Genomic DNA, 72,089 nt, shown 5'->3' on the forward strand with positions numbered 1-72,089 from the left:
CGCTTTGTGAGGAGGAGAACTTGCCCTGCATCTGCTGAAGTAGCTAGGTTAAGAAGGTGAAAAGCACTTACACTAAGTGTGTGTTATTTACTACAGCTCCTTTTCCAGGCAATTAATTAGATGTGTATTTATCTCCTGGAGGACTGTAGAAGGTGTTGGATTAGTAGCACTGAGACTGGGTTTCTGAACTTTCTTTTAGTGCAGACTGCTGCTCCACTGCATAGAGAGGATGCTGAGGTTTGCATGTATTGGATGAACTGAAAGCAGTATCTCACAGTGATACGTGATCTGCAAGAAAATACTGTCGTTCTCGGGATGTGTGACTAACTTTCACAAAAACGCAACGATTGTGATTACAGCCAATAGTTTTTCTTCTGCTCATAATACATATGGAGCTTAATTATGATCCAAAAGCTGTTTTGAATGTTCCCACAATACTATAAAATTACTAAATTAGCTCAGCATGCTGGGCAGGTGTTTAATATCAGAAATATATTAATAATTTAATTATTTTAAACTGTGGATTACTATTGAAAACCTACTGTTTCAAAGAATACTTGCACTGGTATTTCTTACTGTGTCTTTAAGCAGGAATGTTTAAAAAGCAATAACGAGAAAACAGAAAAGCTCCTATTTTCTAACCTGAGATAAATCTTTTAATGTTTTTTATTATGCTCGGTCTAGTAGCAATTATTTTCACATTAACCAATGAACGTGAACCTACAATAATCATTGTTTGGTCAGGAGGCATTTTACTACAGACAGAAACAATATATAAGAACACATTTTAGGTAAAAAGCTGCACTATACAAATGCTACTTTGTGTCTTTTTATTGTTAGGTGGAGATAACATAATTACTTACCTGGCTGGGTCGTCTAATCTAAGACAATCAAATCGTTCTCTGTACAACCTCAGTAACAGCACGGAAACTTGAATTTCTGTCCTGTGATAAAGATGCTAAAAGAAGAATTAGCTGGCAATGCTCTGCTTTAGTTCTGGGAACACGTGAGGAATACAGCTGCACTGAACTAAAAAATGAATTCTGGAGAGGTTGTCAAATAAACCCTGTACAAACCCCATGGGTGTTGACGCACAAACCCCACTGAACGTGATAGAATCATAGAATCATGGAATGGTTTGGGTTGGAAGGGACCTCAAAGATCATCTAGTTCCAGCCCCCCTGCCATGGGCAGGGACACCCTCCACTACACCAGGTTGCCCAAAGTCTCATCCAACCTGGCCTTGAACACTTCCAGGAATGGGGCAGACAAAACTTCTCTAGGCAGCCTGTTCCAGTGCCTCACCACTCTCAGAGGGAAGAATTTCTTCCTTATATCTAATCTAAATCTGCCCTCTTTCAGTTTAAAGCCATTGCCCCTTGTCCTATCACTACACGCCCTTGTAAAAAGTCCCTCTCCAGCTTTTCTGTAGCGCTCTTTAGGTACTGGAACGCTGCAATAAGATCACCCTGGAGCCTTCTCTTCTCCAGGCTGAACAGCTCCCACTCTCTCAGCCTGTCTCCATAGCAGAGGTGCTCCAGCCCTTGGATCATCTTCGTGGCCTCCTCTGGACCCGCTCCAGCAGCTCCATGTCCTTCTTGTGTTGGGGACTCCAGAGCTGAATGCAGTATTCCAGGTGGGGTCTCAAGATGAATGAATGGGTCCACAAGAAAACTGTCGGTTTCATTGAAGTGGCTCAATCCTTGTCATGTGAGCTGGAGCTCGGGAAGCCCGTTATCCTCGCACTAGGAAGAACTAATAGCCATGTATTTTCTTTTGTCCTGTGTGTTCAATAATGTGCTTTGTAACGCCACATTGAGAGGATGACTTGAGATGGGAGCAGAGTAAGCTGGCGTTGTGCAGTCCTTTTGAATGCAGTTTGCTCAGGCAACTCAAGCTGTTCCTTGGGACTTTCTTGACAGAAAATCATTATTTGTTTTGAATCTGCGGGAGCGGCTGTCTCTTGGTTGTCTATCATGCACAAATGGGATGGAAGATGTTGATATCACACTGATTTCTAAGTGGGTCCTAAGCATAGCTTTCAGCTCAAGATTGCAACTCAGCAGTGTGGTCTTTAAGCTTTTAGCGAGTTGGAGTCCTACTGAACAATCACAGTTAAACAAAGGGAAACCAAGTGCATGCATAAAGCTGCACTTGTGCTTAGAGGGATGAGCTCCATGTTTGACATTAAGCACCCAGTTCATTGCTTTAATAGCGTGGTTACATGTACTGGCACCTGTTATCCTTGTGCCATGAAAATATGGCGCCATGAAAATGGCACAAAATGAATTAGCACACACAAAAAAAAGTGAACTGGTATCAGTGAGGTATGTTTTTGTCTGCCCAAAGAGAGCTTGCATGCCTAAATCTTGCCTCTTCTGCCAGCTTTCCAGCTTTACCAAGTGCTGGAAGCACCTGAATTTCCCTTTTGGTTTGCAGAGTTCCCTGCGTTGAAGCTTTGGCATGGTGGGGACCTCTACTAGCTGCAGACTGGTGCCTCCTCTGCAATTTGGACCTGAGATGGAGGTTGCTTCCCGTTCAGCCAGGGTGGGAGGCTTAGGAGGCAGGTGGCTTCCTCAGATCTTCCTGACTGCCCACTGGTTTATGTTTAGCACAAAGAGAAGTGGGCAGGATGCAAAGTCTGGGAGTTGAGAAGGATGAACTAAAGCTGGTCTGGGTTTATTGCACAGGGATATGGACTCTGCCATGGTGCTCAGTCTGGGGAAATGTGTGTCATATGTAAAGCTTCTTCATCACTTTTTTTTTTTTTAATTAATGCAAAGTCTGTTTAATCTAAAAAGCGTATTTTGAAAAATTATGAAATAGGCATGACGAATCACCTTCTGGCTTTCTTTTCTACCATCACCGTGTCCAATCATGCAGACTTAATGAAGAGAACTGTCCATATTGGTGTTTGTTGCAGTCTTGCCAGGCCTAGGATGCCACAAGCTACTCCTGCTTGCAGCTTAGTGCTCCAAGGACATAGTACTGCTGGCAGATGTAGCTTGGCTCTGATCACAGAGTGTAGCTAGTGGAGGGTGTTTCTGCCCGTGGCAGGGGGGCTTGGAACTAGACGATCTTTAAGGTCCCTTCCAACCCTAACCATTCTATGATTCTATGATTCTACTTCTTCGGTCATCTGGAGTCTTGAAGGGGAAAGGGCTGCATGGCACACATCTGACATCTTTTCTGTTTGTCAGCTGCTTCTTAGAGCTTATCCCTGAGCAGCTGTATTTGAACTCAGCGTTTCTCTTTTGAACATATCTAGTTTGCTAACTTATGCCATTTGTGACATTCTCTACACAAGTCGACACCAATTTTTCTTTTTAGAGTGATTGTTCTCATATCTGTTTCTCCCAGGGAATGCACTGGCATTGGCTATGAGATGATGAACTTCCAGTGCAATTTTACTAGTAAAAGAGTCATAGAGGTTTGATGGGATGTTTAACCTTAGTGTTTGAGGTCTGGCCTTAAAGATGTAGCCTTAGGAGCCCAACGTCTGTCCTCCTTTGAGACTCCACAGCATGGAGTGTGTCATACCCAGACAGAGAGCCCTTATCTCCATCTCCTCCTTTTCCCAGCTCTGGCTACTCTTCCTGGCTGCTTCTTGGGCCCACTTCCAGCTACCCACACAGCAGCAGTAGCAAACCCTGTTGTCTGTTCTGAAACTTGAGGACAGGGCAAGTGATCTATTTCTGTATCCTCTTGTCCTTTAAACTGAAGCCCTGACTCAAGAAGCTGAAAGGTTCTGGAAGTCTCTGAAAAAAAATCTCCACCAAAGTAAGAAAATCTATATTCAAGTAACAAGAAAGAAGACATGACTCACTTAGGGTTGTTGTACGTCTGACTGACTGGGAGAAGTCACTCCCTGCCCCAGTGCATGTCTGCTTTTTCCAGCTGTATCTGCTGGTCTAATGTGTGATACTACAAAAACCTCTCTAAGGTTTGGTTCCTAACGCTCAGTGTTTTAAAATTGAATAGTATTTGTTCCTTGTTTGTTGCCTCGTTTCTTTTTAATGCATGGCTGATGGTCAGACCTTCAAATGTGATCCCTGCCAGGGTTGCATTTAAACACAGTTCTCGTTTAGTTTGCAAGCATGTGTACTTAATTAAAGGCTGCAGGTAGTTTTGGTGGCACATATGCTTGGCTTTTCATGGGACTACACAAAGTCTGTTGTGAAAGGAACCTTTTTCCCTGTGAGAAGCCCTTTTCAGTAGGAGGCATTTGTGAGCAGTTCCTCTTTCCTGTCTGGACTGATACTGCATCCCTACATTTGGGAATTACTGACGAAGCAGATTTGCCTCCCACATTTCCAAGTTGTTGCAGTCCCTGCCCGGTGGTGTTGCATTCCCAGACACTCTCTACCTGTGCTGGCTGTTTTCAGCCTCTGCACAGTTTCTTTCCCACCAAGGAGACTTACCCGTGGCGCTCGCTCTCTGCTTTGCTCTTGTGCTAAGTACTGGGTCACATCTGAAGAGTCGGATGGATTCTTTTGTCTGAAAAGAGAATGATGAACAGTTTGTATGTGGGGATCTGAATCCCAGCTGGTTTATGTCAGGGTCTGTGGATCTTTTCCCTTTCCTTTTTGCCTCTTCAGGAAATTGTATTCATGCTGTTTGAGTATATTCCCTTGCCTTTACACAGACATCCGTTGAATGACATTAGAAGCATAATCTAACTTTCTGTTTCCTTTGAGCTGGAGACACTCACAGTCTCCAAAGCTTATTTCCTTGCTGTTCAGAGTTCTGAAAATATAGATTAGATAAAATAAGTAATGACAAAAATCAGGAACGTAAATTCCCACTGAATATGGTCCTCATTCCTCAACCTTATCCTTTAAACTAAAGGACAGGTGAAAAATACTAGGATAGAAGAAATTCTCCTGGAGGGCAGCAGTAGGAGTGGTGATGTGCAACAAAAAGTAAGTGGTCTCACCTTTCTGCATGCAAACTGCAAGGTTTATTCCAACAGAAGCTTTTAAAGTGTTCTTCTGTTGATAGTTTCTTGATGTCTCAGGCAAATCGATATTAAAGACATGTTGACTTTAAACTATTCTCCCAATGGGAATCATATTGATTGCTCGTATCTAAACCCATTTTCAAATAAATTAGTGAAAAGACCGTAGTCTGAGGTCACAGTGTTGAAGATACATATTGAATCCAACCAATGGGAACCAAAAAGACTGATTGAGACTGTTTGCAGAAACCTGAATATTGATGGTCTTAGAAAAGTTCATGCACACTCAGCGAAGTAGAGGGTACCAGCAATTGTGACAAATACCCAAGCTGACAGTAAGGCTGCCTTGGAGGGAGTGTAGCTGAATTTAACACAGTGTGGAAGAAACTTCATCAGTAACAAGAATCCCTTCCAGAGGAGCTCTGTGACAATTCCCATCAGTTGCCTGGTGGTAAAGGTGAAGTCTCTAGCCTGGTCGTTTCTGAGGACTAGCACCAGCTGGGTTTTCTAATAGACTAATCAGCATCATCTGAATCAGTAATTTACACAACTGCAACACGTTTATAAATTCAGGGAAGTGAGAAGAGTCACAAAGATCGATCAGTAGATACAGAGGTGTAACTTCTAGGAAGCAATAATGCTTTTTGTTTGATAATCTTAGTAAAAGGTTATTTAACATAAATCGCTGATGTCTTTTAAATTTAATTCCCACTCTGGACAGCATGCCATGGACAGGCTACATATTACGGCACATGTGACATGCTTTGCTTCTGGTATTTCAGTGGTAAAACTTTCTTCCACTTCAGCAAGTCTGCCATGCGTTCATCTGCTTTCTCCATACATCTGTTGTAAACCTATAGGGCTTCAAGACAACCATTTTAATACTATGACCAAGCAAGTCCACTGCAAGCTCATACGCTGTCCTTTTTGAGAAGAGGAAAGGAAAGACTCAGTCTGCGGAGAACGTTACTGGCCAATGCTATTATTCTGCTGCCTTAGCTCTTTATCTTGATAAACTTCAGTTCAGCAGGTCTGTCTATCTTTCATTATATTTGCACCGCTACCTGCATTCATGGCTTCTGCTGGAAACGGATGGAGCTGTTTGGAATGCCCACACATGTGCAGACACGAGGAAGTAAGAGATAGTACCTCACTGAAAAGTGAGAAACACTAGGGACAAATGCTACACTTTGAAGAGGCAAACAACGTTTGCTCTCCACTGTGTTATACCATTTGCATAGTAAGTCATGGATAATGAGAGAGAGCATAATGAGAGAGTCATGGATAATTGAGAGCAGCCCTGAGGAAAAGGACTTGGGAGTTCTGGTGGATGAGAAGCTCAACATGAGCCTGGGCACCATGCGCTGGCAGCCCAGAAAGCCAACCGTGTCCTGGGCTGCATCTAAAGCAGCGTGGGCAGCAGGGCGAGGGAGGGGATTCTGCCCCTCTACTCTGCTCTCGTGAGACCCCACCTGGAATACTGCGTTCAGCTCTGGGGTCCCCAGCATGAGAAGGACATGGAGCTGCTGGAATGGGTCCAGAGGAGGCCACGAAGATGATCCGAGGGCTGGAGCACCTCTGCTCTGGAGACAGGCTGAGAGAGTTGGAGCTGTTCAGCCTGGAGAAGAGAAGGCTCTGGGGTGATCTTATTGCAGCGTTCCAGTACCTAAAGGGGCTACAGGAAAGCTGGAGAGGGACTTCTTACAAGGGCGTGTAGCAATAGGACAAGGGGAAATGGCTTTAAACTGAAAGAGGGGAGATTTAGATTGGATATAAGGAAGAAATTCTTCCCTCTGAGGGTGGGTGAGGCACTGGAACAGGCTGCCTAGAAAAGCTGTGGATGCCCCACCCCTGGAAGTGTTCAAGGCCAGGTTGGATGAGGCTTTGGGCAACCTGGTGAAGTGGAGGGTGTCCCTGCCATGACAGGGGGGTTGGAACTAGATGATCTTTGAGGTCCCTTCCAACCCAGACCATTCAATGATTCTATGATTCTATAAAACACCTCACCTGTCCCCATTTCGGTAGTTGAGACTGACATGAAATGCAACGTCGCAAATCAAGTCCTAAAACTTTAAAGGCAGCTGATGTCTTTGAGTAGAATCTGTTGAGAACCCACAGCTAGGAAGACGGGAATCTCTTCATCTCCGAGTCCCTCGCTCGCCGGCACCCTGTGTTTCAAAGCCCCGTGGTTTTACCGGGGTAAGGTGCTGCAAGACGGCTTTCTGGGAGGCCACCGACGCGGCGGACCGCTCTCCGGTTTGCCGGGCAGCACCTCTCGGGGTGGGGAGGGCGGGGGGGGGGGAAGCTGCTTGCGGAGGGCAGCGGCTGGAGAAGAGACCTTCCTCTCCCCCCTCGCCGTCCCCATCGCGCTCAGCGGCTGCGACCCCGCGGGATCTCCGCGCAAGATCCGCCCCGGCGCCTCGGGGGGCTGGGGCGAGGAGAGGCGGGGCGGCTGCTCCCGGCACCAGGTATAAACCGGGGCTGCGGAGCAAGGAGCGGGCTCGGGTTGCTCCTCGTCCCCGCCCCCGGCGCCGGGAGAGCAGCACCGGCGCTTCTGGACAGCGGCGGCGGCTCCGCGGTCCCGATCCCGGCCCCCGCCGGGGGTCCGCGGCGCCGGGAGGCGGCCGGACCGCGGGCCCGGGGCGGCGGCTGCCCCCGGGCGCTGCCGGGGGCGCGGGCGGGCTGCGGTCCTGATGGCAGCCGCCGCCCCCGAGGCTCAGGATCTCGGGATCTCGCCCCTGCTGCCCCCCCCGGGAGAGGGCTTGTCCGAAGAGCCGAGAGAGCGGCGCGGGATTTTTCATTCCTCCGCCCCGCGCTGCGCCGGCGGACGGTGCCTCCTCTGCAGCCCCGAGGGGAGAAAACCCGGCGGAGAAAACGGGGGAAGAAGCAAGGCGGGAGGGAACGAGGAGAAAGTTGGTTGGCTTGCAGAGAAGTGACGCTTTCCAGTGGTTCCCACCGCACTTTGCACTGGAGCCCTCCGGTCTGCCCCGAGCTGGAGGATGGAGGCAGAGCTGCCGCCCGAGCTCACAGCAATGCCCCTCGGGGGGAACGGGAGCGAGCGGCTGGTGCCGGATCCAGCCCTGCTGCCCCCGGCGCGGGACACAGCCATGTTCATCGTTCGCTGCGTGATCCCTTCGCTTTACCTGCTCATCATCACTGTGGGCTTGCTGGGCAACATCACCCTCATGAAGATCTTCATCTCCAACAGCGCCATGAGGAGCGTGCCCAACATCTTCATCTCCAGCCTCGCTGCCGGCGACCTGCTGCTGCTGGTGACCTGTGTGCCCGTGGATGCCTCCCGGTATTTCTCCGAGGAGTGGCTCTTTGGCGAGGTGGGCTGCAAACTCATTCCTGCCATCCAGCTCACTTCTGTCGGTGTCTCAGTCTTCACCCTCACCGCCCTCAGTGCCGACAGGTAGGAAAGCTGGGCTGCCCCTTCTCAGCTCTCTGCAGCTTGGGCTAAGGCTAGCTGGAGCTGGCATGAAAGGTGAAGCACCCCTCTGATAAGGTATCCCTCGTTTGCAGTCTCTTCATTCCAACTTGTGAGGTGTCTATACTTCTCCTTCCCTCCGTGACTGGTAACGGTCTGGTTGGTGTGAACTTAAGTTAAACGTTTTTGGAGATGGGTGCACCTGGGCCTCCAACTTCCAGGGTGCCAGCTGCAAGAACTGGGTTTAGTCCTGTCTTCTGCAGCTCGGGGATGGTCCTGTAGCAGCTCATGTATTGAAATTTCGTTAATAAGAGGAAGGATTTAGACCCTAAATATAATCCATTACAAACCACAGTGACAGCAAGTAGCTTAAACCAAGTCAGGCACAGAGGTATTTTTGATGGATTTGATTCTTTCTGCTGAGAAAGTGTGTACGTGTGTGTGTGTGTGTGCATGTTTGTGCCCTAGTAGAAGAGCAAGTTACCAGAGGTGACTGCCAGAACTAGTTCAGCTTCTGAGAATTTGGAGGCACCAAACCGTTCTTTTGTAATTGTCGGTCTTCAACTTTGGGTTCAAAGTGTTCATTTTGGCCTCTTCTGAACTTACAGAAAAGGAAGGGGAAAAAAAAAAAAAAAAGGAAAAAAAAATTAAAATCCCCCCAAACAAACTAGAAAGTAACACTGCCATCCCCAGGACTGGTCAAATTAGGAAGAAACAAAGAGCTGGACCCCAAGCTTTTCCCTCCAATTAATATAAATGGATTCTTAAGGGATTTATAGCAACTGGGTGGCTGTTGGACTGTGCTTCAGGCTCTGAAAGACAAAATCTTGCAGTGTAATTGGCAACCTTAAATTAAATGAAATTATCTTTTTTTTCCCTTAACTAAACACTTTTCAGATAGAAATTAAAATATTTAATTCCTTCTCCATAGGAAATATCCCATTTTCTTTTGTTGGATTTTAAGCTGAACAAATGCACTACGTTGATGCACGAGGCTTGAGTTTAGGAATGTATCTTCTCTCTTACAATACATTTATTTAAAACTTTCAATCATTTTTTAATAGACTATAACTGTAATTTATGTCCTTTTTTTTTAGCCAATTCAGTAAATAATTTGATTTCACCTGAAGGTAGTCTTCAGTGGCCATCAATTTCAGTGGTGTTTGAATCAGGAGCTGAAATACTATCATGTATAAAGACTTTGTAACACATGAAAATGGATTATATTTTTGAAGAAGAGCTTGTAAAACATACTTCAAAGTGAACTCCTGTAACTCCCTGATTAACTCAGTTAAAGAGTATATCAAAACCTGGCCTTGGAGATCCGAGCCAACCTTGCAGTTTTCTTTTTGCTCTATTTCCACTGTTTAAAAGCATGACTGTGCTATCTTATTTGACAAGGGAAGGAGTCATTTGCAGAGGAGATCGTATCCCTGGTGAAATATTATATGAAGGAATGCTGGTGGTTTAATGTTTAAGGCTTCATTAATTTACTTTTTATCTAGCATTGGAGAATTCATTGTTTGCTTTTTCTGTATAATTTTATATCCTTCTTTTAATATCAATAAAAATTCAAGGCGTAATAATACTGAATCTGTTTACACTGAATGCATTTAAAATGAATTACATTAAATGCATTACAAATGAATGCATTTAAAATTGTACACCCTAGAAAACAGCTACAGGTGGTGTGCTGTGACCACATAAGGTCGTCATAAATACATTCTTCCAGCATTTTGGAGTCTAAAGTACATACAAATACCAGAAATGTTTATACTAACAATTTTGACTAGTTTCGGGTATGGGGAAACTGTACGTGTAATGATGCCAGAAGACCAGAAGAGGTGCATCCTCCACCTAAGAGGGTGCTGAGGAGGTGAGGACTGGCTGGGGACAGCATTAATCTCCCAGTAAGCAAATCTACCATAGGATGTTAACAGTATGGAAGCAGTGATACCACTAAAAGTGCTCCCTTACAATCCAGTACATTTTTGGTCTGGTATACGATGTCTTCTCAGTGACCCCTTCTTTCACAGATAATACTCAAAGTATGTTTTAATATATGATTGTTAAAGCCTTTCCTGCTTTTCACTCCCTATTACCACAGGGCTGTATAGAACTCCAGACACTGATTACACTAAGGAGCAGATTTATAAATATTTAGAGTTCTTTACAGCGTGCCTGTGTGAATTAGGATAAGAGAGGTTGTCTTGGTTTCCACAATGGAATTAGCACTTACAGTTTACATGGAAATTCTGCGTGGCAAATCACGTGTATGTGGTACATTTAACAACAACAGCTGCAGAAGCAATAAACTCTGAATGATCATTACCTACAAATTGAAGATATAAGGAAGAAAAAGTAGCATTCATTGCATATACATTTTTTCCTGAACTTGCATTATTTCATATATAAGTAATGGCTTTAAGCTGAAAGAGGGCAGATTTAGGTTAGATATAAGAAAGAAATTTTTTACTCAGAGGCTGGTGAGGCACTGGAACAGGTTGCCCAGAGAAGTTGTAGATGTCCCATCCCTGGACGTGTTCAAGGCCAGGTTGGATGAGGCTTTGGGCAACCTGGTGTAGTGGAGGGTGTCCCTGCCCATGGCAGGGGGGTTGGAACTGGATGATCTTTGAGGTCCCTTCCAACTCTAACCATTCTATGATTCTATATGTGGTTTTTCTTTTTTTTGTCACAGAAGTGTCTCTCTGCATCACTAGTGCTTTCCGTGTGAGAAACATGCACCTTCTACCTGGAAGCTTCATTGTCTAGTACTGAAATTATTTGGGTTTTGGTTTAGGGGTATTTTTTGTATACAAACCTGATGTGTAATTTGTAACAGTGCTTCCCAGACTTCCCCCGAGCACACTTTCGGATCAAAATTGGCAGCACACAGCAGATCTGCTCAAGGTTGCCCATCCCCATCCCAGGAATAGCAGCTGGTCCCACCAAGCAACCCTTCCCACCCTTGAAGCTCCCACAGCAGTGGTGCCCTGCTGTGGCCTCACACATTTTGGGGCAGAGAGGGGTGGGAGGTCAGCAGCTGTGGTGGGGATGGTGGCAGCAGGGACAATGCAGTGGTGGCACTGGCGGCGCAGTGTGTTGGCATCAGAAGAGGGTGCAGCATCCCTCTGCTCTGGGGTGCAGAAGGCAGCACGGGAGCAGGGCTGCTGAGCGAGCTGTCCCCTCTCACTGCCATGCCTTCTCTGAAAGGGTTGTCAGCCACTGGAATAGGCTGCCCAGGGAGATGGTTGAGTCCCCATCCCTGGATGTGTTTAAGAATAGGGTGGATGAGCTACTTAGCGATATGGTTTAATGGGGATTAGGGACGGTTGGACTCGATGGTCTCTAAGGTCTTTTCCAACCTAGAAATCTATGAATCTGTGAATCTATGAATGCAGGAGATGCGCAGGGACAGCACCCCTGCCCCTCATGGCCACTGCTCCTATTGATTTTCCTCTATTGCAGAAAAACCAGAGCACCTCTAGAAACCTTAATATTTCTCTGGTTTTAAAAAAAGCAAGAAAAAAACAGAGGGTGGATTACAAAAAGAGAAAAGCTAATAACTACAGTGGATGACAAATGGAAAAAAGGAAGGGAATTGAGGGACAAAAATCTACCAAACAAATTAAAAATAGGGAACCGAAGGAGCCATAGGGAAAAAGACCTCCAATAGCACTCAGCACACCCTGAAATTGCCTACAGAGCTGGTGTGTGATGGTCAGGGGTGTGCTTCCTGGAGGTGTGAATGGACAAGGAAATAAAAATGGGTCCCCTGTCTAGCTTGCTTCTCCAGGACATGTACTCCAGTTTCTGCCAGGGTTAATGGATCTTGATGAGAAAGTCTCAGGACTTGGTATGGTCTTGAATAAAGAGGTGAGAGGAGAAGTTTAACTAGAGGGACTGCAGCATGGCACACATGGAGAAAAGATGTGCCAGCATCTCCTCACTGTGAAAGGACAGAAGCCAAGGATGAACCTGACTCGAACTCTGCCTGGCTTGATCCATCCCATGAACTTGTTCATTGTGTCAGGGAGTGTTTTTTCAATGTACGTCCATGGTGGGCCATGCAGTTAGCCCAGCGTGCAAACTGGGCCCGTCGGGCTCCTCACCCTCTTCTCAAGGCCGTTTTGTGCCTGGGAAGGACTCTAGGGTAAGGAAGCAGAGCACAAGGACAGAAAGATATTTCTGAGATGCCTTTCAGAAGCAGAGGGCTGGATGACGTGTAAACGTTGAGAGGTGTAACCTTCATGGTAACGTGTGACCTTTGTGGAGAGGTGGTTGGAGAAGCTCAGTGGCAGCAGATTAAGAATGAGTACTACAGTGTGCACCTCTGGCCATCACTGCATTATTGTGCACGCTGATGAAAGCCATTTGTGCTCAAAACATGGCAAGAGACCTGGGGTGAGCAGACTTTGAAGGAATAAATGGTAGCTCCTTGTAAGGAGCTTTAGATTTGTCCCACATAGTCTTCCCTTTTCCCTTTGGCTGTCTTTTATGCCTCATTTTTTGATGTGATCTGTAAAAATAGGATTAAATTTAATTCTGCTACTTTTTCTAGATTGAATTTTCTTTCTAATGAAGGGTTTAAGTGTGTTAGCTCAAAAACAGTGCTGCTGCGCTCTGATGAGGACAGTGAAGCTGAGCAGTGGAGCAACTGACCCTACTGCAATTGAAATAGCATCTTCTTTGTATTTTTCCTAAAAAGTGTGACAGAAAGACAATTTTGACAAGACATATACTTGATTAACCAGGTAATGAGGTTATTTTTCACTAGTGCTGTGACTCCTTTCCTATGCCTTAGTAACAAAGGAGTCTGAAAATTTAAGTTCATACTTAAATAACTAAATACAGTGCTTGACTGAGGTGCTTAAAATGTATCCTGTAGATTTGAAGCGCTAAATTATTTTTTTTTTTATTGTTTTATTTATTTCTTTATTTGCTTTAATTTTGGAAGATTGCAATCTGCATTTTTAAAAGTATAGAGAGACTCAAAAACATTTTATGCAAGTTTAGTATCTATGTGCTGACTTCTGACTACAGCTGATGATGAAAGCCATTCTGGCTCAGTTTGCATGCCTACTGTCTCCTACTTTTGGGGGGACTCAAGATATACTGTGAAGACATTCAGAAGTGTGGAAAGGTGCCCTAGTAACTACTTTAGGATTTTTCATTAGTAAAATCACTCTTAATAAAAATTTCTTTTTAGTCTTCTTCAGAATTTAGTTTCTTCTTTTGTTACGTCAGATGCTGATTCAGGCTGAAATATGGTGACTGGAGACCTCTGTAATCTTTATTTCATGTTACATGTAGTGGAGCAGGTGAAGCAGGAAAGTGGACATGATTTCCTTTTGAGCTCTAATAGTTGATATTCAGGAACTAAAAAGCCTCGACAAGGAAAGTAGTATTAAATGACTTTGTGAAAATTACCTATAATTAACCAAAAATAAAGAAAAAATAATCAAAGGTAAAGTGAAAGACTACCTATATAAGTGAAAAACAATGCCTTGACTGTGTATAGAAGATAGGAAATCAAAATTACCTGGAACCTGTAGAACTGTGAGATCTATAAGTGTATCTCTTAGAAACTCTAACACTTGAGGTTAATGTGTTGAATGAATGACCTGCTGAAGCACCTGAAAAGAAATGATGGTCCAGATGTTTCTCTCACTGTAGGCTGTAGCCATGTGGCTATATTTACGTGACAACAGGCAAAGCAGAACGATTTAAGAGTGACTGGGCAAGTTTTGTCTTTCACTTTTTTTTTTTCAGCTCATCATTTAGTTTATATGTGCAAACTTGACTGACAAAATAAAGCTTGCCAGAACAGCTTTGATGAAATTCTTTTTGACATATATTTGACATATTTTGTCAAGAGCAATATTTTTTGTCAAGTTAAACAGTGAAGCCTGTCCTTACCTGTCTCCATCCCAAAATGTTCTAGTTTGTTTGTGTATATTCCATACAGCAAAAGCAATATGATGGAAAATACTCTAGAAAAAAAAAAAAGGAATGCGGAAAAAAATCCTACGCAACAATGCAGGACAAATTTTATATATGGAGTAGATTAAGGAATTATCTTTTTTAGGGTAAGTTTTGTCAAGTCAGAAAATTCAGGTCAGCTGTTTGAGAAGTTCCTCTTATGATCATCTTTATACAGCTGAAAAGAATTTCTTGGCAAATAACATTTTCCTCCCAAGCTAGGCAAATTTTTTGTCAAGCTCCATATGGACACATGCATCTGTTAAACTCCTGCCTTTGTGCACGTGTCTTGTGTGTGCTCTTCAACTAGTACAGAAACAGCTTAGACCTGAGGATGACGAAGTGAGAAATGGCTTTGGTCTTTATCCTAGTCACTGATCAATGCAAGGCCTGTGTTGTGCTGGCAGCAACCAACTTCATAGAATCATAGAATCATATAAAGGTAAACTGGCACTGAGCATAGTTTACACTGGAGATTTCTGCTCTCAGGGATTTTAGTTTCTGTAACTGCTGGGTTTTTTTTGACCTTCTGCTCCAGTAGTGATGATTTTATGAGATCTTCTTCATGCAAGTATGTGTGGATATCTTTTTTGGGAGTCATGCAGTAAGCATATGGTGGATATCCAGATAAGCACGCATCTCGTCTCATCAATCTAAAGGCAGGGATATCAACAGGATTTGGATCAAACCCATTTCAGGGAAATCTTTCTCTTTCCTCAAACTCCTTTGACCCTTCAAGATTCAGAGCATAAACTCTGAAAGAGTAAGATGAGATTAGGTGTCTTTTTGTAAGATTTTTTTCTTAAAGTCTTTATTTTATATTATAGTGAGGAAGAAGTAATATGACTAGATGGAGAACAGAGCACTAAGGGGCAAAGCTTACAGTCTGTAAGCTCATCTAGGCTACATATTGCAATGACTTCTCTTTCATCTAGGTGATGACCTTCCCTTCCTCCTGTCCATATATCTTGAGCAAAATCCAAAATCTGTAATTCCAAATTAGTGTTGGAATGAGATAAATGCTCCAGAAAGGCAATAAAAGCCAAGACAATACACAGCTAAGATGCCTTGTACTTGCCTGTGGGAAATGCTAAATCCAGGATTTTATATGACACAGCCTAGTAAGAATAAGATTCTCTCCTCATTGATGAAATGTTAATTTTGAGCCACTGTCTAGCATGCCTGGGCAATGACTCCTGGACACTTTGGTTGAATGTATGCTCCAAAAGACTAAATCGGACTTTTTTGTCGAGGCACTATTGGTAATTTTTGGCTCAACAGAGAGTATTTCTATAGAGGGGAAAACTTTTTCCACTTAGGAAAATCTTAGAATTTTCCCTCTGAGAAACACAGAACACATGCCATTGACATTCATTTTAGTTGTGTTTACACATGGTCTGCTACTCTTCCTTTCAAACACTGTTCGTTATATGCAGCTATCAGAGCTCTGGGATGCTCATTCCTGGTGAATGCAATTCTCTGCATTTAAGAGATATGCACAGAACAAAAATACTGGGACTAACTAAAAAAACCTTTCAATAATCCACTTTAAATTGCAAGAAATTAAAGGAATAAAATTGAATAAATGTGTATCTCAATATGTATTGAATGAATGTGTTCTGAAAGAAGTTCCCACAACACCGGGCATCAAATGACTCCACATTGTTTTCAGCTAGACAAATTGTTCTCCTCTTAATGATGCAACTGGAGTTGAGACAACAGAACTGCCCATACAGGAAGAGGGATCTGGCCCCATTCAAAATTTCATTCTACTTTAGTGGAGTGGACTACGACTGGACACAATATTAGTATTTTTAGCTGATGTTCACCATACTGCCATGTTTCCTATTCAGATATATTTATATCCTTTTATATTGTTAGGCCAAATTGTGTCTTTTTGTGTTTGAAATCTTCATGCAATGACACAACAAAATGCTAACAAAGAAATGGTTTTGATAAATGACTCTAGTTTGCAGGAAATGCAGCACTATGACACAGCAACATCACTGAAAACAGAAGCTGTGTAATAAAGCCAATGATATCAACCCCTCCAGCTCCAAGATTGAAATGGAAATTAAATCAAAGTAGTATGAATCTGCCCTGCCTGAATTAGATCTCTGCTTGCTTTATGACACTTCATTATTGTATTTATTTATTTGCATTGGGATGGCATGCAGGAAACCAGGTGATAAATTAGGGTCCTATTTGTGGTAGGTGCTATATGAACAGGAACAAGAAGAAAGTCCCTGACCTGAAGGGTTTTTCAGTAGAGACAACACAAGATACAGAGGTGAAAGGGCAAGGAAATATTGAGGCAATTCTGGTTAGGATGGTAGGCTGTAATCATAGCCCAGTCGCTGCCTAAGTAGCGTCTAGTTGTTTTGGCTTTTCTTTTTAATTTGTTTTTGAAGAGCATCACAACAAAGTAGTCTAGAAACTAAAGAGGTAGACTTGCAGTGGTGGGGCAGCTTAGGACTCACCATGAAGCAGCTTCTTTGGAAATCAAGTGTGTGGGAGGGGAATAGCATCGTAGGGACAGCAGAGACAGGAGTAGACCTTCCCAGACTAATTGGGAGCTGAGAAATACCTTTGTGAAGGGCTTTGAAATCAAAGATGGGGACGGGTAGATAAGCCATACTGGAGTTTAGAAGACAGCAACATGTTATAACTCTGGAGGAACAGGTTATTCTTTCTTTCATCATTTTTTTTTGAAGTTGTCTGGAAGGGAGGAGATTGCTTTATAATGAAAATACGCTATACAAACAAAACCAACATCTGCAGAATAGGCGAGTCTGTGCTTGTGTCTTTTGGCAGAAATGAGAGCTCCAAAGAAAGAAAACTTATTATAAAACTATTTCCTGAGTTGGGATGCCTTTGTCAGCAGCGATAATGATAGAGGCTGTAGGAAGAGAGAATTTACATGAAAGCTTTTAATTAAAATCAAATGCATATTTATAATTATTTCCTAATCTTTATGGCAACCTATAATTTTCTTTTTTCTACCAGCGAAGGAAAAGATGGATTTTGCTTACTAATTTGACTAAATAATTTGCACCCTTACCCTGATTTACCAGTGTTGGTTTATTGATAGAGAATACGCCCTTCGTAATTTGAACAATTGGTGGAATGTTTTAGCCTTACACTGGTTTTATACAAAGGGATAGACTGGGTATTAATTTTGGGAATACTTCAGATTTCACTCAATTTACGTGTGATTTTAGCTGTAACCTATCACTTTCTGCTGTATGTCTTTTCAGAGATCTAAACCAGATGACAGATTTTGTAAAGCACTTAGTGCCTTTCCCTTCCCATTGACACCAGTACTGCGCAGGGCTGAGTCCTAGGAAGAAAAGTGCCACCTTGCAGTCAGCTGAAGTAGCAAGAAGAATTTTGATAGGATTAAAGAAGAAGCTTTCTGGGCTGAACCCAGCTGATTTGGTGAAAAAGGGCACTCTGCTCCCATACCTTCCAATTTGGAGACAGTCATAGCTCAGGGGAAGGCATCTTATTTGCCGAAACAGCAATATATGCCAAGGCACAAATATATATCATATTTTCTGCTAATGTAAAGGCTTCCAAAAAGGTCTCCCATTTAGATATGAATCAGACCAAACGCTGCTGAAACAATTAATTTTACATGGTCAGTGTCTTGGGGGACAGGACTGTGATAAAAATAGTTGCGATTGGAAAAGAGAGGGAAAAAACCTGTAGTACGAAACATGATTTTTATCCAATGCCTTTCCCCCCAACAAAGTCCCCAAACCAGCTCCTCCCCAGCAATGTAAAGTTTTAAAGAAATGAGCAGATGTAAGGACTTGACGTCACCTCAGCTGGGTGAAATGAAATAGGTCTGTCTTTATGTAATGAAATCAAGGCGGACAGCAATAGGAAGCAAATTATTGAATAATAAGGTCACAGTTTGTGCTGGGGAGCATTCATGCTTTGTGCAGAAGCTTCTATCCTTCCCATGGCAGTATAAAGGATTTCTTTACACCTTGGTGCCCAGGGAGTTTCTCGTTGTGCTAAAAGAAATGGTAAACATAAAGTAACAGAGGCAGTTTACTGAGTTTTATTTTCTACTCTGTCTTAAGAGTGAATCATAGAATCACAGAATGGTTTGGGTTGGAGGGACCTCAAAGATCATCTAGTTCCAACCCCCCTGCCATGGGCAGGGACACCCTCCACTACACCAGGTTGCCCAAAGCCTCATCCAACCTGGCCTTGAACACTTCCAGGGGTGGGGCAGGAGTCCCCTACAAAAGAAGGACATGAAGCTGCTGGAGCGGGTCCAGAGGAGGCCACGAAGATGATCCGAGGGCTGGAGCACCTCTACTATGGAGACAGGCTGAGACAGTTGGGGCTGTTCAGCCTGGAGAAGAGAAGGCTCCAGGGTGATCTTATTGCAGCCTTCCAGTACCTAAAGGGGGCTACAGGAAAGCTGGAGAGGGGCTTTTTACAAGGGCGTGTAGTGACAGGGCAAGGGGCAATGGTTTTAAACTGAAATGGCAGATTTAGATTAGAAATTTTTCACTGTGAGGGTGGTGAGGCACTGGAACAGGTTGTCCAGAGAGTATGAATCTCTCCTGACTCCCTTCTACCTGTTAAATTTTTATTTAGATGTTAAAGAAAAAGAATTTTTCCATTTCTCAAAACTTCTGCAATTTCAAAAAAAAAGAACAACCCTCACCCATCCCAAATCAAGTCAAAACTTGAATAATAATAATAATGAAAAAAGAAATCAGATAAAGCAAGCTTCCAAATTAGCACAGCTTAGACAAACTAAAATGTTTTATTCAATGTTCCATTTTTAATAAAAACATGAAACATAATTTGCTCATATTTTGAAAATAAATGTTTTAAAAATAAATTAAAAATGTAAGCAAAACACTAAGGTATCCTTGAAATGTTTTTCTCAAAGTATATTTGGCTGTCTAAACCTGACCCTTTCTTTGCATAAGTTTCACTCTGTATCACTTTCTGCAACATTTTTTTTTTTAAATAAAAGTATTTCTGACCTGAGTCTACTTCTATTCATTTATTTTACTTTGCTGTAGTGTGATATTTCCATTCTCTGCAGTACTTTTTGTTTTCATTGTAATGGCTACGCACTTATCTATTCTGCAAAGGTTTATTTATATGCCATCATTTATTAGGAAACCACTTCCCAAAATGCAGTATGGAGCAGCAGGTTCCAACTATCATTGTGGAAATGTTTATTTCGTTTAAGAATTTCATACTTCTGCAGAGGAATTACTTTGGGAGTAATTCCCACTTGACTTTATGAGGATGCTTATATGCCAGGTGTTACAGTCAGGACAGTATGTCTGCGTGTAGAAAGGTGCTGGGGTGGTAAGGCAAGAGCCACCACGCAGCAGTTGTTGGGGGTCTGGCAAGAGGTGGTTAATGCTGACCCTCGTCCTGAGCTACCCGGTGGGCTGGTGGAGTCTGAGGGTGGGGAAAGCCGTGGTGGTGGGCAGGAGGGAGTCAGAAGGAAGCAAACTCTAGAATACGTGTGCTGGTATGAGAGCGAGGTGGCAGTATGGAGGTGGGATGTGCATTTGTGGATTCGCTGGGAGGATTTGGGGAAAGAAAGAGTGGAGTCATGGATGCTTCTGTGCTTTCACCAGGCTGGCACGGAATGGGCACCTACAGCCACAGGTTGTAGCCAGGGCTCCTTGGCCACCTCTGGTTGGTGTGAATGCAGCTGGAGCTGGAGATTTAGAGAACGCAGATTTAAGAAAGATTACAAACTCGTTGACATTTCAAATAAGAACAAAATACGACGTTGTTTTAATCAAAGGTACAAAGTGACTTTATGCATCGCCACGTTGAATTTGAAAAAATACCTTTTAATGTCCGTCTGCATTTTGATCAATTTCAGGTACAAAGCAATTGTAAATCCCATGGACATCCAGACCTCCAGTGCAGTGCTATGGACCTGTGTTAAAGCCGTTGCCATCTGGGTAATCTCCATGCTCCTAGCAGTTCCTGAATCGGTGTTCTCCGAACTGGCTCACATCAACGACACAGACAATGCCACTTTCACGGCGTGCATACCGTACCCCATGACGGACGACATGCACCCGAAGATCCATTCTGTGCTGATATTCCTTGTGTATTTCCTCATCCCTCTTGCCATTATTAGCATCTACTACTATCATATTGCAAAGAGTTTAATAAAAAGTGCTCACAACATCCCTGGAGAATACAGTGAGCATTCCAAAAGACAGGTAAGCAGCTTGCTTCTTACATCCTGATGAAAGATTTATGTGCTGTATACATTTATAAATTAAAGTACAGGAACTATAGCATCCAAACGGTTGGATTTTGCAGAGGATTAGTTCAGTTTCCACATGCATGAACTAAGCTGAGGATTATCTGAAAAATCTCCTTGTTTACACAATTACTCAGTACTAAGCCCAGTGTGCAAATGGATATGGGCAAGGAAAAATCTAAATTCAATGCCATCAATGCATATTCCTAGCAAGAAATGGGATTGGTAAATGTGTTTGTATGTTTTGTTAGTGTAACCATTACTTGCATTCTTAGTGAGGAACAATGTTTTTGTAGTTACTGCTAATGGCGTCACCTATATCTATAGGCAACCATTTTGGGAAGAAATCTTACAAGAACTTTTCGAGAATTCTCCCTGAATTATTTGTGCTTGGAGATGAAAAAACTGACATAGCCAGGGAAAAATTTTCTTAGGGGATCTAAGGTTCTTCTCAGACAAAGGAGTGCTGAAAATATGAACATGAAGCACAAGCTGATTCTTTTTTGGCTTTCTCAGTAGATCTTTCTTGGATACAATCCTGAACTCACACTTTTCTAATACCTTTTCTAGTATAGATGCTATAAAACTTTCCGTATATGTTCTCCACACTTGTGAGACGAAGCATTTTAAAGTGCTGGACAAAGCCAGCTTCCCTGTAAGGCTCAGGAAGCAATAAGATAGCAACAGGCTGGTCATTAGCAGGAACATTTATATATACAAACAACAGCTTTTGCAGTGAAAATGCCTCAACTACTTTACAAAAGCGTTAGTATTGACAGAGACAAATACTTATGCCTATTAAAACAATTTGGAAGGTTTTTCTCTGCCGATATTTTAGAAAATACCTTTATACTCACTGAAATCTCTTTGCATATATGGCGTGTATATATTCTTTTAAGAAGAAAGTCTGCGTTCCCTCATGTCCTTTTTGCTCCCATTTCATTTCCACAGCCTGTTTCTTGTCAAAAATGTATACACATTAGCACTTCATGTATTCTTTTATTTTTCCTGTGAAATATAGAGAGCCTTTTGGCTGAACCCTCAGGATGGAAACAGTATTTAATTTATACCGCAGTTCTGAACCCACATGTATTTTCAAAGTAAGAACATATTTTTTCATTCTACTTAGCTTTTTTCTTTTTGTTAACTTATGAGGCTCAGAAGAATGGAAAATTCCGGTGTACTTACATATGTCCCAGAAAGAGGAAGTAAATTCAGACTATTGCTATCAACAAAAGTTTCTTCAGGCCATAGCACAGAAGTGTAACATTCATCCTATACCTCTGTACCTCTTAGTCTGCCTTTGCAATTTGTCCGAGTGCAAATCCTACTAAACTGGAATGAGAGTAGAGTTTTCCCATCTTTTGTGGATTCCCCACTGGTTTTGTTTCAGATGTAGCCAAGAAAACTACTTACAGATTTATTTCACAGATTTTGAAACCCTGTTAGAATAAATTCACTTGAATTTTTTGGGTTAAAATTGATAGAAAATGGAGCAAAGTCAGAAAAATTTCCTGCCTCTGCAAGACTTTAGTACCTGACATACATAATAAGCCTTTTGGGAGGAATATGTGGAAAGTTTCTGCCTCCCTTTGGTGCCTTCTACTTGGCTGGTTTCCCTCCCACTCTTGAACTGGAACCACTGTGTGGGCTCATTCCCTGTCAACTTTTCAGCCACTCTCAACAGCTACATCGTAATCCAATTAAGGTACATTTCTTTCATGTCATTATTGAAGATTAAAAGAACCTTTCACCCTACTCTGGAATTAAGGTGCTTCAGACTGTGCAGTTTCAGTGGTCTGCCTAGGAGAGAGGTGCAAGCTGAGGCATTTCAGGCAAAATAATGGGATGTGTGTATCATTGTATGGCTGACACCTGAGCAACGTCTCTACATTTCGTTTACAAGGTCTCTGCATTTCAAAGCCAACGGTTTCTAAATAGCTTTCTAACTAAAGTTAAGTTTCAAGCCAAGCACTGAGATCTTGTCAGAAAAGGTTATGTTTCATGACATCCTTTGGTGTGTGCTTTCAGGCTAAAAGCCAATGTTTTCTTGGGTCATGAATCACTCTGGCTGTGTGCATCATATAGAAAGAGCAACCTTCTGTAACGGCAAACAGCTAGGGTCTTTCACTGAAGCTAAACTGAAAGTGGGAAAGGAAAATAAATGACAGAGAAAAAGTAACTCAGCCCCTGAATGAAGCATGTTCACTGGCCTTACTCATGAGAGGGACTTTTTCCAAGGGTGTGTAGTGACAGGACGAGGGGAAATGGCTTTAAACTGAAAGAGGGGAGATTTAGATTAGAGATAAGGAAGAAATTTTTCCCTCAGAGGGTGGTGAGGCACTGGAACAGGTTGCCCAGAGAAGTTGTAGATGCCTCATCCTTGGAAGTGTTCAAGGCCAGGTTGGATGAGGCTTTGGGCAACCTGGTGTAGTGGAGGGTGTCCCTGCCCATGGCAGGGAGGTTGGAACTAGATGATCTTTGAGGTCCCTTCCAACCCAAACCATTCTATGATTCTATGATTCTATGATTCTATGATTCTATGATTCTGATTCTATGATTCTATGATTCTATGATTCTATAGTTGTTGAAGCAAAACGTGACATGTTTTAATTAAGCCTGTTATGTGGAGTAGTTCTGTTCGATGTTGTTCATTTGGGTTCTCTTCATCTTTTTAGATGGAAACTCGGAAACGTCTGGCAAAAATTGTTCTCGTTTTTGTTGGCTTCTTTGCTGTCTGCTGGTTTCCTAACCACGTGCTATACATGTACCGCTCTTTTAATTACAACGAGATTGATCCATCGACAGGACACATGGTTGTTACCTTAGTGGCCCGTGTGCTGAGCTTCTGCAACTCTTGCGTCAACCCGTTTGCGCTGTATTTTCTCAGTGAGAGTTTCAGGAGACATTTCAACAACCAGCTTCGCTGCAGGAGGAAAGCTCAGCAAGAGAGATCCGCCAGCTACTTGCGCAACTCTTCTGCCATTCAGATGACTTCCCTGAAAAGCAATACCAGGAACACAGTGACTAGCATGACGCAACTGAATGGGCACAACTTGAAACAAGAAGTGTCGTTATGATTTAATAGGTGTGGTTTTTGACGGCGGAACAAGTTTGAACTTTTCCTTTGCAGTTTGGCTCTCCTGTGCTTAGACCATCTGAGTCCTCAGAACAGAGGATCTGTTAAAAGCCTGGCCAATTTGAGGTCATTTCACACCTAGACTTTTAGATAGAAGTGAGGAGTACTTTTCATTGAGAAAACAAAACTGACTGGCTTCATATTGTACTTCAAAGGAGTTGCTAATGTATGTTTAACATAAAAGCAAAATAATGTTGTGAATATTAGTGTAGCTGATCCAACATGGCTTTAAAAAGGATAGATTTTCTGATCTGAAAACTATGTATTTTTAACTGAATATTGATCCAGGCTTATGTCTTTCTCTAATAGATTTTGCATGAGTATAGCTGTGCTGTGTGTACAAGCACTGTTCATTAAGACTGGTAGGAATTTTTTGACCCAATTAAGGAGCCATTGCAATGCACAAATTCTAGTTTCAGAAAAGAAAAATTCAAGTATCGAGTGCCAGATCGTTACCTCGTTTAAATCCGCCTTGTTTTTTCACTTTGGCAGGCATACATGTTGAGAATTTACCTTATTGGAGTTCTGTTTACTGTTGAGGTTGGAAGTTTATGTACTAAAATTACAATGTTTTCGTGATTAACACCTCAAAAGAAAAAAGTTATGTGCAATGTGCAAGTTTTCTAGAACTCAGTGTCCGAAATCTCATTTCTCTATTTGTTAAGTCTGTGACATCATTGGTTTAGAGCGTCTACATCCTTTATATTTACTACTTCTGACTGATGTTGCTGATATCAGTACATAGCTAAGAAGGACACCAAGTGTAATGGGACGGCTGATCATTCAAAGATGTAAAGTTCTGAGTGACTTTTTCAGAGAAGGTCTGCGGCAAGGCTTCCTACAGCTCAGAGCAGTCTCAGAGTGCAGAACTCAGACTATTAGCAGACAAAACCAAACTGAAGGATGCCCTGCAGGGACACACCTGACATATTCAGATCATTGAAAGAGTTGGGGCTGTTCAGCCTGGAGAAGAGGAGGCTCTGGGGTGACCTTATAGCGGTCTTCCAGTACCTCAAGGGGGCCTACAGGAAAGATGGGGAGAGGCTGTTCAGGAGGGCCTGTTGTGATAGGACAAGGGGTAATGGTTTTAAAATAGAGGGAGGTAGATTCAGATTGGATATTAGGAAAAAATTTTTTACCATGAGAGTTGTAGAACACTGGAACAGGTTGCCCAGAGAGGTGGTGGATGCTCCATCCCTGGAGACGTTCAAGGCCAGGTTGGACGAGGCCCTGAGCAACCTGATCTAGTTGTAGATATCCCTGTTCCTTGCAGGGGGGTTGGACTAGATGACCTTTGAAGGTCCCTTCCAGCCCTAACCATTCTATGATTCTATGATTCTATGATTAATCTTCATCCAGATCATGGGACCAGACAAGCTCTAGTCTGAAATAACCCCCAAGTGATGAAAGATGGGTAACTGGTGTTGATTGCTCAGTACCAGCTGTTTGCTGTCTAGATCTGCTCCTCTTGCACACGCTGTTTACCAGCCTAAACAAAGCCTAAGTACGGTTGAAAATCTCAGCTTTAAAAGACACTTTTTCTTTTCCTGAAGGCCTTGATGCATAAATAGTCAATGTACTTCTGAAAATCCTAGATGGGCTGCCTAAAAGAAGGATTTTCAAATGGTTTTTGTGAGTCATCCCAGTGTCACGGACAGTGCACTGGTCTTTGTCAGTATTCCCAGGAGGACATTTTCAACGTACATGGTCAGTGCAGATCTGGGATTAAAACAGCAGGGAATGGAATGGTGAGACTGTATTTACCAATCACCACCCTGTCCAGAATAAATTTGCTTGGAGGACTCACTGCTCTCTCTTCATTCACACTCTTCTGCTGGGGATACTTCATGCAAGGCTTGCAAAGCTGTCATTCAGACTACAAAAGAGAAAGCAGTTCAACTTTAAAATGCCTCTCTTTGTTTTTGACTCTTTTTTTTTTCTCTTTTCTCTTCTTTTTCAAAACCAGTTCACTTGTCAACACAGGTAGTCAAATAGGCACAAAAACTGATGTAAGGCTGATGTAAGGCTACCCATGTAAAAAGCTGTCTCAGGGCTGCACCAGCTCTTGCTGTTCTGGGTCTGAGCTCCAGAAAGGAGATGCTCACAATGTCCTTTTTAGGAGAAGGGACAGTAATGACAGACAACAGCACCTTCTGGAAGTAGTTTTTTAGGGCCGGATCATGAGACAAATGTAATTTTAAATAGCTTTTTCTTTCAAATTGGGTGGAACTGCTCCAGCACAGATCTGTCTCTGTCCCAACACTGTAGCCTGTGCTTCTGCAGTGACTTCTCTAAAGTGAATAGCAGAACGAACACTAGAAATTTAGACTGGATTTCAGAATTAGTTGCTAGTCTTATAAATTCAAAAAATGAAGTGCTAATACAGTGTAGCAGCTTATAGTTCCTTTTGTCCTTATCAATGCACTTGCTGTTAATTTAATTCTATTTGCAACTCTGTGGAACCAGCTGAAGTTGAAAATTTTTTTCCCAATTCCCATACACTCAAGGCTAGTTACCCTCCTACTCCCATTTTTAAAGCAACAAGAAGGTACATTGATGTAATCTGTACATGAATTTTGCTACTTACCTGAAAAAAAACTGCAGGTGTTAGCACTCAACAGAGAAGTAACAGATTGAAGGTTTGAGTGTCAACCAGCACGGCCCATGTGGTGAGACCTGTAGTAAGTAATATAGTTAAAGCTGTGTGCAGCATTCAAATGATAAAATTTACAAAGTTCAGTGTGGACCAGCTCCATAGTGCCTGCCCTAGCTGACTACAGTGGCCCTGTGGCTTCAGTGGCTCCTTGGCAGACCTTACATGGAGTGGACTGACATGATCTTGTTGATCTATCTGTAATAGTTTAGAAAGTTGTCATCCATAATTGCCTAACACTGCCTCGTCCTCCTTTTTCTCCATTTCGCCTCTTCTTCTCTCTCTCCATGCCTTAATTCCATGTGAGCTAATGTGTTCTCAGAACTCCTCTTTAATTTTATGCCACTAACTTTTCCTGGATGCCAGCTAGAATTTTGGATTCCTCTGCTCTGCTCAGTCTTGAATCATTTTTACTCTTGGATATTTTACACCCACAAAACATAAAAGCTTAAAGCCTCCCTTTCTCAATCAATTCTCAATGGTGATCACTGACTGTGATCAACTTTCCCTTTTATTTCTGCATTTTTTCTCCTGATTCCCTGCTTCTCATTTTGTTTGGCAATCTCCCTACACAGCATAACGTTTCATAGGACTTACAAATCCATTGTGTTTTTTATTCTCTGAAGGCATTTGTCAGATGTGAACATTACCAGATGATACAGGTACCCTACTGGAAAAATAATAATCTGATTTATAGTAGATTTGATGCTTGTATTTGATTTATACTCTTCACTCAGTGTCTTAAATTGCTGTGTGTGGTATGGACCTTCTGGCAGAACCGCAAGCTACAACCTGTTCTTTTTTGCTGTGCAGGGAAAGTATTCCCAGGTAGAATATAACTCCTTCTTGTTAGGAAATCAGCACAATTTTGGTTCATTATTTCCCAGGCCTGATACTGAAAGCCTGCTTTAAGTAACCTAAATTGTATATGCCTCCTCTCAAATTCTTGTAGCATGATGTGGGGGAATTAGTTAATCTGTCTGGAGCTTTACTAGGCTGATTGCTAACGCAATACACACATTTTGGAAGTGTCTGTTGCTGTGCTTTGGTACACATTGTATACAACTGTATGTAGGATGCTATTTCGAGACATCACTGCTTGCTAACAATTAAAAAAATGATTATAGAATGCATTATGTGAAGTATTATAAGTAGTCAAAGAAACAAAGGAAATCTATAAATGAGATCATGTTAACTTTTCAGGTACTACCTTGAGATCTGTGCCAAAACAGTTGTTAAAATAACATGTGGTTCTTTTTTTTCTGTTGTGAACACTTTCTTATTTCAGAAACATCAGTTCTTTTCTGTCTTCCTCTCCTGAATTTTGCTTTGGTTTCTTTCAATAATAGTTTTGCAACGTTTGAGAAAACTACCATCACAGTCCCTGAAAAATAAGAGAACAGAGGTAATTATTGCTTCCACTATGTGACACTAGCTTGCTTAGCCAGATCCACTTCTGATTTCTCATTTAATTTAGACAATTGTCCAATTCAGTTTTGAAAAGTTGATGGTTGTTGAGAGAGCACCCCTGTTCCCCGTGGCACGTACTGTCTCTTGGCTTTCTTGCAGTGCCCCGCAAGGGTCTGAAGTTATACTTAGACCTAAGGGTAGATGATCTCAAGACAATGAAACAAAATCAATAGCATCTAACAGCACTGCCAGTTCTCAAATGGCAAAGTACCCTTACCTTCGAGCATCCCGATGTCCGAAACTAAGTGTTGCCAAGCCCCCATCAGCTTTGCTGGTCTGAGAGCAGAGTTACCCAATTTCTGTGACAGCGCAGCCATTTCTGCAAGCACAGCACACCTTCGGATGGGCTCGTGAGCCTACAGCAGCTTCCCTGATCTGATCCTGGAGCTACGGGGAGCGGAGCTGTCAGCAGCAGAGCAGATATCCGTAGGAGAGAATGCCAGCAATGGCAAATAGAGCTTTTGCTGTGCAGCAGCCTCAGTTAAACACTTCTCTCACGTCTAAACACAGTTCACTTTCATTTCCTCTCTAGACAAAGACAGATGCATTCTCCATGTTTCATCATTATCACTTTCCTATGGATTCGGCAAAGAAAACCCAGGGACTGTAGCAGTGCTCCACTCAGTGAAGGAGTAACACCTGTGTATCTCTGGAGGCCATATGGGCTCCTGTGGCTCAGTTTAACTTTATATCTGTGGTTACACAGAATCCCAGAATGTTATGGATTGGAAGGGACCTCAAAGGATCATCTAGTCCAATCCCCCTGCCGGAGCAGGACCACCTAGATCAGATCACACAAGAACACATCCAGGCGGGTTTGGAACATCTCCAGAGAAGGAGACTCCATGTTGCTCTACTAGCCTGGCTCAGCTGCTGGACCTGAGTGTTGTCAAAGAAGGAAAAGCTAAAATCACTGATGCCTCTCACTTGTCTTTTGAGTGAGACATCATTAAGGTTGCTGTTACTTCTAGGACCACAAACTCTTCCATTCCCACAGGACTTCTCTTTATTCATTGTACAGGGCAGGAGCTGAAGATGGCAAGGGCCACTGTAAATCCAGCATTTCCTAATTTTGGAGAGCTTCGCTTTGCTACTTAAGTAATGACCTTTTACTGTGATTTTCTTGAATGTTCTGTGTGATGTTTATAGAGCAAAACTGGTTTTGTGGGTCCAGCCTTTAGTTAAACGAAGTGGCTGGGTCACCCTGACAGCTTGCATCACAAGAAGTCATGCTGCATTTTCCAGCATACTGGCCAATACTAACGACAGGCTCAAGAACCCATTTCAATTAAACATCAAAGCTTCAAATCAGCTTTTACCTGGACAGGATTTAGCAGTGCCTGACCAGAAAAGCAACTAATAAAGATGTATTTCCAAATAATATTATTAAAACCCAAGCAGATGCAAATTCACCGTTTGGCTCTCTTGCCCACAAATGCAATAGAGAACAGAGACTACGTGCAGAGGAGAGGAAATGGTCCTTTCACACAGCATGTAGAAGAAAGCCAGCGTGCTGATGATCACACACTGTGAGATTCCCAAATGAGCAAGTACGTGCTCGGAAGCTAACCAGCTTCTCACCTCCTTTTCAAAGATGTAAAGATGTTTTTTGATGGTTTTATAATGACAGTAGCAGTCTGAATCGGGTTGAAAAAAAAAAAAAAAGCACATGGCTATGGAGTTTTCTACCTTTCAACAGTGTGCAATCAAGCATCGAGCGCGGCAGATGAATGATCGTTGGCGTGGGAGATCATGGAGTCCTGCCTCCTCTTTAGGAACACCCATCAGCTTTCTGTGGCAGTGCTTGGATTGTGGATGCAAATGTCATCTGAGAAGCTACGTGGCCATGTACAGTATCAGCATTCAGTGACATTGAGCTGCCAACAAGCAGAACTGTTGGCAATTCCCATGGCGTTGTCAGATCTGCAATCAGACTGTGTAACTGGAGAAAACAGATACAATAAAAGTATTTTTAAGCCTCATTACTGTAAGAAAATGAGAGGAAGTAAGAAGAGCTTTCCATTACAAAAAAAAAATAAAAGGTTTTCAGGTCTTAGCAAAACACTTTAGTACACTAACTTGGTATTTTACTGCCATTTGGCTAGCCTGCAAAACCTGATCATCATGTTGATCACACAAAAAATTGTGGTTTTTTTTTAAATATAGGTTGCTATCTTACAGAAACCATTTTGAAAATACAAAATGATCTCTGCTTGAACTTAACAAGCTAACTTTAGTCCACATCAAAATTATCTTGTAGGAAATGCTAATGGTGTAAGTAACTAATTAACATTTAATCATTACCATTTCCTGTTGGACATAAAAGGACAAGCAATTGCAGCTATTTCTGACTTGAAATTTGACCAAAAATTATTTAGAGCATGAGTCAAGAAGGGCAATTTCTGCAGACCAACTGTGTCTTCACTGGTTTTTACTCTGCTGGTTCTCCATGGACTTGTACCTTATGCTGTCCCTTACACAGAGAGAGCATGAAGATGCTTTCTGCTCTAAGTTCTGGTCATGCAATTAAATAGCCATCTCAGATACAAGGTCTTTAAAAGTGTCAGAAATTCTCTGAGAGAAAAATGATGGAAGGTAAGAAAATAGGCTGGCAAAATATCTCTGGGTGGGTTTTTTCCTTGTTTTTGTTTGTTTGCTTGTTTTAACTTTCATGTTATGGATCGCCATATAGCTTAAAGATGTTTGTTAGACCTCATTTTAAGTTTGGAATAACTAGAAATCATGAGTTCAGAAACATTTGGGGCTCACATTGGTGTAAGTGGGTACAAAAGAGGAAACCTTACTCTGTGTTTTGTAGGAAATGTTTTCGGCATTAAAAAACTAAGGTGATACTGATGTTTCTAGAAGATTCTCTTACTTTCCTCTTTATCTTTCCAACAGAAACTTTAAAGTCCTGAAATTTAACTTGAGTTTATGCATGTTGATTCTTGGCAGTGTAAAGCCATAGTACATATATAGTAAAATAAAGATATGACTTTATTTAAAAATTTTGTCTAATATATGCAAAGTAGCCATACAGTTCCTATTGATATTAGTAGGTAATGCATAGGAATATGGAGAAGACAACAAGGTAGATCTTCAAAGTGCTTATGGATTATAAATCAGACCATATGGGACTGAGTACTCATAGCACTACCTCAGCAATTACTTCAATTTTGTTATAATTGGGTTCTAATTAATTTTTACTTTTGGAGAAAGACTGCCAAAATATTAAATCTTAAGAGCTTTGTTTTTCAAGCTGAGAACATGTTGGCAAGTGTTCATTTTAACAAGCCTGTTAAAAATCCATTTATTCATCTCATTTAGCCTCTATAATTCCCACAGAAGCACAAACCCAACAAAGAACAGCTGAAAACCAAACTCAGGTGTCCTGAGTGATGGTTTGCACTAGGATTGTCTGAAAAATGGAAATTCTTCCCAAGAAAATGATACCAAAAATCTTAACAATTTTTTCTTGAAAATGTCACATTTTATGTGAAAAGTAATTTAAAATCTATTAAGAAAAATAACAGTCGTGTTTGAATCTAAGCAAAAAGCAGAGAAAAATCAGATTTTATACTTAAAGCCAGAGATTTTCTGGTTTTGTGGAGCACAAGAACCCAAACTGCCTAATTCAAACTCTTTGGCATTAGTTTTAAATCTAGGGCACTCTTTGACAGTCCCCATGCAGCAGTGATATGTGCAAAAGGTCAAGTTTTAAAGGATCTGTCCTCTGTATGGAGACTTTTTACCTGAGAATCACCTTTATAATTAACTAAATTGCATATAACTTTTATTTCATGTGAAAGATATTGATATGAACAAGCACAATAGACAGAAAGTAAAAATGGTTATTCCATCAGTCTGTCAGGTGAAAATAAAGATATTTTCTGACAAAGTCTTATATCAGACACTGCACAAATGAAGCCATGGCACATCAGAACCCTTCGGTGTGTTCCCAGAGGTTGCACAACACCAGAACCAAGAGAAAGTTTTCATAGAATTTCATAGAATTTCTAGGTTGGAAAAGACCTTAGAGATCATCCAGTCCAACCGTCCCTAATCCCCATTAAACCATATCCCTAAGCAGTTCATCCACCCTTTTCTTAAACACATCCAGGGATGGGGACTCAACCACCTCCCTGGGCAGCCTATTCCAGTGGCTGACAACTCTTTTGGAGAAGAAATTCTTTCTAACATCCAACCTGAACCTCCCCCGACTAAGCTTATACCCATTTTTATTTTTTTGCATTTTTTTTAATGCAAGAGCAGTTTCTCTTCTTACTGAAACAACAATCTACACAGTGGATATAGCCCTTGGGTACACCCTTGAGCCACATCAAACAGATTAAAATCTTTCCCTTTTTTTTAAATTGTCTTTCATGAAATCTTGTTGGATAAATAACTGTACACAGTGCTCATAAAGAACAAGAGAAAATGTCAAGTCTATGACTTTTTAATTCTCCTGTGTTTTCAAACATATGGCAAATAAAGTGTGACAAGTGAGCAGAAAATACTATGAGTGGTGCAAACACTAGGAGAATGCTGATTTTGCAGTGCATCTGTTTTGTGTTGTCTTTGCTACGAGACAAATAATTTTAGGAAGATACAAACCCCCACGAGCCATTAATACATGGCAGAGAGCCAGAACAATTCATATAGGTGATACTGCTGAGTAGACACTCACATGGGCCGGTTGAGGGCTTCTGTACCTTTCAGAGAGCGTGAAGTCTTGGGGCATTGGTCAGAAGTGGGGAAGGCTAACAGCATAGGACTCATTGGGAAAATGGTCTTGAAAAACCCCCACAAAACCAGATCAGTCTCAGTCTTCAGATAAATCAATGAAGATATTAAATATTAATTTAATGTTACTAAAGTTAATGTAAATATTAACAGTGTGCTTCACCTGGCTTTAAGAATCCATCCAAATATAGGCTAGACATGACTTCCAGAATGGTGCTCGTTTTAATTGTAATCCACTCCTAGCACAGATGTGTAATTCACCTTCTACAGAGTGTGTTGCACTGCAGATGTCCATGCCCTCATCCAGAATAATGCACAGCCTGGATGCCTGGATGTTCATACAATCCTGCAACTAAAAAGAAGGCCTTTGCTGGGCAGTCACAAATGAGAACACTCTGGTTTCTGTACACAGACCTCCTTTCTCATCATAATCACCATAACTGTTGCCAAAAAAAAAAGGTGGAAATAATTCTTGCTTTTCAAGACTCAATAACGGAAGAGTTGGGGCTGTTCAGCCTGGAGAAGAGAAGGCTCCGGGGTGATCTTATTGCAGCTTTCCAGTGCCTAAAGGGGGCCTACAGGAAAGCTGGAGAGGGGCTTTTTACAAGGGCATGTAGTGATAGGACACGGGGCAATGGCTTTAAACTGAAAGAGGGCAGATTTAGATTGGATATAAGGAAGAAATTCTTCACTCGGAGGGTGGTGAGGCACTGGAACAGGTTGCCCAGAGAAGTTGTAGATGCCCCATGCCTGGAAGTGTTCAAGGCCAGGTTGGATGAGGCTTTGGGCAACCTGGTGTAGTGGAGGGTGTCCCTGCCCATGGCAGGGGGATTGGAACTAGATGATCCTTGAGGTCCCTTCCAACCCAAACCATTCTGTGATTCTATGATTCTATAACCCCATGATCGGCAAATAATGGTGTTCTACCAGGAGAGAAAGGCATAACCTCTGTAAAACCAGTGCTGAAAGCAGAAGCGGTTTGGTATCTGAGAGAACACTGTACCATGACCATGGTGCCTGCTTCACTGACTGCCCTAAACAATAGTCCCTCTTCCACAGCTGGAAAAAACAGCTTGCCCAGTCCTGGAGACTTTTCTGCACAGTTCAACAGCCACTCAGCAAACTTATGTTGGGCTTTACACATGCTCTTACCTGGGTGCTACAGTGCCACATCCACCCAGACGGAGGAGTTTCTCTGACATGGGATGAGGAAACAACAGGGAAGAAGACAATAGGAAGACATCAGAAAAGAAGCTTCTAAAGTTTCCCAAAACAGGAGACATTACTCTGGGAACGTGACTTGGTTTCATCCCGGTCCAAGGGGAAGTAGACATGTACTTCAAGGACCTTGTTGTATTTTCTCATGGTATGGGGGAATAGAACAGGTCAATGTCATGTAGATATTTGTACATCTTCCTGGTAGGGGAGTTATTTCCATAGGAAGATACCTGGGTACAGTGTGGCATGAGCAAAGAGGAGGAATGCTGCAATATATCCCTCTTCAGGGATTTTGGATTGAGATGGAGCTTCTCTTCCTCCCTTTCAGTAGGCACTTCTGATTGTGTATTACAACATCATGCACACACAAGGATTTTCCATTCTGTCAGATATTCGGAGAGTTCGCGCCATGAGAAACATCTGGACAATTTCATATGCTGCAGTTTGTTCTATAGCAGTTGAGAGAGATTTTTTCTCTTCCTATTTAGATTCAGTGATTTTTTTCAGCTCTATGGAGAAAGAAAAAAACCCCAAAGCCAGAAATTAATCTTTCATATAGTAATATCATGATAGAATTGCCTTAAAAGAAAAAGAGGAGGAATATGATATTCTCAGTCTGTTTTTATGCCCTCAGGCTACGGTGATAAATAACATTTGGCTTTTCCTCTCCTTCCCCATTCCTGTGGCAGTGTTAGTGTTGTTCCTTCTGGAAAAACTCCACTGTGCAAGTAACAAGATAAAGCCGCTTTCTCCATGGTGGGGGTTGAAGATGGAACATTACTTGAAAAATCAATGGTCCTCATAAGATTATAGTTTTATGGAGTGGGGAAAGGAGACATCTGAGATCAGCCTTTAAGTCTTAAGAGGTAACATGTGAGACATCACAGACTGTGCAGTACTAACTTTACCTCCAGAAAGTTTATGGTGCTTAGGAAGGCAAATTACTGAAGCTGTCTACGTACTACTGTCTGACGTGCTGGGGAATGCAGCATGTTGTGATGGTTTGATGTGGGGGGGGTTCTGGTGGCAGGAGAGGGGATTTGCTCCCTTTGACCTCCCCGGTTTTGGAACCAGGTCAGACCTGGTTCTGGCCACCAGATCGGGCTCCCATCCCCCTCGGGGTTGAGCCAATTGGCACCTCTGTGAATTGCCCTATTTAAGTCGGGACAAAGGAACTGGAAAGGTGCTTTTGCCCAGGAGCGAGGAGAGGGGAGGAGGGCGCTGCCCCTGCTCCGCGGCTCCCAGCCGGGCGACTGCCCGCACTGGGCCGGCGCCGCCCACTGAGGATGGTGGCGGCGGAGCCTCTTGGGGAACTCGAGGAGCACTCCGTTCCCAGGGTGCCCACCAGGCCAAGTTCACCCAGAGAGGACTGAGATCTGGGAGAAATGGCCACACAGACATCAGATCAGTGAAGATGGAGCGGGACGAGGTGCCGGAACTGAGTTTCCCCTGCAACCAGTGGCGAGACGGCAGGCAGCCCCCCTACAGCCATGGTGGTCCTGGGGGAGCAGAGACCCACTCACAGCCCATGGAGAAGCCCATGTCGGGGAAGGGATGCCTGAGCCTGAGAACAGCCATGAAGCATGGGATGCATGACAAGGTAGAGAGGCATCTAGAGTCCGTGGGACCGCCCACACCGGAGCGAGTGGCAACAACTCCCTAAGAATTCGAGACTATGGCAAAGCCCACATTGGATTAAACCGATGGGGAAGGATTGCATCCTGCGGGTAGGACTCACGCCGGAGAAGTCTGTGGATTTTTCCTCGTGAGTAGGGGATCTATTGGAGCAAGGGAAAAGGGTGTAAGGACTCCTCCTCCCTTAAGAAAGGAGCAGCAGTAACAACATGGATGAACAGACCTGCACTCCCCCAGTCCTTGTCCCCCTGCGCCGCTGGGGGGGAGGTAGAGCTGGGAAGAAAAGGAAAGGGGGCGGAGGGTGGTGGTGGTGGTGTTTTTAAGATCTGGCCTTGTTTTCTCTTTATCCTCTCAAGTAACCGGTTGTGTTTCCCTTTGTCTTTTTTTAAGTAACCGTTAATAAACTGTCTTGCTTTAAGAAAGCCGAGTCTGTTTTGCCCGGGACCATGGTTGGTGGGTGCTCCCTCTGTTCTTGGCTTGACCCTCAGCCCTTTTATTATATTTTTCTCCTCTCCACTTTACTGGAGAAGGAGTGAGAGAGTGGCTGTGTGGAGTTGAGTTGCCGGATCGGCCTAAACCATGACACATGTGCCAGTGTCTTGCACTGATATGAAGCTGGGATATAGGTAGGGCATTCACTCAGACCTAGAAGTTGGAAAGTTTCTAGTACTACTGACATATCCTTACAGCACTGGCATACCGTTCAGGAAGAAAGAATACAGCATCACTGAGGCTGGTCTCTAAAACAATTACCACACATAATGGAGTTTTAGTAAAAAGCAAACTTTTCTTTTTTTTTGTGATTGTCTTAAAAAAGAGTGGTAGGTCTTTGTGGTAGGACCCTTACTGTGATTTGAATGAGCACTTTATTAGAAGCACATTGGAGAGAGAGCAAAGTAGCCGAGAAGGTAGGTAAAAGGATCATAAAATACTATTATTTACTTTTAAAAATAAATCCCAGCATCCCGTATTGACAGAAGAGATCTTATGTTTGTTTTGAAAGCCTTACTGAAATAGGACACTGCTACTTTGCCCTGAACAGGTAAAAAAAATTTCAAGGGCAGATCACCTCTGAATACTTCTCACACTATCGTGGAGAGCAAAAGCTATATCAATATCTTCTTTCCTACCTTTACATTCAAAAACTCCCTAGTACTGAGGCCTCACAAAAGGGCTCAGTGCCCAGTTAGCATGGGTTTATGAAAGGTAGGTCCTGCTTGACTAACCTGATCTTCATCTATGCTAGGGTGACCTGTTTAGTGGATGAGGGAAAGGCTGTGGATGTTGTCTACCTAGACTTTAGTAAAGCTTGTGACACCATTTCCCACTGCCTTCTCCTGGAGGAACTGGCTGCACATGGCTTGAATGGGCATGCTCTTCACTAGGTAAAAAAACAGCTGCATGCCTGGGCCCAAAGAGTTGTGGTGAATGGAGTTAAATCTGGTTGGTGACTGGTCACAAGTGGTGTTTTCCCGGGCTCAGTATTGGGGCCAGTTCTGTTTAATACCTTTATCAATCATCTGGACAAGAGGATCGGGTGCACCCTCAGGAAGTTTATAAACACCACTAAACTGGGCAGGAGTGTTAATCTGCTTGAGGGTAGGAAGGCTCTACAGAGGGATCTGGACAGGATGAATCGATGGGCCAAGACCAACTGTATGAGGTTCAACAAGGCCGAGTGCCAGGTCCTGCACTTGAGTCACAACAATCCCATGCAACGCCACAGGCTTGGGGAAGAGTGGCTGGAAAGTTGCCTGGCAGAAAAGGACCTAGAGGTGTTGGTGGACAGCTGGCTGAATATAAGCCAGCAGGTGCACAGGTAGCCAAGAAGGCCAATAACATCCTTGGCTTGTATCAGAAGCAGCTGTGGCCAGGCAGGACCAGGGAAGTGATTGTCCCCTTCACTCGGCACTGGTGAGGCTGCACCTCAAATACTGTGTTCAGTTTTGGGCCCCTCACTACAAGAAAGACATTGAGATGCTGGAGCACGTCCAGAGAAGGTCAACGAGGCTGGTGAAGGGTCTGGAGCACAAGTCTTATGAGGAGCGGCTGAGGGAACTGGGGCTGTTTAGCCTGGAGAAAAGGAGGCTGAGGGGAGACCTTATTGCTCTCTACAACTACCTGAAAGGAGGTTGTGGCGAGGTGGGTGTCGGTCTCTTCTCCCAAGTAACAAGTGTCAGTACAAGAGGAAATGGCCTCAAGTTACATCAAGGTGAGTTTAGTTTGGATGTTAAGAAAAATTTCTTCACCGAAAGGGTTGTCAAGCATTGGAACAGGCTGCCCAGGGAAGTGGTTGTATCACCATTTCTGGAGATGTTTAAAAGACATGTAGATGTGGTGCTTAGAGACATGGTTTAGTGGTGGGCTTGGCAGTGTTAGGTTAACTGTTGGACTTGATGATCTTAAAGGTCTTTTCCAACCTAAACTATTGTATGATTCTAGGATTCTATATCTTGGCTTATGCACAGATTGGAGACTGCTGATGCATATACTACATCTCCCTTAACTCTCTTATATTCGTGTGCCTGAGTACAGAGCAGGGAAACAGCATCATGGCCCATGGCGAGAGTCCAAACCCGCCCTTAACGCACACATGCACACACACACACATGCACACAAGTACTGATAAGAATTGATACTAAATGGATCGTCCTCATGGAAATTATGATCAGCAGTAAATCTAATAAGAGATGTGAATTTAAAATATTTGTGCTTCCATAACTGCACTCTCCTAGTCATGCATCCCAGTCTCAGGCAGGTTTAGGTGTGTTACAGCGCAGGTCACTGCTGAGATGTTCCCTTGGTCCAGCATGATGAACACGGACATGACAATCACAGTGGTGCAGCCTTTCCTGGTCATGATGTGTTTTAGGATAAGTGGTCCTCCATGTCGTTTCCTCCTCTTTCACCCTTATCTATTTATCCTGTGAATACGTGTATACGCAGTACCCAGGTGCCCAGTTTTTACTGGTGCTTTAAGCATTAGCATAAAGAAACTAATGCTAATAAAAACAATGTCATGTTATCTATTTCTGATGTTCAGGTGTAATGTTAGACAAATGTTTTAATTACATCTTACTCAAAGTATGAGTATAACTCATAACTCTTATTCTTCTCAATAAATGCTGATGTACAAAATGCTTTTTTTTGGTGTAGTCTGTGAGCCTCTGTTTTACCGTTTGGGACAGTAACACTGTGAGGTTTGAGATCCTGAATTTTACTGGTCTTATGGTTTATTTCTAAAAGAGTATTGTATAAACTCAGACTTACCATCTCCTGTACTCAGCAGATAAATAGATGTATCATTGAATTATATAAACATCAGTTTACTTTTCTGGTGTGAAATATATTTTTTTCTTTTCCCTATCTCGTCATGATAAATACAGTTTCACTTAGAACGGATAATGTTGGTCTGAACTATACATCTCAGCTCTCGTTTGGAAGCGTTTTTGAGAAAACTGACAAAAAGTATGTTACTTGATTCCTCATTCCCTCCCTCCCAAACTCTTTCATCCAGCTGTGAAAAAAGGTAAGATCGATGTTGCACAAAGGTGGTTATTATGTGAACGAGAAGGGGAAAACTCAGAAGTCTAATAACTAGTCTTAGACCAATACTATGCCTCTCCCCTAATAACAATATTCAATACCCAGAACATATAATAAATAATTTGTCTCAGGTAGACCTCCTATTTCCAAAAACTGTCAGCAGCTGCCTGGTTCCCAGACTTCATGTTCATTCAGCTGTCAGCATGTCTGTAGTGGCTGCCAAGAAGAGGGTTGATTAGTACATACTGTGGTAGCTTTTCTAATTAAAGCTTTTCTCTCTGAGGGTGTGAATTTCTCATTTTGGTAGTAAGCCACAATGGATTAGACTCTTTGTTGGCACAGCTGAATGGAATTTGAGGTTACTTAATCTCCTAACGACTGGCTCCTCAAACTTTTGCCAGTTCACTTCCCCAGAATAGTATTTCATAATATGCAACCTCGAACCTCATTTGTTCAGAAGTTTTCAACATAGTACTTTTAAGCAGAGTTGTTACTTTGTGCTAGTTCTTGGCAGATGTTCTGGCTCTGCAGAAAACGTAGTCTGTTTTGTTGCGGTATTTCCAAAAGATTCGCGTACTCAGAATTGACCGAACGGGTATCCAAATAGATATTTCTCTCTCAAATAATTAATCCTCTAGCTGTTTCCTTGACACCAACTATTTTGTTATGCTGGTGATGTTTCATCAATTTAAACCCAGAGAACACTTAAGCTTCTCGAGAGGGAAAAATGAAGCTGAAGAGTCAACCTTGCAAAAAGAGCAAATTTCTCTTCCTTGGGCAAAGGAGTGCTCTTTTGGTGTGTCTACAGCAATGTGACTGACTGCAAGTAGCAATGGCTCAGCCTGCCACTCATGAAATGGCTGCAATTCTGCAAGCCACTACAAAAGGACGGTCTTATTTGTGAGGGAGTATTCCCTGAGTGCCGTATTTGGGGTTTTAAAAATCAGGAAAGCATCATTATGATGCGTTACTAATGAGGTAAGTAGACAAGGAGTTGAAACTGATGAGGTGAGTTTTTAACATCGAAATCTTATTATTTATCTTCTGTCCCACTACTTTCTCTGGGGATTCACAATGAGTTTAACTCTCCAGCCAGAGTTCTGATTAACATGCACAGGATGTGCTCCTATCCTGTTTTCCATCTGAGTCCCATTTGGTTTACCTTTTCTATGGCATGTGTTCCACTAAGGCTGCCAGTGAAGCCAATCCTAGCAGAGCGTGGACCACCAGCAGTTTCCACACACTGCACTGAATGGTGGATCCTAAATCTGAAACCAGACTTATCCTCTGGCACAAAGGTGACAATCTGCTGGTGACCACCTTGGTCTCTGAGTAAATGATGAGAGTGAAAGGGAGGAGAAGGAGAGGGAGAAAGTGATTAATTTGCTTGCCAGCATTACCTAAAGCAGAGCAGGTGTTAGAAGACTGACTGTGGAGAGTTGGGAGATGCCAAAAGGCTGTCATACAGTAATGGGAGTGTGAGAGGACACACAGGAAAGGATGGGGTAGACAGATGAGACCAAGCAGTGACTCAGGATCGGTTAGCTTGGAGATAAGACACCACAAGAGGAAGAGGCAGCAGGGAACTGGGAAGCAGGGAGCTGGATTAAGGGAAGCTGAAGCTACTCAGTATGTTTGTCAGTAGGCTGCTGCCACATGCCTTTTGGCCATGCAGAAGCTCCCATAGCTTCAAGGAAGACAGCTGCACTAAGAGATGATGGCTCAGTGATAAAACTGTGCAGCACCTGTGGGACTTCTTCTGGCAGCTGCTGTAACAGCTTGATTTGTTTTCAATTTATTGTATATTGTTTTCTGTGAAAAAGGTCTAGCTGAGAAGCAAGGAAGAAGGTTACTTATTTCTAGGTGATGCTGCCTGGATCCTGTGGCACTCTCTGAAGGCTTTCTCTCCTGAAAGCCGATGGGTAATGACGGGAAATAAAATGTTCTGCATGGATGGATGGGTCGGGCAAGTGGCCTGCAGTTAGAAAGTAACTCCTGGAAGGAGTGAGGGGAGCTTTTATGTTAGAAAGCAAGACACGTAAGTGTCAGGGAGAAAGAAATTCAAGGGATCAGAGGGAAATGATGGAAGTGGCCAGAGAAAAGATGTTGTCCTTTAAGGAAAGGGGGGGATGTGAGGAAACTTGAAGATTGAGCCCACATCACACGATTCCTTAATTACCGTAAGGTAATTAAGAATGTTGATTCTAGCATGGGGGTATTGGCTTCTCTCAGTACATGGCAAATGTACTGAGAGAAGCCAATACAAATCAGCCAGTTCAAATCCTCTAGGACCCATACACCAGGGAACATCCAGGTATTTTCTACAACAAGCTTCCATGGTGCAGACAGAGGAAAGTATGCCTGAGAACATGCCTTGGAGGGGCAGGTTCAAGCAACAAATTGGGCAGAAGCCTTGTGTACCTTCGCTGAAAGCTCCAGATCCTGGCTCACTGGCAGCTGCTCACTATTACTACAAGTTGCAAAGTCACTAGTTATTTAAATAGAACAAATTGGTTGGCCTCGTACATGTGTCTGCCTAAAAAAAAACCCTTATCAGGCAGCTAGCTAATTGCTAGCTAATAATCTTTGGACAGTGTTTTGCAGAGTCTCTTTTTCCTTTCAACTCATTTTTTGAGGCAGTACAAGTTAGCAGAAAGCTGCTTCCAATGAAATACTAGTTGAAAGCTGCTCTAGGTAGCATCCATGTCACTGCCAGTTGCAGTGAAGGAAGGGTCTGGCATAGGATGGCAGTGTAGTTGTGCCTTCCCAGTTCTTACCTGTTGCAGCCTTAAGATCAACTCACAGCAGCAGGAAGCCATAAATGATGCCTAACAGTTTCTAGTCATCCTTCCCTGAATAAACACTTCTCTGTGCAAGAGGGAAAAATTGTGTTAAACAGAAGTGTCAGGAAATTAGTATTATTAAATTATATATACAACCAACAACCCAGGAATAGTTGTTTCCTGTTGGTTAAGCTAAGAGTATGATAAAGACGGAATTATTTTTAAAGTTTAGTAAAATTCACTTGACTAAATAAATACCAGCTTATACAAATGATGGTATAAATACTGTGATAAAGAAAATTTCTAGCTAGCAAGTTCCAGAGTGTTGACAGGAGATTGCTTTCCGTGTATCCGCTGTGTTGAAGTCATTCAGTCCAAAGCTGGTGGGTGGTGTCATCTGTGACCATGACAGGCTCGTGAAGATGATATGTGGGTCCGAAATGATCTAACAAGTTTAATTTTCAATGCACTGATGCTGATATCTCAGACTTTATTATTTCAATTTTGAAATTTTAAAAGTTCAGACAAAGGTTCAAATGAAAAAAAAAAAATCCTGATATTAAACCTTAGAGAACCAATCTGAAGAGAAGATAGGTAGCTGGTTGACAGAACTAAGGCCACTTATCTACTCATCCCAGAGGTGTATTAATGATTTTGCAAGGAAGCCTGCCTACCTTCATGGGAGATGGACTTCATCTAGTAACAGAGAAAATACATTCTCTTGCTCTATTTCACTCCAGCTATTTTATTTATTTACTACGGTGGACGCTTAGTTGTGACCTAAGGCAAAACCTCCCGTTGTTAATGATGGCCACTGAACAGCATGGGATAACATAGGTGTAACATGAGGAGTTCTTACCAGGATACCAGCCCAGCATATATGCTTAATTTCCTATAATTCTTTACTACAGTTTGCTAACTCATACGACAGCTACAAGGCCACTTTTCCTTCACCAGGATTAGTTGCTGTATTTCAGCTGCCACACTATGAAAATGTTGTTTTCTCCTGACGAAAACTAAGGCCCAAGGAACCAGTAACTCAAAGAAGAGATTTTAGGTGTTCTTTCTTCACTGAACTGATGATAGGAAGATGGTCAAACTCATTTTCAGTAATGTGATAAGAAAGGGCTAAATTAATGGATATGCAATTAAAGAGGAGATGATTATAAGTGAAATATCTTTTCATTTAGATCTGAATATGTAGATCTGCTTTGATCAGTTAACAAAAGATATTGCCTTTTCAGCACAATATTGGTTCTTAATATTAAAGGCATTTGATTTCTTTGACTGGGAAGAAGGCCAATCCTAATCACAGGCACTGTAAATACTCTCCTAATCTTTTTCTCTGTTTTGTCTCCCACATATTAGTTCAACGTTTCTGCATGTCTAGTTGTTTACATGCATTACCAACACAGCACAATCTTCTAGAAGGTACGTTATTTTATTCTACAAATGCTCAAAACCTGTTGCTGCAATCACTTTCTTAATCACTTTATACATCACATGGACACCATGTGGTTTTTGAAAAAGTATGTGTTACTACTCCTCCTCACTGCAATTATTGTAGCCAAGAGTGAACAGAAAAAGAAGAAAGGGGAAAAGCAGTCAGAAAAAGGATAGAGAGTGAAATAGAGAATTACCATAATGAATGGAAAATAAAATTGACATTAAAAATCTATTTTATCTATTCATCATAGCTTCTTCACATGTAATGGACCTGTATCATTTAATGGGAATCCAGGCATAAGGTCAAATAGCAAGGAAGAATGATTTGCTTAAATACATTTAAAGAACTTTGCTAACTTCTAAAATGCTTTATATTTTCAGGAAATCTCAAATGCACACTTTTCCCAGGCTGAAATAACACTATTTCTTGAGATGAAAGGACAGATGGACAGGAGAAGCCAGAAATGACACGAATTGAAAAGAATTTGAAAGGCCTTCTCAGCCAGTTCTCCATAACGGCAAGTCTAACCACTGACATTTTGTCTCTGATAAAAAGTTATAAAGTCTGGCTTGAAGTAAAAGGATGATTCCAATCACTGTGATTCCATGATCTGCTTTTCCAATGGGTATCATTGACCTGATGTTTGACACACTGGCATTATTGAGCTTTCCTTCTAATATTTAACCTGACTATTTCTTCTGTATATTTAAGAGGACAGTATCATATTTTTTCCTCTGAAGTAACTAGAACAGCTGGTTCCTGCCTTAAAGGCCTGGTTTACACGACCTTGGTCAGAATTGTCTCCTATTCCTTTTTTCTCTAATAAAGCATTAATTAAGTCAGGGAATCATAGAATCATAGAATCAGTAAGGCTCATTACATCCTTCCAAGTGTCTGAGCCCTGCCTTGACTGGTCTAGTGATAGAATCGTAGAATCATGGACTGGTTGGTGTTGGAAGGGACCTCAAAGATCATCCAGTTCCAACCTCCCTGCCATGGACAGGGACACCCTCCACTACACCAGGTTGCCCAAAGCCTCATCCAACCTGGCCTTGAACACTGCCAGGGATGGGGCATCCACAACTTCTAGGACTTTTAGTGAAGGTAAATAGGTAAATACCTATTATTTAGTGACTCTAGGAAGAGTCACTAAAAAAACCCTCTGATCCCTTTGTCACTCCTTAGGAAATTAGTGTCAGCCTTCTGAATCATATTCATTTAAATGTTTGTTTAGAGTCCTCTTCTATCTTCTTGAATTTAACTGAAAAAAAAGAAGACAGTTCAGAGGAAATTTAAAAAAAAATAATCTTATCATGATTATTGGTGGACGAGAAGCTCAATATGAGCCGGCAATGTGCTTTTGCAGCCCAGAAGGCCAACCGCGTCCTGGGCTGCATCAAGAGGAGCGTGGCCAGCAGGTCGAGAGAGATGATTCTTCCCCTCTACTCTGCCCTCATGAGGCCTCACCTGGAGTACTGCGTCCAGTTCTGGAGCCCCCAACATAAGAAGGACATGGACCAGTTGGAGAGGGTCCAGAGGAGGGCCACGAAGATGATAAGAGGGCTGGAGCACCTTTCCTATGAGGACAGGCTGAAAGAGTTGGGGCTGTTCAGCCTGGAGAAGAGGAGGCTCCAGGGTGACCTTATAGCGGTCTTCCAGTACCTCAAGGGGGCCTACAGGAAAGATGGGGAGAGGCTATTCAGGAGGGCCAGTTGTGATAGGACAAGGGGTAATGGTTTTAAAATAGAGGGAGGTAGATTCAGATTGGATATTAGGAAAAAATTTTTTACCATGAGAGTTGTAGAACACTGGAACAGGTTGCCCAGAGAGGTGGTGGATGCTCCATCCCTGGAGACGTTCAAGGCCAGGTTGGACGAGGCCCTGAGCAACCTGATCTAGTTGGAGATATCCCTGTTCCTTGCAGGGGGGTTGGACTAGATGACCTTTGAAGGTCCCTTCCAGCCCTAACCGTTCTATGATTCTATGATGTAGTTTAGTTTTCACACTGGAAGATCCTGAAGTGGTTTTCATTTTAATTTCCTGGAAGTGACTTTTATGAGTAGCTGAAGTGCTGCTAGGAGCACAGTCCAAGCCATTAAACATTTTTATGTGCCATCAAAAGTGTGTCGCTCCATGCCACAGCCTCACGCAGGGCTCCTAGAGGAGTTACACCTTTGCAGAGAAAAAAAAAAACCAACTTTAAACTGGAAACACTTTACTGCACCGACAGAGGAGTGTCCTGTTAAATGTCTTTCCACTCCCCAGGGCTTCTTTCACTGTAGTTACAGACACCCTTATATCCTGTAAAACCTTATATCTCCTTGTACTAATCTGCTGCTGGCTATTTGTGCCACGAGTATACGATCGTGAAATTGGGATTCTACATGATCAGGAGAAAGAAAATTAAGGCACAGGAAGTTATCTCAATTCATCGTTATTTTCTGTTTCTCAAATAGCAAAAAAGAAGTCATCATGGGCTTAACATCCATTTGTCATCTCACATTAAACCTTAACAATGTTTGCGAGGATCCAAACGGTAACTGCACAGGGAAACACTAAATCCTGCCGTGCTCAGGACCCAGGCCAGCCAGTTCCCAGTTGGTCCTATGATGGCACACATCTCATGCCACCTAAATGAGGTGGGAAATGAACACCTCTATTCTAGTACTTAGATTATATCAAAATAAAATATAAACATTCTGCTGCTTAGCACAGGAAAGAGGGAAAATAATTTGCCATGTTTTTAAAAAAAAAACTTGTGAAAAAGTGAAAAAAAGTGAAAAAACTTTTCTTCTTTTATTCTCAAGTTTTGTTATTTTTTAAAAAGCTTTGCTCATATCCCTACGTTAAATATGAAGACAGAACAAATTATTTGGGAGCTCTTTCTGCTCTGCTGTTAAAACCTGTGACTTTCTGCGACATGGATGCTAGAATACGGTCGTGACACCAAAGCAAACAGATTTACCTCTAACTTCCCTTACTCCAGTATATTCAGCATTTGTGGTGAAAATAACTATTTTTTTTATCTCACTAGGAGTCAGTACCTCCAGCAGCAAAATACCTTCTAATCTTTTTTAGAGAATACTTTTGTGTGGAGCTTCTTACAAAACAAAACTGTGAATAATACCTAATGCCAACTCAGGCTGCAAGTCTGAATGCTGGATTACACTTAATTACATTAATCAATGCAGTTCTATGACTGCCTCCACTAACGACAAAATCTTGACTTATCTACTTGAATAATTGCTGGCTGTGAGCAGGCATCTGACTGAGCTTTTGAAGAAGAATGCCCTTTTGCATCAAGCTAAAGTGAATGTTTGCTCTTACTGATGCTTGTGCAAAGTTCAGCTCATGAACACGTGCTCTCTGATTTGCTTTCTGAGAAGACAATTGGTCGTAGGCACAAACACTTTAGCAACGCTTTCTGATACTGTAGGGCTTGCAGGTGTTATGAGTCTACGTCTAGCACTGGAAATTAATTTCAATACCTCACACAGCTGATTTAGTTATCAGCTTTTCTCATGTGGATGCTCCATCCCTGGAGACGTTCAAGGTCAGGTTGGACGAGGCCCTGAGCAACCTGATCTAGTTGGAGATATCCCTGTTCCTTGCAGGGGGGTTGGACTAGATGACCTTTGAAGGTCCCTTCCAGCCCTAACCATTCTATGATTCTATGATTCTATGTTGTGTCTGAAGATAGCACTGTCTTCTGATGGATAGGCCTGGAATAATAAGCATCTTCACAAGCTACTGTAAATGATTATTTTAAACATTTTGAATATTTTGGAATGTACTATCATTCCCTAAGTTAGGTTTAGATTTGGTTCATCTCCCCGTATGGTTAAAAAGTACCATTTAGTAATACAGCCCTTCCTTTCTGGAGATACCTGAGGCGTCCTGTCTACTCTCTTCTGCATGGTGGCCTGTAGGAAATAACTTTTCTTTCCCCTTCTGACAAAAGTTGCAGCTCCACACGCTAGCATTAGGACCTGTTAACACCAGGAACAGCACTAGCATTTTACCTTGTGTCTACCCAGTCCTTGCTTCAATTAGTCCAGAGGAGGAAGGAGGAGGGAAGGAGGAGGAGAAGTGGGCTTCTGTCCCTCCAAAGTCCATGTTTCATGAAGGTAGGGAGTTTAAACTCTTCCTTTCAGCTTTGGAAATCAAAAGAGAATGGTTATTTCATGTTTTCTTCCTCCTGCTATTACTCTCACTGCTTTTAGGTGCAACTGGAGGACGTGCTAGTGCATTTGAGGGATAGAAGCGTGAATGGAAAAGGCTTGGCTTGAAATCTGTAGTTGTAAAAGTGTGCCTCATTTATGGGGCCAGTATTCTGGGCTGGTACAGTACTGGAGTTGTATAGATATGAAGCACACTAACGGAATTTTCCCTACAGTATTGTTTTTGACAACTATAATTCCTTCTCTGAAAGTAACTTATTACAAACTGAACCTAATATTTGCTAGAGTTCAGATATATTAATTTGCACAGACAAATTAATTAAGATCAAGCATTAAAATGTGGATGCAACTCCTTACTGTGTGTCAGTCAACTCTTTTACTTCCATGTCTGAGTATCTCTACATCTATAGCTGCCTCCTGTCTTAGATGGCACAGAAAGGAGAAGCTGTCCTTTTATTCAACATGTACACATACCCACAGTTATTTCCTATTTAAAACTAAGTTCTCATATGCTGTAAAAGAACAAATAATAAAAACCCTTGAAGTGAAAAAAGAACCACATAATCATTACTGAAAGTAAACAGAATGATAGAATCCTAGAATAGTTTAGGTTGGAAAAGACCTTTAAGATCATCAAGTTCAACCGTTAACCTGGCACTGCCAAGCCCACCACTAAACCATGTCCCTAAGCACCACATCTACACCTCTTTTAAACATCTCCAGAGATGGTGATACAACCACTTCCCTGGGCAGCCTGTTCCAATGCTTGACAACCCTTTCGGTGAAGAAATTTTTCCTAATATCCAATCTAAACCTCCCCTGGAACAACTTGAGGCCATTTCCTCTTGTCCTATCACTTGTTACTTGGGAGAAGAGACAGACATCCACCTTGCCACAACCTCCTTTTAGGTAGTTGTAGAGAGCAATAAGGTCTCCCCTCAGCCTCCTTTTTCTCCAGGCTAAACAACCTCAGTTCCCTCAGCCGCTCCTCATAAGACTTGTGCTCCAGACCCTTCACCAGCCTCGTTGACCTTCTCTGTATGTGCTCCAGCATCTCAATGTCTTTCTTGTAGTGAGGGGCCCAAAACTGAACACAGTATTTGAGGTGCAGCCTCACCAGTGCTGAGTGCGGGGGACAATCACTTCCCTGGTCCTGCTGGCCATGCTGCTTCTGATACAAGCCAGGATGTTATTGGCCTTCTTGGCTACCTGTGCACCTGCTGGCTTATATTCAGCCAGCTGTCCACCAACACCTCTAGGTCCTTTTCTGCCAGGCAACTTTCCAGCCACTCTTCCCCAAGCCTATAGCATTGGATGGGGCTGTTGTGACCCAAGTGCAGGACCTGGCACTCGGCCTTGTTGAACTTCATATAATTGGCCTTGGCCCATCGATTCATCCTGTCCAGATCCCTCTGTAGAGCCTTCCTACCCTCAAGCAGATTAACACTCCTGCCCAGTTTGGTGGTGTTTATAAACTTCCTGAGGGTGCACCTGATCCTTTTGTCCAGATCATTGATTAAGATATTAAACAGAACTGGCCCCAATACTGAGCCCCATGGAACACCACTTGTGACCAGTCACTAACTGAATTTAACTCCATTCACAACTCTTTGGGTCTGGCCATCTAACCAGTGAATAGTACATCTATCCAAGCCATGAGCAGCCAAATAATGACACATCCAATGATTAGCTGGAATGAATCCTTAACACTGTGAAGCTCAACCTTGGTCCAGTTCAAAGACAGAGTTTTAATCTCATTTGCATGAGACTCTACCTTTATTAGAATGATTAACATATCAGGCTGAAAATTGCCATAGCTTTGTGTCTGTAGATCGCCTTAAATTGTGCTAGCAGCAGCACTCCAGTACCTGTGACAGTGTGAAAAGAAAATCTGGAGTGTCCTAATGGACTTCAGTTCCAAATTTGCTCATCTCTCTGCCTGCTGAGAGGAGGAACAAGTGATATATCCTCGACATATATAGATGCTTTTGCTTTCCCACCTGGATTCTGGCAGTGAGCATAATTTAGACTCCTGGAGCGCAGCCTTTTCAATCTAGGCTGATGCAGTGCTCTGTATCAAAATAGTATCCTTGTATTTTCAATAGTGCCTCAAAGCACCACCTCTTTTTGCAAATGCAGTGCCTATTAGGTTTTTTTTTCTATAAATGCAATCAGTTCAAGATATGTAGACATTTTGCAAGCATTATTCCCTAATCCATGAATTAAGCAATTTAGTTCGATTATATCAGGATTAAGTATATCAGACACTAAAGCAAAATGTTGGCTTACAAAATTTGTATAGAAAACAATAGTCTATTTTTGCTTTTTGCTTATTTTTTGGGCAAAAAACTAAAATATTTTCAATATCTGACTGATATTTTTCTAATAGTGGAACATGAAAATAAAAACAATGTAAAGGTTTCTGTATGTCATTGCACCTATTCCAATACCTTAATTCTTGTTTCTATGTACAAAGACAAAAAAAGCAGAAAATTAAGTTTGAGGTGTTCTTTTTAATGTGCCTTTATAATAAACCATAGTTAAGTATTGTGTCCTGAGTTCTGTTTGATTCTTCTTGGTTTTGTTAACTTGATGAAATAATCTTTATCAAATTTCAACACATTTTGATAAATAATAGTGTTTTATAATAATCACATGTATATTTTGTTATTGCCATCTAATATAATGCCATCATTCTCTGAGATTTTTTGACAATCTTCTCGGCAACAGACTGAAATATCACAGAGAATAATTTCCTGGTGAGAAGAAGTAAGAGAGATTTCTCTCAGCAAAATGCAAATTTTTTTCCATGGAGTTTTGCTCAGTATAACGAAGGGAACCATGGCAACATAAATAAGAATATACATTCAAAAGCTGTAATTGACTGATAGGGTTGAGACAAAATTAAAGAGCAAAATCACTAGTGTTGAAAGCTTGCAAGCAAAGATGCAATGATACTTCAAGTTTTGCATTTGTATTCAGAGTTCATACAAATTCAGGGATAAAGGTCACAGATAAGTAAATTTGAAATCTCTGGGTTGTGTTTCTACTGATATAACAAATTTTAGTAACTAGAAGGGTGCCTTGTGAAATGCAAGGCTTTGTGCAGCGCGTAGGATGTTTGGTGGTAACTTTTCCAGTTCCTGAATGATCAATGAATTAGAAAGACAATCTGCCATGCTGGCTATTATTGCTTAGATTACACTGATCAACAATCCTGATCTTTTTCTGTAGGAAGCCTGTCATGACACCAGTGTCGAATGCTGTTTTACTCCTCCTGCTAGACTAGACTTTATTTTGCTCGGAGAGTAACAGTCTGCTTGGGAGTAATAACAGAAAAAATCAGACTGGATTAAATCCATAAAGAAGTAGAGAGAATATTATTAATGGGAGCCACTGTAGTTGCCTGTGGGGGAAATAACAACTAGAAACCACCACCCCAGAAATTGAAAAAAACAATAACCTGGAGTATGGCTGTTTTACAATATATCTCAACATTTTGAATCGAGATCATGAGTTTGGCTGATAAAGGCTCTGTAAAATATAAAGCCTTTTGTAAGCAGTTTGATCTGTACTTTATGACCTTCGGATTGAAAACTGGCATTTATGCCCATGACACTGAGATCAGAGCTGACCTGGAGCTCTTGAACCTTGTCATTTATGAGAAACAAGAGGTGAACAGAGTTTCTACTGCTGGAGTTTCCACTGAGGATTTTCAAGGAGTGGTTTTCAGTGTAGAATGACCGTGTTGGGTTTGTGTGGCGGGGTTTTGGTAGAGGAGGAGAGGATACAGGGGTGACACCTGGGAAAACCTGCTGGAAGTTTCCCCGGCTCCAAGTCGGACCCACCTCTGGCCAAGGCTGGGCCACTCAGCACCTCTGTGGATAACTGTGATGGTTTGACGTGGGGAGGGAGGTTCTGGTGGCAGGAGCCGGCCACCAGATTGGACTCCCATCCCCCTCGGGGTTGAGCCATTCGGCGCCTCTGCAAATTGCCCTATTTGCGTCGGGACAAAGGAACCGGAAAGGTGTGCCTGTGCCCAGGGGTGAGGAGAGGGGAGGGGGGCACTGCCCTTGCGCCCTGGCCCCTGGCCAGATGGCAGCCCGCGCCGGGCTGGTACCACCCACTGAGGATGGCAGCGGCGGAGCCGGCTGGGGAACTCAAAGAGAGCCCCGCTCCCGGGGTGCCCACCGGGCCGAGTTCACCCAGAGAGGACTGAGATCTGAGAGAAACGGCCACACAGACACCAGGTCAGTGAAGATGGAACAGGACAAGGTGTGCTGAAGCTGAGTTTCCCCTGCAACCGGTGGCAAGACGGCAGGCGGCTCCCCTGCAACCATGGCGGTCCCGGGGGAGCAGAGACCCACTCACAGCCCGTGGAGAAGCCACGTTGGGGAAGAGATGCCTGAGCCTGAGTACGGTAGGCATCTAGAGTCCGTGGGACGACCCCCGTCGGTGGGGAGGTGTTTTGTTCAGAGGAGATGCCTGAGCCTGAGGACAGTTGTGAAGCATGGGCACAGGTAGAGACACATTTAGAGTCTGTACAGAGACACCTTTAAAGTCTGTATGACGACCCACGCCAGAGCGAGTGGCAACAACTCCCTAAGAACCCGAGACTGTGGCAAAGCCCGCACTGGGGCAATCCGTGGGGAAGGATTGCTTCCTGCAGGTAGGACTTACGATGGAGAAGTCTGTGGATTTTTCCTCGTGAGTAGGGGATCCACTGGAGCAAGGGAAAATGGTGTAAGGACTCCTTCTCCTTTAAGAAAGGAGCGGCAGTAACAACATGGATGCTGACCTGCACTCCCCCATTCCCTGTCCCCCTGCGCCGCTGGGGGGGAGGTAGAGCCGGGAAGAAAAGGAGAGGGGGGTGGGGAGGTGTTGTTTTTAAGACCTGGCCTTGTTTTCTTTTTATCCTCTCAAGTAACTGGTTTTGCTTCTCTTTATTCTTTTAAATAACTGTTAATAAATCGTTTTACTTTAAGAAAGCCGAGTCTGTTTTGCCCAGCACCACAGTTGGTGGGTGCTCCCTCTGTTCTTCTCTCAACCCTCAGTTGTTTTATTACATTTTTCTCCTCTCCACTTTACTGGAGAAGGAGTGAGAGAGTGGCTGTGTGGGGTTTAGTTGCCGGATCGGCCTAAAACCACGACAATAACGTATTTAAGAAGGGAGAAAAAAAACCTGCGCCATGAGGGACCTGCAGCGGAGAGAGGGGGAGGATGGAGGCGGCTGTGCCCTTCTCCTGGTGGGGGTGCGGCAGACGTGGTGGCAGCTCGAGGTGCTCTGAAGCTCCTCGCTCCGGGAGCACCCGTGGGGTGGAACTTGTCCTGCTGGGGCTGCCGGAGCTCGTCGGGCTGGTTTGTCACCTGCAGCAGAGAGAGGAGCGGGATGTGGGAGAAACGGCTGCGCTGACACCGAGGTCGGTGGAGGAGGGGCAGGAGGAGGTGTGCCAAGCGGGTGGCTGTGCCCAGCAAAGGCGGTGGCTCTGTGGGAAGTCCGAGCTGGAGCAGTCTGTTCCTGAAGGACTGCACCCCATGGGAGGGATCCACACTGGAGCAGTTCGTGAAGAACTGCAGCCTGCGGGAAGGATTGATGTCGGAGAAGTTCATGGAGAACTGCCTCCCATGGGAAGGGACCCCACGCTGGAGCAGGGGAAGTGTGAGGAGTCCTCCTCCTGAGGAGGAAGGAGTGGCAGAAACAACGTGTGACAAACTGACCCCAACCCCCTTCCCCATCCCCAACACCGCTGGGGGGATGAAGTAGAGAAAATCATGAGCACAGCTGAGCCCAGGAAGAAGGAAGGGGGTGGGGGAAGGTGTTTTTAAGATCTGGCTTTGTTTCTCATTTTCCTTCACTGATTTGATTCTAACAAATTAAATTGATTCTTTCCGCAAGTCGAGTCTGTTTTGCCCGTGACCGTAATTGGTGAGTGATCCCTCTCTGTCCTTGTCTTGATCCTCAGGCTGTTTGTTGTATTTTCTCCTCCTCATCCCACTGCGTGGGGAGCAGTGAGCAAGTGGCTGAGTGGTGCTCATTTGCTGGGTGGGATAAACCATGACAACGACTCAATATTTTCATCAGTAATCACGAACTAGAGTAAAAAAAAAAAAACCAAAACAACGTACACATTACGCAAAGATGCCACTGAGTGGCAAATAATGAAGGCCAGATAGTCATACCTGCAAGTTTTGTTAAATAATTTCCAAAGAAAATGGAACGTGAACATTGCCAGACCCAAATATAGAAGTTGCTGCTACACTTCTGTAATGGCAAAATTCATTTTCCAAAGAGGTAAGTAACTAAAATCACAAAGTTGTGTTGTGGGAAAAAGTCTGCTCTTATTTATAGAGGGAGGGAATTAACAAATAGAACAAGGCTTTACCCTTGTAAATGTTTTCTTTTCCTACAGAAGGAACATACTAAATCCCATGGCTATCCACATTTTTAGAAGGATGATGAAAAATTGCACGCAGGGAGCTGCAAAGACGAGAAGTGATGAAAGGTCTGTAATTCATGGCTTGCTTTTAAAGAATAGAAGGGTTCACTTTGTTTAGTACATCAAAAGGAAGAGTGAGAGGCAATGTGATTCAGTTGCAAAAGTGTCTTCAGGAGGAGAAAAGACTAGGTTTATGAAAAATTTTTTCAGCTCGCTAAAAATAAAGTGTGATGAAAGTCAATGTTCTGGAATTAAATCTGAATAATTTAGATGAGAAATTAAGTACATTTTTACAAAAACCATAATTACCCATTTATACAAGCTACTAAGATAAGCAGTAAATATTAACAAGAACAGTGTTTTTATTATCACAGTTATTATTGATTAAGGTCTTTAAATTAAGTTTGAATTAACTTTGAGAAAACATGTTGACCAAATTCAAATTACTGAGGTTAATATGAGAATAACTGAGAGAAACTCAAGAAGCACTATAGGTCAAAGAAATTGCTAGTTTTTCCCAACTTTGAGGTTTTGCATCAGCATTTCCAGGTCTATTTTTTAAATCGATATATCGTGTATATGGTAGAAATGTATGGAACAGACATAAGGGATGTGCGTGTGGAAAGGAGGAGTGGTGGGAAGGGGAAATCTGCTTCTCTACATCTCCTGTAATACTTTTCTCTCTGCTTTCCTCTCTTTCTCCAAAAGTCTCCAGGTAGTTTACTAACAGTAAGCTTAGAATCATAGAATCATAGAATGGTTTGGGTTGGAAGGGACCTCAAAGATCATCTAGTTCCAACCCCCCTGCCATGGGCAGGGACACCCTCCACTACACCAGGTTGCCCAAAGCCTCATCCAACCTGGTCTTGAACACTTCCAGGGATGGGGCATCTACAACTTCTCTGGGCAACCTGTTCCAGTACCTCACCACCCTCAATGTAAAGAATTTCTTTCTTCTATCTAACCTAAATCTGCCCTCTTTCAGTTTAAATCCATTGCCCCTTGTCCTATCACTACCCACCCTTGTAAAAAGCCCCTCTCCAGCTTCTCTTACATGGAGTAGGATTTACCTTAGAGGGATAAGGAAGCTCTATGAAGACAGTACTTAGCAAAACACTTTTATGTCAGAGTTACCAACAGCACTTGCCAGTTCAACTGGTAAATTCATAAAACATATTGGAGGACACGGGGTGAGGCTGTTTCACATACCCATTCAAAAGCAGCTGCAATATCTAATGTAATCTGACGAGAGGTAATAAACCTCACTGTTTCTGATTTCTGCTCCAAAATGCAGTAATATTTAGAAACAAAAACTGAGCAGATGGAGAATCAGAACAACACTGTAGCTGATATCAGGACCTTGCTGATAACACTGCAGCTCTGTGACCGTGGCTTGCTAATCAAAGTATTTGCAATGCAGAGTTAGCCTTTATTCCCTCAGATAATGTTTTTAGATCAGCCTTGGCAGTTTTGCTTTAATTTAATTTAATTTAATTTAATTTAATTTAATTTAATTTATTTTAATTTTATTTTATTTTATTTTATTTTATTTTATTTTATTTTATTTTATTTTATTTTATTTTATTTTATTTTATTTTATTTTATTTTTTATTTTATAATTTTATTTTCAAAGCTAAATTGCAGCATTCTAAGGTGTTGATTTTTGAAATAACAGCCGAGGATTAGAAAAGAGCTCCAGTCAAGCAAATATTCTTTCATGCAGAAGGTTACCTAAGTCGTACAGTTACTGAAGGTTTTGTACAAGGAGAAGAGCAGCTATTTTGCAATGAGCAAGTCCCTCCAGCAGGCTGGGAGCAGCTGGGAATACCTGGCATATTTGTGTGGTTGTGATGAAACCTGCTGATTAATTTAACACCTTGAGAAGCAGCAGGTACCATGGAATATGAATGTTCAGGATGCCTGGGAGCACACTGGCGGTACAAATGGAGACCATGGCAGAGAATCCGTGATTTAACACTGGACGTGAGCTCACCCTGTGTGGCCGAAATGCCTCGCAGGTGTAGCAGGTCAGATGCAAGCACGGTCAGGAGGTGCTGTCCCTAGGCAGGGCATGTTAGCTTAGAGGCAGTCTTAGGTGAACATAGCTTCCAGGATTAGCTTTGGTGGTTGAGTAATGCTAGCAATAGTCTGAAGGATCTGTTGGCCTGGAAATCTTCTGGAAAATTAAACCTCAGCAGTGTACTATGAGGAAAGGCTGAGGGAGCTGGGTCTCTTTAGCTTGGAGAAGAGGAGACTGAGGGGGGACCTCATTCATGTTTATAAGTATGGAAAGGGTGACTGTCATGAGGATGAAACCAGGCTCTCCTCAGTGGCATCCAATGATAGGACAAGGGGAAATGGATATAAGCTGGAACACAGGAGGTTCCGCTCAAACATGAGGAAGAAATTCTTCCCATTAAGGGGAACAGAACACTGGAACAGGCTGCCCAGAGAGGTTGTGGAGTCTCCTTCTCTGGAGATGTTCCAAACCCGCCTGGACGCGTTCTTGTGTGATCTGATCTAGGTGGTCCTGCTCCGGCAGGGGGATTGGACTAGATGATCCTCTGAGGTCCCTTCCAATCCCTGACATTCTGGGATTCTGTGATACTATATTGAAGCACTAGCTTCGGTATATACCACCTGTGATCTTGATATTTATGCTGAAATTTCCCTTTTAAATGCCCGTGCCCATAAAATGGATTGTTTATAATGCAGCTTTTACAGGAGAATGCCTTGTCTTTATCACGTACTGTGTAATATATATGTTTTTTTCTTTTTAGATCAGTAACAACATTATTTTTGTAGGCTAATTTTCCTTTCTCGCTTTATTTTTCCTCGCTGTTTATCCATTACAGAGCCAATCCCAAGCTGTTTGAAGTCAGCAGAAAGGCTACTACAGACTTCAAAGGAACCTGAATGAGAACATTTCAGAATGAGCCTTCTCCTGTGCAGAAGGATCATTTAACCAAGGGGGTGTGCAGTGCAAGCAGAGACAACACCAGGCTCCGTCATACTCCATAGAAAAGGATAGTTTTTCCAAGCAGAGCAGCTCATTTGTGCAGATTACCTGTCATTTTTGGGGGCTTAACGTTTAGGATGGTATTGAGCAGTCTAAGAAAACAGAAACCATTTTTATTTGTGACTAGTCACAAGGCAAGAGCAGTTTATAAGATTAAAAATCTGCTGGTGGAAATGGCTATACATCTTGTTCCTAACACATCTTTGCACTGAAAATGTATCCTGAATTAAATCTGATTTGATCTGATTTCAGCGAATCTGCTAGTGTTAATTTGCCTATTCCAGAGTCCCACACTTCCCCCCATACAACCTGATTGATTTCTAAATCAAGTCACGATGTCTTAAAAAACATGACATTTTCGCTTAGCGGAGGTTCTAATTGCCACACCTGGAATGGAAGAAATCATTGCCAATGATGTCTACTTGTGTCTATTTGCTTTATGTTTTGCTAGAGTACCCAGATGTGCCAGCTGTTTTTAATTGTGCAAGGAAAAACCCTCTATCAGTCTGCTCTGCAAAACACATGTCGATTAATCCTCCCTGCAAAGCTAAAATTCATGAACTCAGTGGCTTTGGTTAATTGGCAACAAACCCAACTGAATGTATCTACATTTTTCAGTGCTTATTGTCTTATCAATTATGACTGATACCATTAGCTTTGCACTTTTTGCACTGCAACTGCCTTATCGTGTGCCATTTATCCTGTTTTATACAGTAGAGCACGTTTGCTGCTTAGATTTACAAATGGTTTACGAAGTAAAAAAAAAAATCTATGAAATCTATGAAATGAATAGATTAGAATCTATGAAATCTGCGTGCGTACTGACCTCCTCTTTCATTCTTATCATGACTTCATCTCACGATAAGAGGGCACAGACACTGCTGAGGGGATGACTGTTGCAATTACAGATGCCTGAATGTAAATAAAATTATTTTCTTTATCTCCATAGGAGAAACTTCCCTATTTTAAGCACACATAGGAACTTCTACTGAAAGGATATTTTAGGTTGAGTTAGTGATTATTTATGCTGTGAACAGAATTGATATCTAAATGATACATACAGAAGCACAGCAATTTGCCCCAGCAATTAGGCTGAGGCTAATGTGCTTCCCTGACTGATGATGTGACTCCGTGAGCTCTGTGTTTTAAATAATATTATCCATATAATTAATATAGATTGAGGAGATGTCCAGAATTATAATGAATATGGTAACTCTTGAGCTGAACAGATAATTATATCAGGAGGAAAGAATTAGCTGAATTGTGTTGGGTTTTGGCAGACACAAGCATTGGATAACTTTATTCAGCTTCCTTTGTCCCCAGCTGATATCGACAATCCAGTCTCCAGGGATTAATGGATGTACATAGTTCCCTCTGTCACCTGGTTCACCATCTTCTCCTGTGTTGTGTTCTCTCTATGGCAACAAGCTGGTTCTGGTAGAAATTTGGCGTGGAGACTGGAGAGTGAAGCATATATGCATCTATCTGAACACACAGAAAGCTTCAGAATTATTGCAGTATTTTTAAAAGTTCTTTTTTTCCCTTTACTTTGTGTGCATTTTAATAAATCAAAGGTCTTCAAAGCCAAAGCATTAAGGCTCAGTGGAAGCTCTTTATTCTGGATTCTGCTACTATAATTTTAGCCTTTTGGAAACAGTTAAAATTACTGTAAGTGCTCTTAAGGGGGCCTACAAGAAAGATGGGGAGAGGCTGTTCAGGAGGGCCTGTTGTGATAGGACAAGGGGTAATGGTTTTAAAATAGAGGGAGGTAGATTCAGATTGGATATTAGGAAAAAATTTTTTACCATGAGAGTTGTAGAACACTGGAACAGGTTGCCCAGAGAGGTGGTGGATGCTCCATCCCTGGAGACGTTCAAGGCCAGGTCGGACGAGGCCCTGAGCAACCTGATCTAGTTGGAGATATCCCTGTTCCTTGCAGGGGGGTTGGACTAGATGACCTTTGAAGGTCCCTTCCAGCCCTAACCATTCTATGATTAATTTGGAAACCTTTGGATGCCAATAGTCTGTCCGGTGTCTCTCACTTTGGTCTTGGCAGTTTCAAAGTGCACACCAGTTTAGTCCTTGCTTGTGTGCCAAGCCACTAAAGATTATCACCAGTGATAATGTTAATTAAAATTATTCTTTAAAACTATGCCAAAAATATTTCTCATTTGACAAAGAGAATGTGCAGACATGCTACGAAGATATATAAGTTTCCCCCTCCATTATAAAATCCTGAGAAACTGGGATTCTATACAAAGACAAGTCTTTTCCAAAGAAAAATCTTTGATCAAAATTTATAGAAGGCCAAGATGTCAAATGTTACAAATGCAGTGGATATATATGAGTCTCTATCTCTCTCCTCCCCATATATTACATCATACCATATTATTTATTTGTGGTTTGTTATATATCATGTAATACAATCGAATTATACGTGTATGTGTGTATAAACACGTAACTTTGAGTATATGTGTATGCTTTATGTATAAAAACATAATATGTATAATACATACAAATATAAATATATCCTTATATAAAATTGTAGGCAAAGCACTAGACTCTGAATATTTTTATCGTTTCCTAAGTTTCTTGACTACTCCCTTCTTACTTCTATTGTTTCCTAACTTCATTCAGAATTCATAGAATCATAGAATCATAGAATGGTTAGGGCTGGAAGGGACCTTCAAAGGTCATCTAGTCCAACCCCCCTGCAAGGAACAGGGATATCTCCAACTAGATCAGGTTGCTCAGGGCCTTGTCCAACCTGGCCTTGAACGTCTCCAGGGATGGAGCATCCACCACCTCTCTGGGCAACCTGTTCCAGTGTTCTACCACTCTCATGGTAAAAAATTTTTTCCTAATATCCAACCTGAACCTACCTCCCTCTATTTTAAAACCGTTACCCCTTGTCCTATCATAACTGGCCCTCCTGAACAGCCTCTCCCCATCTTTCCTGTAGGCCCCCTTGAGGTACTGGAAGACCGCTATAAGGTCACCCCGGAGCCTCCTCTTCTCCAGGCTGAACAGCCCCAACTCTTTCAGCCTGTCCTCATAGGAAAGGTGCTCCAGCCCTCTTATCATCTTCGTGGCCCTCCTCTGGACCCTCTCCAACTGGTCCATGTCCTTCTTATGTTGGGGACTCCAGAACTGGACGCAGTACTCCAAGTGAGGTCTCACGAGGGCAGAGTAGAGGGGGAGAATCACCTCCCTCGACCTGCTGGCCACGCTCCTCTTGATGCAGCCCAGGACGCGGTTGGCCTTCTGGGCCGCAAGAGCACATTGCCGGCTCATATTGAGCTTCTCGTCCACCAGTACTCCCAAGTCCTTCTCCTCAGGGCTGCTGTCGATCCATTCACCACCCAGTCTGTATTTATGCCTGGGATTGCCACGACCCAGATGTAGGACCTTGCATTTGGCCTGGTTAAACTTCATGAGGTTGGTACGGGCCCACCTCTCCAGCCTGTCGAGGTCCCTCTGGATGGCATCCCTCCCTTCCAGCGTGTCGACGGCACCACACAGCTTGGTGTCATCGGCGAACTTGCTGAGGGTGCACTCCATGCCACTGTCCACGTCACCGACAAAGATGTTGAAGAGGGCCGGGCCCAACACGGACCCCTGAGGGACGCCACTCGTGACCGGTCTCCACTTGGACATTGAGCCGTTGACCACTACTCTCTGAGTGCGGCCATTGAGCCAATTCCTTATCCACCGAGTGGTCCATCCATCAAACCCATGACTCTCTAGTTTAGAGAGAAGAATGTCGTGCGGGACAGTGTCAAAAGCTTTGCACAAGTCCAAGTAGATGACATCCGTTGGTCGACCCTTGTCCACCGATGTTGTCACCCCATCGTAAAAGGCCACCAAGTTGGTCAGGCACGATCTGCCTTTGGTGAAGCCATGTTGGCTGTCACCCACCACCTCCTTGCTCTCCATGTGCCTTAGCATGGTTCCCAGGAGAATCTGCTCCATGACCTTGCCAGGCACAGAGGTGAGGCTGACCGGTCTGTAGTTGCCCGGGTCCTCCTTGTTCCCCTTTTTAAAAATGGGGGTTATGTTCCCTCTCTTCCAGTCATCGGGGACCTCGCCAGACCGCCACGACTTCTCGAATACAATAGCCAGTGGCTTGGCAACATCATCCGCCAGTTCCTTCAGGACCCGCGGATGGATCTCATCAGGTCCCATGGACTTGTGCACCTTCAAGTTCCTCAGATGTTCTCGAACCTGGTCTTCAAGTACAGTGGGCGGTGGTTCATCCTCACAGTCCCTGCTAGTTCTTTCCACAGCTTGGGTGGTAAGACAAGAGGCTTTACCAGTGAAGACTGAGGCAAAAAATTCATTGAGTACCTCAGCCTTCTCTATGTCCCGGGTAACCAGAGCACCAGTATCCTTCCGGAGGGGGCCTATGTTCTCCTTGGACTTCCTTTTGTCCCCTACATACCTATAGAAGCATTTCTTGTTGCTTTTTATATCCCTTGCCAAATTCAATTCCTTTAGGGCTTTAGCCTTCCTCACTTGATCCCTGGTCACTCTTACAGCTTCTCTGTATTCCTCCCAGGCTATCTGTCTCCGCTTCCACCCTCTGTAGGCTAACCTCTTCATTTTCAGTTGGTCCAGGAGCTCCTTGCTCATCCACGCCGGCCTCCTGGTCTTTTTGCCCGACTTGTTCTTCGTCGGGATGCACCTCTGCTGAGCTTGGAGAAGGTGCTCCTTGAATGTGGACCAACTTTCCTGGGCCCCTTGTCCCTCCAGGGCCGCCTCCCATGGCACTTTGCCCATCAGGTGCTTCAAGAGGCCGAAGTCCGCCTTCTTGAAGTCTAGGGTACAGAGCTTGCTGAATGGTTTCCTTGCTGCCCCATGGATCTTGAACTCCACTGTGTCGTGGTCACTGCAGCCAAGGCTATCCTTAAGTTTCACATCGCCCACCAGTCCCTCCCTGTTGGTGAGCACAAGGTCAAGCATGGCACCCCTCCTTGTCGGCTCCTCTATCACCTGCAGGAGGAAGTTGTCATCCATGCATTCCAGGAACCTCCTGGACTGCCTGTGCCCTGCCGTATTGTCTCTCCAACAGATGTCAGGGTGGTTGAAGTCCCCCATGAGGACCAGGGCTTGTGACCGCGAGGCTGCTCCCATCTGGCTATAAAGCGCCTCATCTGCTCTGTCCTCCTGGCCAGGTGGCCTGTAACAGACTCCTACCGTAACATCCCCTATCCGTCCCCGTCCTCTAATCTTGACCCATAAGCTCTCTGTCAGCTCGTCCTCCGACCCCAGGCGAAGCTCCACGCACTCCAGCCGGTTGCTGACGTAGAGAGCGACACCCCCTCCTCGTCTCCCCTTCCTGTCCTTTCTAAAAAGCTTATACCCCTCCATGTTGACACTCCAGTCATAGGAGTCGTCCCACCACGTCTCCGTGATGCCAATAAGGTCGTAGCCCTGCTCATGTACACGCATCTCTAGCTCATCCTGTTTATTTCCCATGCTGCGTGCGTTGGTGTACATACACTTGAGATGGGCCTCCGACAAAGCCGACTCGCTGGCTGGAGTGACAGGGGTTCTCTTGGACGGCAGTGTAAGATCGTTCGAACATACCTGCGATCCATCCTCAGCTTCTGGACCCTCGGTGCTGGCACTGGTGCCATGCTGACAGCGGTATAGATCTGACTTCTTGGCTGGAATTCCCTTCTTCTGTTCTACAGATACTTCCAGCATATCTTTACCATTCTTGATATTCCCCCCCTCCCCCTAGGGAATTACCTAGGAAACTACCTTTTCTACCAAACCTAATGAAAATCAGTTTTGTTCTCATTACCGCCACTACATGACCTCTTCAGGTACTTGTGCATTTCAAAAAAGGTGTTGATTGAGGGGTGCAAATATAGACTTGGAAAAAATATCTCTGTTCTATTTACCTTAGTCTTCTCCTGTTTCTTCTTTCACATCTTGTTTGGCAAGTTAAAGTACCACTTTCATGGTGCTAATTTTCCTGTAAGCACTTTTATATTTTCCCTTGTAATGGCTCTCATCTTTGTTTGTGGTGTGAGATGAAGTGTCCTACAACATCCTCACTCCAGGGAATTGATTTTTGTGGATTCATAGTGCCTAACCAAAACGTATAGAGGTACTATGACTGAAAATAAAAACAAAATGAAAAGAATTTTGCATTTGATGTGTGCAAAGAGTTATTCTTCTTTGCAGTTGTTAATAGGAGCTGTATAACGAGCTTAATCAGGAGTCCCTGGTGTGGCATCTTCTGTTTTTATCAGGTTTCTATCAGAGTGGTATATATTTACGTTCTGTAGGAGAGACAATGTGAACTCTACTTTTTCTTGAACAGTCGTTGTCTTATTAAAGATATGCAAAGAAGAAAAAGAGACAGTTTTCAGTTTTTTCATACTCAGGGAATATTAAGAGTTTTCATTCAGAACAATAAGAACAGTTTTATTAAACTTTTTTCCCCTAACTAAAACGGCTTCAATTTATCTTTTTTAAAAAAATTTATTTTATTTTTATTTAATAATGTTCTGACATCTCTTATTTTCTGACTATAGCATTGCAGGTAAGGGAGAGTCGTGATTTAAACAACCGTGTCAACCGAAGAGTACTCTCTTTCAGGAAAGTGCCATAGGGCTCTTATGGAGTGTTAGTGCTACTGAACAAATTCTGTCTTAGAGATTTAAATTCTGTGCTTTCAGACAATCTGTGTGATCCAAGTAACAAGAGGTTCAATTGTACTTTTTAAATGTAAAGCACCTGTATATAAATTAATGCTCACAAGTCGTAATTCAGTACTTAAGAATTTTCTACAAGATGAATGTAGATAATTCTGTGAAGACACAGATTGGTCACTTAGTTTTTATCTTCCATTTTATTACATGGGTAAGATATTATACAAAATTAACCACGTAAAACAGATTTATAAGAATAATTTTTCAAACTCATAGAACAAAATACTTTCATCTATTCCTTACTGATCATAAAAGGAATCTTTTTAACATCACAAACTTTGAAGTGAAGTCTTGTAAATTATGCTTAACTTTCTCATACGAATAGTTTTTCTGTTGGTGAAAGATTTCTGTTTACAGTAGCCATATAGTCAATATAAAGAACTACATGTCAAGTCCAGACTGAATATACATTTATGAAAATTTGTAAAGTAGTTGTATACATCTTCACATTTAACCTGCTTACTTAGATGATATAAGAGGTCCAGTTTTCTTTATATAGAACAATATTCAATAAGTGAACTGTCATCAGGCATAACATGAACAAGTGTAATCTGAAGTTTCAGGTCTGATATTCAGCTAAAAATTTACAGCACAGAAATGATTAAAAAGAAATTCTTGGATCAACCAAAATTCTTCAGCAATTCCAGGCATCATGAACACAGCTTAACTACACAGCTAAACTGAGTTTACATCGCCAGTAGATGATAATGGAGCATGAGGAGATAGAATTTAATCTTTAGTGAGTCTCTTTATTAAAAAGATACGAACCTTAATAAAAATGTAGGAGTACTGAGTTTAGACACACTCGCCAAAGTATTGTTTTTTGCAGTCTTTGCAAACATACTACAGGAAAAGAGGGAGAAAAGGAAGGTTTCTAAAAAAATCATTTGTGCAATAGAGATCATGTCTGCACAGGAGAAAATTAGTTTGATTGTTTCCAAAACATACCTTTTCAAGTTTAAGAATGGAAGATCTAAAAGTTATGCATTTAAAACTAAAGGCTGGGATGGGGCTGAACGTTGTGATTCAAGTTCTCAGTCGTAGGAAAAACGTTTGATTGAACCCATCAGAGAGATGGGAAGATTCGTAACACTCAGATTTCTATTAATGTGTTTCATGTCCCTAAACCTGCACATATTTGGATCAAAGGCTAGCTCTAGTATCTTTCAGCAGCTCATGACATGGTGGGGTCCACTACACTAACTCCCCTTTTGAATTCCCTCCTGAATGGCACTGACTCTCTCACTGAACAGGGAAATTGGAGAACTCAAACAATTGCAGGTATTTGGTGGTTTGGTAACCAAATCCATTTCATCTTCATAGGATCACTTGGTCTCAAACCATGACACTCATGAAAACTTTCTGCTGATTTTAATGACCTTCGAATCAAACCCCCCAACATCGTCCTGGCTTTGAATTTGATCAACTACCACTATTTCAGAGCATTTTCAGCACACAAATCCAAATCCCCAAGCATACAGGAAAATCCCAGTAAGGCTCTCTACTAGGAGATGAAATTTATATATAGTCTATCAGTTTTACTACTCCATGACTCACAGAATGACGTGTGTGACGTGTTTATAAAATTAAGCTTGTAGCAAAGAGGCCAAATGGGAGGTTTAATTAGTAAGCCAAATAATTGGAATCCCTACACATTGTTCTGTTTGTGCAAAGTATTTGTGTCATCTTTCCATTACATAATTATGCTAAATGGAATTATTAGCTTAATGAACTCCCAAAGTATCTCATTGACTTCCAATGGCTTTCACCACTGATGATGTTCAAACACCCTCAGAGCTGGTAGTTAAATAAATAATGCAAAAACTTAGAAACTTTGCAGTTGTGTCAGTAAAAATTTTTAGTGGTTAAGATGTTCTACAGAAAACCAGTAATGGTTGAACTCCTTATCTTGGTATCTTTATGAAGCAAACTCAGGCAGCTGCTGGAGATCAGTGGTGGTCTAGCTTAAAGACCACAGTATTCTTTGGAACAGATTGTCTGGTCCCATTACGAATTTCTTGTAGTATTACATGCATGTTAAGACTAAAGTACTCCAGAGAGAGTTTAGGGCCAACAAATCCTTTGAAAATGAGGGCTCAGTGTAATTACAGTATGATAACTGTAGATGGGATAGATGACAACCCTTATATGCCAAGCAAACAGAAAATTGTCATCTATATGGTATTTATTTCTGTATTCTTTATTCCTTTTAAACGTAAATTATTTTCAATTTCTTTCAAGAAAAGAAAATCTACAATAGACAAAAATTCAGTATTATGTCAGTTTATGGTTTGTAATTAAATAGAAGAATTTCAGCCTCTTCTCCTTCTTTTCTCGCATACACATTGCAATCACATCACATCCTTCCCTCATTTTCTTGTCAAAATAGCAGGGGAAATGAAGCAAAAGAAACTCATCATGTCTTGCTTGTCAAGCATGACTAGTAGGAGGTTCTATAGTCTATATGAATTATCTGCCATTTCGTTCTGGCCAGGAAATTAATTTGCAACCGCTTTTAAAATTTCTTGTTGTTCATCAAAATAAGTTAACATTCAGAAGCACTGAAGTACAGTGAAATAGAAAAAGTGACATCATACTTCCTATCCTCTTTTGCACTAGTTGCAGTCTTATCTCTGATACAGTCCTAGCAAGGAAGAGGAATACTGATTTTAGCTGACACTATCTGAGTGCTCAGTTCTTTAATATCAAGTTTGGACCATCTTTTGTTAGTTTTCATAGAATCATAGAAGCATGGAATGGTTTGGGTTGGAAGGGACCTCAAAGATCATCCAGTTCCAACCCCCGTGCTATGGGCAGGGAAGTGGTAGTAGTGGTGGAAGTGGTAGTTTTCCTGTGGTAGCAGAGAATAAAAATCTGAAACCTGAACAAATTGTCTGTCTTGAGTCTCTGTCCCACTGACCTGGGTCTCTGTCCATTACACTGTGCTGGCCATTTACTGGTTTACTAAAATCAAAGCCAAGAACTGTAAGACAGATGTTTTTCATGGATTCTGCAGAGGATGCCCAGAGGTCCCTTTGGGCATCAAGGCAGTCGCTGCTATCAGACTCATTAGCCTGTGCTTGACTCAGCTGCTCCCAAAGCTGAGTTTGTCCTGCTTGGCCATCTTAAGGCGTCAAAATCTCATTGCTAACTGTGTGACTTTGCCCTGCAGTGAGAGGTGCTCTGGAGCTGCTTGCAAGCTGCAGGAGATTAAAGGGCCACAGATAGCTATCTTGCACCGTATCATTCATAGATCATATCTACATCTGCTTTACTTGGTGACTGTTAAAGGGAAAAGGGAGCGTTTCACTCCAAAGCCTCCCTTGACATAAATCAGTGTCACTGATGTGAATAGAGTTTGTCATGGTTTGATGTGGAGGGGGTGGGGGTTCTGGTGGCAGGAGAGGGGTTTTGGTCCCTGTGACCTCCCCGGTTTTGGAACCGGGTTAGGCTTAGTTCTGGCCACCAGATCAGACTGCCATCCCCCTCGGGGTTGAGCCAATAGGGCGCCTCTGCGAATTGCCCTATTTAAGTCGGGACAAAGGGACTGGAAAACGTGCTTTGCCCAGGATTGAGCAGAGAAGGGAGGAGGGCACTGCCCCCACTCCCTGGCTCCTGGCCGGGCGGCTGCCTGCGTCGGGCCGGCGCCGCCCACGGAGAATGGTGGCGGCGGAGCCAGCTGGGGAACTCGGGGGCACCCCACTCCCGGGGTGCCCACTGGGCTGAGTTCACCTGGAGAGGACTGAGATCTGAGGGAAACAGCCGCATCGACAGCAGGTCAGTGAGGATGGAGCGGGAGGAGGTGTGCTGGAGCCAAGTTTCCCCTGCGGCTGATGGTGAGATGGCAGGCGGCCCCCCTGCAACCAGGACGGCCTCGGTGGAGCAGCGACCCACTCGCAGCCCGTGGGGAGAAGATGCCTGAGCCTGAGGATGGTCGTGTTGGGGTGCACGACAAGGCAGAGAGGCATCTGGAGTCTGCGTGACGACCCACGCCGGAGCGAGTGGCTACAGCTCCCTAAGTACCCGAGACTGTGGTAAAGCCCACACCGGAGCAATCTGTGGGGAAGGATTGTTTCCAGTGGGCTGGACTCACGCTGGAGAAGTTTGTGGATTTTTCCTCGTGGGTAGGGGATCCACTGGAGCAGGGGAAAAGGGTGTAAGGACTCCTTCTCTTTTAAGAAAGAAGCAGCAGTAACAGCACGGAATGAACTGACCTGCACCCCCCCAGTCCCTGCCCCCTGCACCGCTGGGGGTGGGGGAGGGGTGGGGGGAGGAAGGTGTCGGGGTTTTTTTAGATCAGGCTTTGTTTCTTTTTATCCTCTCACGTAACTGGTTTTGTTTCCCTTTGTCCTTTTAAGTAACCATCAATAAATTGTTTTGCCTTTAAGAAAGTCAAGTCTGTTTTGCCCAGGACCATGGTTGGTGGGTGCTCCCTCTGTTCTTGTCTCATCTCTCAGTCCCTTTATTATATTTTTCTCCTCTCCACTTTACTGGAGAAGGAGAGACTGTGTGAGTTTTAGTTGCTGGATCCGCCTAAAACCACAACAAGTTGAAGCAGTGTATGCTGGCCCATGCTGTGTTCTGCTCCTCAGGGCGTATTTTTTTCTGCATTAAATTTTAGGGACTCTCTCCCTCTCCAAAAGTGTTGCTATACTTCACATTACCAAAAGCATGTTTTATTCATGTGTTAATGATGTCCTGGATAATTTAATATAATGTATCCTTAATTCGCTGTTTAATGCAAATAACATAACTATCATAAAGAAGCACACATAATTTTATGCAAAGACCATTCCAGCTGTTTATTCTTAGTATCCACATGAAAAGCTGTTACTATGATACATCTCCTGGGCTAAATGTTCCTATACATTTCAGAGCCACTTAATTGTATAAAAAAAGAGCAAGGAAACATATTTGCTCAATTTAGCCCAATCACAAAGCCTTTTCTTGAAATGGTTTCTTTCAGAACATAGAGGGAATTTGTGCTATTTGGTATTTCAAGAAGGAAGAACGATCTCTAGAAACTTTTTCTCCCTTTGTTGTTTTCATTTGTAAACCTACTGTGATTCTTGAAGATGTTGTTCTGGTTGTACAGGAAATTATTAATTTCCTCTGTCTGTTTCCATTTTTCATATGCTTGGTCTGTGATTTTCAGGCTCCTTTGCTTCCTTTTAGTTGCTCTATGATTTGCAGGGGAGAGGGAGAAACACCTGCCTGTCTTTATTATATACTCTTCCATTATCTCTACCCTGTTACATTTGTGCAACTCCTGTCTCACTTGTTTCACACTATTTTCTCTCAGAATTTAATTGATACAAATTTTAAGAGAATCTTTTCTGTTGTTTTTTTTTTGTTTTTTCTTAAAACAGATTTATGATTTCACTAAAGAAGTAACAGATTTAACAAATAGGATCTAATCTTCAAACATATTTTCTAATGAAAAGATTAGACTGAGGGCAGCATCCTCTGGGGAAAGCCGTAACATAGACCCGCACTCGCATCTCACTACCAGTACTAATGCAAAAGAATGGGAAAGGCAGGGATAGTTTGATGTATTTCCACTTTCCCTTTCCCAGTTTCTTCTACAGAGGTTCCCTGAAGCTGATCTTTGGAAAAGCGACAGGAATGGGGGATAAATTAAGTCAGGAATCCTGACTGAAGGTATCAATGTGCAGAGCACGGGGTGACATCGAGCAGACATGGAAAGGTCTTGTACCAGACCTCCAGTTGCATTTTAAATGCCTACACATGGGAAATGTGTCAAGCCATCAAGGATGAGGTCAGAATATCTGGTTTCAGTTCAACCATGTCAACAGGGTTTGATAATGCTGACAAACCTGTGTAACTGTGAGCAGGTTGGGTATCACTCTGTGTCGCAGTCATGTGAACTACAACCCTATGTTTACTGAGAAACCTCTTCAAGAAGCAGAAATAAATTCCTTTTTCTGAATTTGACTGATAAGGCAAACGTTTTGTTTTGTATCTGTTAGCAGAGAAAAAATTCTGAGCACACATGGGAAGTTTTGCTTTGCTGGGTAGTGCAAGGTAAGAGGCATATTATGGATGCTGAATCAAAGGAGCAGTCTCTGAAAGGTCCACATCCCAAGGAAAACTGAGAATCAGTTGTAGTTTCAGAGAAATTCAAAAGGACATTTAAATATAGATAATTAGAGAAAGTGTGTTGACACTGACCTCATGCAGAGGAGTAAATAGGGAAGAAATAAGTAACATCTTCAAATGTTACACTCTAAAATTCTCACAAAATAAGAACACTCCCCCTCAAAACTTTTTCTAATTCTACTTTCAAAGGTCAGAAATCACAAATGAAAAGTAATTCCTGTAAGTTTTCTTAACAGCTTGACTGATATTTCACTCTGGGATGTGGGTAATATCCATGATGTGGCTCTTAATTTGGATATATTGAGGCCCACATCCATAAAGAACTTTGTACCTCTTGGTCCCGTCTTTCTACATGTTTCCCTCCTGGCCCTGCCAGCCTTCAGCCAGCCCACTGTATATTTAAAGGTGGTCCAGTACTGAGATTGTTACTTGTCATGCCTGGACTGTCTTGCCAATAGAATTTATATTCACCAAAGACATAATAAAATTTAGTGAGAATGATGAAAAATTTGTAACTATAGGAAATAGTCAGTAATGTATCATAAACTCTCAGAAGATAGCATAAAGGGTCCAAGCTAGCCAAAAATTAATTCTTCAGAAAAAACTAGTGTTTAGTTCACATAATGCCTCTTATGAAACATTTCTTAGTTTTAAGAGGACTTGTTTATTTGTTTTTAATATTTCCTCTGCTTTAACATCTTCTGTTTGTAATGGACCTGAGGGAATGTCCATATCTGCATGCTACAGAGTTACCTTTTTTTTTGTTCTGCAGGCCACATCATTCAGGTATGGTGAGATACAAATGTCCTCATCTGCAGTGATAACAGCCTGTCTTGTAATGATGTAAGTTCAGGGTCAAGGCTGGTTTGTAATAAAAGATAGATTAAATTATTGAAGTTACCCAAACCATCACAGCTGTGTCTCTTTCCCATAAAACAATCCCTTGGGAAAAAACTGAGGGCTTGGGCAGAAGTTAGATGGCAAAGTGAAAAAAAAGTCAGGAAAGTTCAGTTTACAACTAACTAAAAAACAACTTTAATGCTCAGTCTTATGAAGGACAGAGCTATTTGTGAATGTGCTGGTTACTGTACATGCTGGAGCTGGTGGCAAGCAGTGGTACTCCACATCAATGTCACACTCCCACCATGGCATTTTTGCCCAACAGTAGTCAGTATTCCAACGGGTGCAAATATTGAATCATCTTGATATTTCCTAACATATTTCCAGAACTGTCATCAGACTGGTCAAATCTATGTGTATGATTGCTTTCTTCCAGTGGGTCCTCCATCAGCTCCTGTTACACTTGTGCTTGCGTGGCACCAGAGAGCTGCCAGTATAGAGGGAGGAAGATTCAGGTTGGATATTAGGAAAAAATTTTTTACCATGAGAGTTGTAGAACACTGGAACAGGTTGCCCAGAGAGGTGGTGGATGCTCCATCCCTGGAGACGTTCAAGGCCCAGTTGAATGAGGCCCTGAGCAACCTGATCTAGTTGGAGATATCCCTGTTCCTTGCAGGGGGGTTGGACTAGATGACCTTTGAAGGTCCCTTCCAGCCCTAACGATTCTACGATTCTATGATTCTATGATTTTATCAGGAGAGAGATACTTCCATCTTCTTGTGCCAAGGATGGAAATTTCTTACCCTGTCTGTATATGTGGAGCTGGAAGATGCAGTAACATCACAGATCTCCCTGTCTTTTCATCAAAATGCAAACTTTTGTTGTACGACTTGTACTAAGATTAATAAGTGTTTGACTGTTAGGAACAGTCAAGATTTGTCATGTGTATAAGCAGTCATTAAACCCACTATGGTTTCTAAATCCATTACACATTTATCTTGGCTTCTTTGTAATTGCTATGAAATAGAGTTTCAGATTATTATTTACCTGCTGTGTTACAATTAGCATGTTGCTAATAGCTTCAAAATGGAAAACTAAAGCTGCACATCTGAGTCTAATTAACAGTTCATGTCACACATTACAGGAATTGATATTTGTTGCTTTTGGCAAAGTTAAGAGCCAACAGAATAGCATGCATAATGGGTGGCAAGCTTAAAAATGTGATTAGTAAAAAATGAATGTAATTTGATTTCTGGAGAGACAGCTATCTGAGGAAGAGGGGGTGTTACATTATGTTTCGGAGAGTGATGCAAAAGAGAGAAAATGAGCTTGTGTTCTTCACAGTGTAAATTCAAACCCAGTAGAAACCTGATTCATTTTCATCAGCATTTTTAAGCATAAAGATCACACAGGAGGTATATCAAGGGAGCATGAAAAATCTATCATTTACATTTCTGCAGATATTATCTCTTCTAGTCTCTCATCATTCG

The 72,089-nt window shown here is 42.5% G+C and overlaps 1 protein-coding gene across 1 annotated transcript; it reads left to right on the plus strand.

Annotated features, from left to right (window-relative positions):
* The first annotated feature begins 7,956 nt into the window (after positions 1-7,956).
* Positions 7,957-23,723, plus strand: NMBR (neuromedin B receptor). Its single transcript, XM_009992633.2, has 3 exons — positions 7,957-8,372; positions 20,251-20,599; positions 23,322-23,723. Exons 1-3 carry the CDS (start codon positions 7,957-7,959, stop codon positions 23,721-23,723), a joined length of 1,167 nt encoding a protein of 388 aa, XP_009990935.1.
* The last annotated feature ends 48,366 nt before the right edge of the window (positions 23,724-72,089 follow it).

The sequence above is a fragment of the Tauraco erythrolophus genome, chromosome 2 (genome assembly GCF_009769465.1).
Source record: "Tauraco erythrolophus isolate bTauEry1 chromosome 2, bTauEry1.pri, whole genome shotgun sequence".
Classification (NCBI taxonomy): Eukaryota; Metazoa; Chordata; class Aves; order Musophagiformes; family Musophagidae; genus Tauraco; species Tauraco erythrolophus.

Bases quoted from the DNA above. Each gene is read 5' to 3' on its own strand.
- NMBR (XM_009992633.2), top strand. From the start codon at position 7,957: ATGGAGGCAGAGCTGCCGCCCGAGCTCACAGCAATGCCCCTCGGGGGG. The intron at 8,373-20,250 runs GTAGGAAAGCTG...GATCAATTTCAG, and splicing joins ACCGCCCTCAGTGCCGACAG to GTACAAAGCAATTGTAAATC. The intron at 20,600-23,321 runs GTAAGCAGCTTG...TCATCTTTTTAG, and splicing joins GTGAGCATTCCAAAAGACAG to ATGGAAACTCGGAAACGTCT.